Source organism: Semicossyphus pulcher, unplaced genomic scaffold, assembly GCF_022749685.1.
Source record: "Semicossyphus pulcher isolate SPU_LCO1_2020_fin unplaced genomic scaffold, fSemPul1.0.p SCAF_8, whole genome shotgun sequence".
NCBI lineage: Eukaryota > Metazoa > Chordata > Actinopteri > Labriformes > Labridae > Semicossyphus > Semicossyphus pulcher.
The window spans coordinates 15,794,499-15,858,048 of NW_027211759.1; the positions used below are offsets into that span (position 1 = coordinate 15,794,499).

Here is a 63,550-nt window from a genome sequence, read left to right on the forward strand (position 1 = left end):
GCAGCCTTGAGACCCTGTATTATATGTAAACATACACGTAAATAATCCTTGTAGATTTATTGTGGGGAAATTGTGCCCCAGAAAACTGACACTTAAAACTCGCACACACGCACATGCACACGCACACACACGGGGCCCCTCAGGACTACTGTAGTGATTTTTCAAGTCAAGTTGAGCCGACTCGTGTAGCTGCTACACAGCGCCTCCTGGGCCGTGCATGTGCTCACAGAGGAGGAGAGTCGCAGGGAGAGAGAGGTAGGAGCAGAGACGGGGAGCAGTCATTGTGCGTGAAGGACCGTGACAGTCCGGAGCGGCAGGAGTTAGAGGAGGAGGAGGAGAAGAAGACTGTGAGCAGACTCCTCTACCTGCAGCTGAAAGCCACAAACCCTCCACCACGGAAACATGCGATGTGACAGATATTTGCGCGCCCGTGCTTCACTTGTGCCTTTGCGAACACCTTCAGGGAGTTCACATGTTCACGCGCGTCGACGAGGAGGTCATGTTTAGGTACAGACGCCCGGCAGAGCTTCGCGGAGTTTGGATGTGTGTTTCCTAGCTTTGTCCGATGTAAGAAGAGACATTAAAGAGCGGGAGAAAACAGCGACAAAGGAGCGCCGCGACTGTAGTCTTCAGGGGAAAACGAAACACTGTACCAGCCAGTGTCTTCCTGCGGTCATCCCCCCCCCCCCCCCCCCTCCTCCTGAGTGTGTGTGAGTGTGTTTGTGTTTCTCGTAGTGTGAGTGTGGGTAAAGTAAACGGAAGATGCAGGTGAAGAAGCACCGGGACTCGGACCGGAGCTGCGGGGACATGCTGGAGGGAGACGGCCTCCGTAAAAACTCCTCGTGCTTCTCAAATATCAAGATATTCTTGATATCGGAATGCGCCCTCATGTTGGCACAGGGAACCGTCGGAGCATACCTGGTGAGTGCAACACAAGCCGAACTCATGCAGGACTCTCACACATTTTGCCTGCACTGAGACTGAGACCCTGCTGCTACTGTAGCTCAGACTTTAGACGCTTGTTATACAGTTGTGTGATTTGTTTATGGGCTTTTGTGCAGCTTTTGACTAAATGACACTAAACGCAATGACAGGACATAGAAACGTCTCTGCTGCACAGCCTGCAGAACGGATTTCATGATGCTCAAGTGTCCCAATGTTTATAGTAGAGTAGTGACAAAATATCCTGCAGTTGTTAATTTATCTGACTGTACAGTATCAGAAAGAGTCCATTATTAATCACCCATGCAGCAGTGACCTTTAAGCTCTGGTCAGCTTTAATAATAAAAGTCTGATTATGTTTAAGAGGGCAGTAATAAGTTGATTTTACCCAAAATGTCATTCAAGGTCAAACTCTCCCCAATCCAGTTTATTTCCTCAGAATTACTCACGCTTTCACTTTTACTATTACTCACATTGATAAGCAATCAGCTCAGTGTCTTAAAAAGAGCTGTGAGAGATAAGTCGTCTCTTCCTTTAAAAGCTCAAAATATCTTTGTATGCCGCCGATGCGATGAAAACATCAAAAAACAGAGACATCTATGATAGACTTTTTGGGACAAAGCTTCCTCAAAGTGTCCCAGAGGAGCTCCTCCGCCTCAGGCAGCCACTGTGAACATTTAGTTTTGACATTAGCTATGTTTATTCTCCAAGAATCACACAGCTCGCTCGCATATAATAGACTAAACCCCCTGAATGCCTTGGCCATATTAGGAGTGGAACATCTTATCTCCTCTCTTAGTGGACCTGCTGAGCATCAAACATCCCGCAGCTCAGAGTCAGTTAGGATGATGAGGCTGCTCTTCCTCTTTATTTCTGATAAAAACAGGCAGTTCTGCTTTTTTTTATGGTCAGCTTTGGACACCTGATCAAACAATAAACCTCAGGTGAGGCCGGGGATCATTTCCTTACACAAACACACAGAAGGCTTCCTGACCTGCTTCTGTTCGTCAGCACGGCACAGCTAATTTCCATGGGCAGCTCATTAGGTACCTGCTTCAGCGACAATCTGCTCCACCTACATGAGCCACTGCGATATCTCTGATTGGATGATGGGGCTTAAGAGCATTTGCTGGCAGTGAAGGGACAAAACTCACCTATCATCATGGCCCCCTCGCTTTGTGTGAGCCGCTTACAGCACAAGACACTTAGCGACATTGTCCTGATTTAGCAGGCTGACTGCAGGCGAGCAGACAGTCGACCTGCACAGGAACCACACAAGAACAGATTTCACTTTGATATTATTCTTAACAGTTTCTGTGGCTAAAGGAAAGAAAAAGTCACCATTGATTCTTTCCAGCAGTCGCTGACTTTGTCTTATTGACATTAGGCTTCCAAGTAATGATTATTGATTCATCTTAGCATTGTTTCTATTAACTTATTGATCATATACTCCATTAAAGTTCACTACTACATCCTAGATCCTAAAGCTACAACTTTAAACGTCTTTTTCGACTGACCAAAAGTTTAAAACCCAAAGTTAATGATTGTACACGGCAAAAAGAAGCAGCAAACCCTCCCAATTTTATAAGCTGCAACACTGTAATAACAGACACACAAGAGCTCAATTTAGGCCCCCATTTACAGCTAATACATTGAACCATTAAATTACACTTTCATATTATTATAAAGCCATAAGTAATCCTATTTAGAGCTGAATGTCTACTTGATGAGAGGAAGAAAATTAATCTACTTCAATAATCATTTGTCTCAGTTATTTTTCAAGCCAAACCACAAATGTTCGGTTACGATTAGCTCATTCCTTACTTATGTTACGTGACAAACGCAATGATGAAATATGCAATGCAACCGCGGGTTCCCTGACTTCCACTTTTCTGCAGCAACCTCCATCCGATTTTAATTGCAGGAGTTCTCGCTGTATTTTAAGCCCTGGGAGCATCTATTTGTGACTGCTGTGTTTGCAGCACCTGAGGGTCTGAGCTCTGTTAGTTCAGTAACGCCTCCCTGACAAGAATCAAATCTGACACTCCAGAGCTCGAGCTGCGAAGTGCAACTAACACCTGCACCTGAACTGAGCTCGTCTCAGCTGAGCAAACCTGTCAAACCGCACTCGCACGGAATCATCCCAAGTGTTTGAAGGAGATCAGAACATTTGTAAACATCAGTTTTAGTAGAACATGTATTTGTTCAGATATAACATATTTAGTCGTTTAACTTGATCGTTAAGTCAATATATGCTGAGGTATCAAAAGAGTCTGCTTTATTTTGGGGTATAAAGTCATCCAGGTAATTTATTATCAGTGTGTCAGCTTCGGGCGTTTTTCATTAAATAGCGTCCAGGTGTTTACAGTAGCAGAGTACCTGATGTCCTGTGCCTTTAAGAAAGAGGTAAAAGCTTAAAAATCCAAAGTTACAATTGTTTTTTTTTTGGTGTTAAGAATCAAGAAATATGCGGTTTACTCCAAATCCTCTGTTTTGTATATTTTCAGCGCACACATGCTGAAAATAAAAATGTTCAAAGCTCACTCATTTGCTCAAAATAAAACAATATAATACAGATAAAAAAGCTGAAAAGTGCGAACAGATGTAGCTTCTTTGAGACACCGTTAAACAACTCTGTAACAGAGCTTTTTCAGAGCAGTTAGATAACCTCTAGCTAACCTTCAGTCAGCCTTCAGCAGGTTACACCTCATAAAACCGAGATGATTCTTAGTAGTCGAGGCTTCAAGTACGAACAGCTGCTGCTTCACAAATAGCACCGTTTCAGCATTTTCACGTCAGAGAACCATAATGTGCTGAAGTGAACGTCAGCACTGAGCTGCTGATAACACAGACACTGTCAGTTCATCCTGATAGAAAGAAAGTTCCTCGTGCTCAGGCAACACTGGCTCTATGGTTCGGTTATGGGATGTCACACAACGTGACCGAGTTTGTTTTGTTGCCATGCAACAGATTAAACATTTCCACAGTTTACAAATGTGGCTGTGACCAGCATGAAGTGAACTCGATTTTTCCTGTATAATTTACTCTGGGTGTAATCCTCCTGGAGGGCTGCCTGTTTGTGGAAGAGAGCAAACATGTTGAACCTGGAGACGAGAGTTTAACTCCTGCAGAGCGAGCAGGAGCTGTCAGTCACTGTGTCGCTCCGGCCTCCTCTAACAGGACAGCATGTGATGGGATTGGATGAAGGCTTGGCTGCCTCTGCTACACTTTGTTGCAGCGTTGCTGCCTGTGTAGCGCTGAAGCTACAGTGTCAGCAGGTTGGCATTGTTTCTAAGAACCGGATGAGACAAAGTTGCAATCAGAGCCCGGCTGGTAGGAGCCAGCCGGGCGTCCAGTGTGTTCGCATCGAAAGAGCCAGCCAAGGGGCAGAGACGTCATGACTCATTCTGGAGTTTTCTATCCACTCAACTTTGGCAAAGCGCTCCGGCACAAGCCGCTCCCAACAATCATCTTCCCCACGCTTTGATGTGTAGTGAAGGAGGCGCTGCAGTTGTGTTCAGAGCAGCTGCAAGAAGGACCTGCTGTCACTTCTGCTTCTTAAAAGCCACAGAGGACAGATTCTGTCCGACTGTAATGACAGAGCAAACAGACTCGGACAATGTTTGTTCTACTGACAATGAGGTCCCCTCGCCTGTGTGCTTAAATCTAATCCCAGAGGGGGACAGAGTATACAGAACAGTGATAAACAGAACAGTAAAATCAAAGGGTGGGATCAGTTTGAAAATGTTTGGATCCCATTTTTAGAAACATAATGTCTCAATAAAAGGTGTCAATAAGGACTAAAATGTACATGGCCACTATTACGGTTTGATTTAGCGCCTTGCGTATTGTGATCGCTGCATACTTACGTGGCAGTTGAAGATACATGCTGGAAAAAAAGACCAACTCATCACAGATAACCACAGAAGGTAAATGCAACTGAAAGTGGCGGGATAAAACACCAGAGTACTACCAGATTAAAGGTAAAATGAAAGCTGGTTGCAAATAAACAAGAGAGTATTTTTAATCAGTTCCACATTTGCCCCTGAAGCCCTAAGCCTAACTCTTTCCTTGTTTAAACACATCCCGATCCAAACCCACTGTGTACATTAAACTGGAATAATTGTACATCTGATGGGAAATTTTTCCACAAGCTGATTCATGTTGTGATGAAGTCAGTCTCTTCCACACAGGGATGTTTGTGTTGGCAGGATCCTTTTTTAGAGCTCAATCAAAACTCCTGAACGGAGCCGGCTGGGAGATGGAAAAATTGTGATGCCCTTTCAAGGACTGTTTGGGACAGATCTGAAAATAGCTTCAGTAACTGTTTTAATGTGACACTGTGTTTCTCATGGCAAAGAGAGACTGTTCCCACAAATCACAAGCAAACACATCCTGGCTCTGCTTCGCAACAGATTCAATAGAAAGCATGGTTGAACGTGTTGAACTCACTCTCCTCTCTTAGATCATTTAACCTCTGATGGCTGACAGTGAAACAACAAACTAGACAACAATTAAACAATGTGTAGAAGTTACTGCCAGAGAAAGAACAGAAAGAAGCTTCAGCCATTTTCTACAAAAGCTATGGAAGTAAATGTAGCTGTGCCCGGCTAATCAGAAACAGAGGCCAGTTTCCAGGGAGGAGCCTGGTGTGGGACATCTGAACAGCTTGTTATTCAGGATATTCCACTGGAAGGGCACAGCAGCAACTGATTTCTCCAGGATAATGTCCAGTAATGGCCCCGTCTACACCTGCTATTAAAATGTGGTCTAGATACTTTGTTTGTATAACGACATCTGATCCAAGGGCTTTTATAAGCACACCTGGTATTATTAAAAGTTAGTTGTAATTAGATGGCTCATATTTTGCTTAGATCTTAACATGTAAATTAGTCAGGTGGAGCTTACCCAGTCAAATAAAACAATGTCATAGTGTTGGAAGTCTTGCTAGCTAATGCTACTGCTAGCTTGGGCTCGGTAAAATCCGTAATATAAGTTGCACCAGAATATAAAGACGCAGACTGTTTTTGGGGCTATGCCAGAGGGAATAAAGGTTTTCTATTAACACTATAACACTATTTCAATTTATTTTCATTTAAAACACATTCAAAACTCGCACAAATTACAGCCTACGATCTGTTTTCACCATGTCAAGTTTGCTGTCCTGCTAGCTACCGGTGCTGTAGCTAGCAAGCTGGCAGCCTACAGTAACGTTGATTGTTATGAGGGTGGCAGCTGCAATGGCGATCACGGCGGTGCATGTCCGTTTTCCTCGCTTAAAACAGCGAGGAAAACACAAAACAGCCCTGCGGCATATTGTAAAAGGGAGACGTTGTAGCGGCCTGGACCCGGCAACAGTTTAATGCGGAGGTGTGACGTCACCACTTAACAACCGACAACTTTAGCTAGATCTATTGTTCTCAAGTGGTGGGTCGGGACCCAAAAGTGGGTCGCAGAGCTGTTTTTAGTGGGTTGTGGAAGTGTGCTTGGAAAAAAAAAAGTTGTGTCAAAAAGTCTATGCTGCACTTTTATTTTGAAGGACATGGGTTTCCCGTGTGTGCAGTAGAGTGTAGTTCATTCACACTCCATGTATCCACTGATTGAGTAATCCCAGCTTCAGCTACATTTACATTCTTGAAATTTGATGAGCCCAGCACTAGTTGCATTTATGTTGCACTTTTTTAGTTTATTTCTGTGGAAAAAGGCTGCGAATTAAATGAATTGTAGAGGGAATATTATCCTCGCACTGCTACCTGCTGGTCAGGCAGTCGTCTCAGGTCCAAACTGCAACATTTTTTATTAAATAAATTTGAGTGGTTGAGAAATCTGGGTCGCGATTTGTGAGAAACACTGAGCTAGATTATAGCGCCATCGTCTGGGTAAAATACCGTAACACAATAACATACCTCTCTCTGCATTTTAGACTGGTATATAGAACACAGCCCAATTTTTAGATGGAAAAGAATTTATTAAAAGTGCGTCTTATACACCAAATTTTACGGTACTGATCAATAGTGAGTGTACTACATACAGTCGATGATAGTCAGCACGGCCCCTGTTAGGAGAACCCAGCCAAGTACCAACAAGGAAGCTAAGCTAAGCACCGCTGTAGATGGGGTCATGAGGAACATAAATAGCCACTTTAGAGAGCCTGTTTGAGTTTGCTTCCGAGCCCTTTACTTCGGGACTATGTTGTTATTTGTAAATAAATAAATAAAAGTAATAAATAAATAAGTACAACTATCCCTTTAACACCTGACTGTATCTGTAACGATGAGAATCAGGCATGTTAAGGTGTGAAGCAGCTGATCTGATAGCTTTTCAATCCCGATGTGCATTAATGTGTATTTATAAATCAAACAATGAATTTTCTCTCTTCGATGATTTTCCATTTCCACATCCTAGATTTTGTATTAGTGCTACATTTTCATTTGATTTTCTCTTTGTTTCAGGTGAGCGTGCTGACCACCCTGGAGCGGCGCTTCAACCTGCAGAGCGCTGACGTGGGAGTGATCGCCAGCAGCTTCGAGATCGGCAACCTGGCCCTGATCCTGTTCGTCAGCTACTTTGGGGCCAAAGCCCACCGGCCCCGTCTGATCGGCTGCGGGGGCATCGTGATGGCGCTCGGGGCTCTTCTCTCAGCTTTGCCTGAGTTTCTGACTCAACAGTACGAGATTCGGGAAACGTGGAGGACTGACGTGGGTCGGGATGTTTGCTCCAACGCCAGCAGCAGGGACACCCAGCTGGCTGAGGACGCTGTGTGCGCCAACAAGGCCAACACCAACATGATGTACCTGCTGCTCATCGGGGCCCAAGTGCTGCTGGGGATCGGAGCCACGCCTGTGCAGCCTCTGGGGGTGTCGTACATCGATGATCACGTGAAGAAGAAAGACTCTTCACTCTATATAGGTGAGCCAAAATAACTGTTAAAGAAATTTAAAAACAGATTGTGTCTAATCTGTTTGTAAAGCCCCCGCTTAGGAACAATTTGAGGGTCTTTAGCTGAATTAAATATCACTTTAAGATAAGCAGTGTTCACAGAAACAGATGATTATCAGCCTGGAAAATTAAAAATGTACTTCCTGCTGCGCATTAATTTCCCACGGCAGCTCAAACGGATACAGCAGAAAGTCAACCATGTTTGTTCATCACCATCAGGCTTGATGTTTAGATAGGTAGAGTCAACACAGCATGTGCGTGCGTGTGTGTGTGCTCTCCTGCTGCACACCATCTCTCTGTGTTCCCAGCACAGGCCTGTTCTCATGAGTGCCAGGTGAGCAGATCTTCAGCTTTTTAATCTCCATTACGGCGAACAGGCCAGCTACGGGTTAAATGTCTCTGCTTCGCTCAATCCTCTCTCAAAGGCGAGATGCTGCTGATGTGGCTCTTTGAGGTTTAAAGGTGCATTCAAAGTGCTTTCTGTGCAAACTTCTGAATACACAATGGCTGTTTAGGGATATGTATTTGCTGCGATATGTATATTTGGCTGTTTTGGTTTACAAAAGGTGGCTTTAATACGAGGCTCATTAAGCCAGGGAGGATTTTCACTTTGGATGGAGCTTTTTCTGAGAACCACCCAGCGATGTTACTGTGCGTAGTTCTCTTGCTGAGAGAAGATAAATAACACTCTCATGTCTGTGCAGGAAATCCGGTATGTAGCTAGGGCCAGCACTAGGTTAGCTTAGCTAAGTGCTAATACTGGAAAAAACCAGAAACAGTTAGCCAGCATCTAAAGCTGCTAAAACCAGCCAGCACCTCTTAAGCTCACTAATAAACACTTTTAATCTTGTGTGTTTAATCCGTGCAAAAACGTAAAACCAACAATTTTCCAGGAGTATTTATGGAAGGGAGCAGTCTTGATGTTAAGCTAGGCTAACGAGCTGCTAGCTCCCGCTACACATACAGTATTTACTAACAGCTACAGGACGGTTTCTGTCTTACTTTTGGTATTAAAAAAGTGATTGTGCAGTTTTCCCAACATGTCAAACTATTCCTTTAAAGTTGAATCAGTAGCGTTTATGTACGGTTAAACTTTTAGTGCTGATTTGTTGCTCATAGGAGCAGAGACGATACCTGCAAATCACAGCCTTAAACCCATGTAATAGTATGTTTCCCTGTTTTGACGTGGACCTGCCTGTTTGTTCTCCAAACTGCCACATCAGCCTTTGATGGAGTGGATGAGATGTGTCTGCGTGGTGCGTGCTGTTTGTTATCAGCGTGGAGCAGAGACAATGAGAGTGTGAATAGAGGATGAGTTCAGTGCGACACACACCCCTCTCTGATACATTCACACATCAGCCTGCTGTGTGGCTGTCTTTTGTCACTCAAATACAGATGTGAGCTGCCAACAAAGGCAGCAGTGTGCTCTGTAATCTCAGGCCCAAAGCTGATTTCCTTAATGGTCGTTTGTTTGTGTTTATTTGTCATGAGCATAAGTGTTTTTAACAGCACGCACCCCAAGCTTTGTTTGAAACAATGAAGGGCCACAAAAGACTTTGACATTTTGGCACGGATGTGGTTTGTTCGTTAGGCGTCAGCAGCAGTTAGTGGACTGTGAGTGATTGAAGTTTGGCAGGAGAAGGGGAGAGATTTGGTTCGGTCCACCTCAGATAAGCTGCCGAGGAGAGTTTGAGGAAAAACAAGCGGTGAGCAGCGAGGAACAATGTGGTATTGAGTCGCACTCAGCTGATCGTCCTAATCCGTCTGCTGCAGGCATGTCATGTGCCCCACAGCTGCATGAATGGACGAGATTGTCCGCAATGCTGTGAGATTTCCTTTCACATACTGATAATGTATTTTGATTATTCACCAGTTTACGTCAACAAGTTAACATTGTTGCAGCTGTGACGGAAAGTTTTGTTCCAGAGAACATATTGCCAAAGTGTTGTATGACAAGTATGTGCCTATTTCCTGCAGGTTTTGCACAAGGTCTGTGTGCTTGGCCTTCAGTTTTATGCATTCATTTAAGTCACTGTAGAGTTAACAATGAATAATTATCAATTTTAAGATGAGATAAATGTTGCTAAATTATGGGATTTTCAAAACACAAATCACTCATGTTACTTTGTTTCTGCACACTCTATTTGCAGAACATTACGTGATATTTAGTGAGTGATCTGAAGAAGTTGCGAGAAAGAAACTAGTGAGAAAAACACCTTCTGAATCTGAGACCAGAAACTTTAACCCCACATGTATCTCTGATTACAGCTCTGCTTTGCACAGCTATTGAACAAGTCAAGTAAATCTTCCTCTGCTCGTTTTCACGCTGCCAGATTACAAGTGTGTCTACGTGCTGTTTAGCATGTCGACTCTTTCACAGCTTAAAGAACTGGGACTTTGTCACCCACTCCATCAGAGAAAGGGTTTTCAATACACTATAATTCTTTAATATACTTCCATCATCTGATTTCATATACTTTTAAGTTCGGCGACACTCGACACCAACATTATTTCAAGCTGTTTTGTTTTTCCCCCACAACACAACAGTCGCCTGCTGTTGTTGTCGGTGCATATTTTCAGCCCGGTGATGTGTTATTGTTAAAATTAGAGCCTGGGCTAAATGGCCAGGTGAAAACTGTGAGCCTTTGATGGAGGAAAGTCCCGCCCCGTAAGAGTGCGGCGGTGCAGGGAGAGCAGAGCCGAGAGGCCTGGAGACGAGCCATAATTACAGAGTGAGGCAGGAATGCCAACCAGCCAGCCATGAGGTGGGTCTGAGTGGGCCGGGACGCACATGCATACCACACAGGCCTGTGAAAAACAACTCCTCCAGAGGCTCCGGCCGCCTGCTTTTACTGTGTATGCTACAGCAGACGCGGCTTACTGCTGTTTAAACAGCTGTAAAACACACTCAAGACTACGCACTGAGAGCTTTTTGTCTCTGTCTGGTGAAAGTATGTTCACTGTCCATGTGAAGAGTTTTAGGAGCTCACAGTTCTTCCTAAAAGGAAGGTCTTGAATGCCGTCAGCACCACGGACAAACTATAAAAGCAGAGTCATATACAAGCACATGTATCTTATTGGATCGCGTTGTTTTGCTTCTCAAGTCTAGACGTAGGCACTGGGCTCTGGCCAAAGGAAATAAATATGATTGGACAGATTGCGTCAACAGGATCTCTATTCCCACTGCTCTCTGACCTTTCACTATCCACGGCTAATTCTGGCTCTTCCCACAGGACCCCTGCCTGCATAAATATACTGTACAGGACACACACAGAAGGGTTTAGAGCTGCTGTCGCCGTCACACGGCACAAACTCCACTCCCGGTTTCAGAAGCTTTTAAACAGCTGGGATTTCTTCATTAAACTGTAATGTACAGTATGTGCTGCATGTGGCACTGTACATATGTGGGGGCAACTGAAAGCATGGCATTAATTAATTCATTAGAGCCTTTTTATGTGAAATCAAAAAGATTTGGACATGTGGACGCTGCGTGTTACATAATAAATATATAAATGAACGATCAGATTCTGAAGTGCTGACGGAGAAGATGTTTTTCCAAAGCAGAATCCTTCACCGCTAAAGGGACACAAGTTTTTTAACATCCAAGTTGAGAGTTTTTCTCTGCTAAAGCATTCATACTGTATCTGCCATGTAAGCTACATGCCCTGAGCCCACTACAGCCATGCTAGGAGCTCTGTGACTGTACATAGGCACAGGGGTAATTTAAGCTAAATGCCAACGTCAGCATGCTTACAGGAGCTAATGCAGGTGATGTTTACCATCCAAGCAACAGTTTTTAAATAGCAATTTGCTCCCCCTCATTTAGATTGCCGTTTGTTCTGTACAAAGTCGGAGAACCTCTTTGCATAAACCCAATAAAATAAGATAATGGTTAACTATTTGCATAAAGCAGTAACGTCAGAGTTCTGTCACTGATAGCCAAACAGCAGCCGCTTAAACAGCACAAACAGAGCCACAGACTTTGAACAGCCTACATATGTCTTTTATAGAAATGAAGATACGTCATGTGTTTGTGTGGCTTCCTGGAAGCGCTAACAAACACAAACATCCACCTGGAGTAAGTGTGTAGCTAACGTCAATGTTGCTAGCTTGTTAGCTAGTAAGCTGTGGCACAGTTAACAAATAAAAAACATGCCTGCTAATGTCCACAATGGTTTTTAGATGCTTATATTTATTTAACTTATTCTTGAGTACTTCTTCTACTACATTCGAAACCCATCGTTAGCTTGTAAACTACAGTTTGTTTACATTGTGTCTTCGTGCCCTGCTAGCTTAGCTGTCAATCGAATGTGTACACGAGCCTGCTCAGATGGTTTAATGCTAAAAGGAGCATTTATGAGACTCCCAAAGTAAAATTAACTAAAACACGATTGAAAAAATGATTTCTGACTGCAGAAAAAAGGATGGCTTGTGATTTTAGTTTGACTTCATAACTCATGCAGCACTGACAGTCTGCAGCAGTGCAAAAGTATGAAGGGCCTCTGAGCTTTAATGGCAAACACAAGCCTGTGCAACTGTACATGCTCCCTCCTCCTCCTCCTCCTCTCTCTCTCTCTCCCTCTCTTGCAGCCAAACTACCAAACTAGGAATGACAGTCTAGCTGTGGGGAAAACCAGAGGTCCCTTTTTTCCTGTTGAGGCCTGAGACAAGATAACTGCTTCTACTTGAAGAATTTGCCTCTCATATCTCTGGGTTTAGCTGCCAACCACTGGTTTGTATTTTAGTTTTCAGGCCTTAGCTCTGTCTTAGCTACAAATACTGGGAATTTCATCAAGCCTACATATTCCAACAATTATCCAATGATCCATTTGCTTATCGTGCTCATTTAGCTCTGCAGGCGTAAATTAGGTTTCAGGTTTGTTAGGTAAACCGATTGCAGTAGTCGCAGTGACAAAGGTCTCGGAGGGATCCTCGAGAGGCTTGTCAACATTCCTGCTAAAATGCTCTGACTCCAAACACTTGCTGCAGTAGGGCGTTTATATAAGCTACTTAAACTCAGCGCATGTTAATGTCATCTTGAAGGATTAGATTCTAAATGGGTTTTTCCGTCCCTGCCATAAGCTGCATGCTGGGTTTGCCTAGCAACACCAGTTTGTTTTATCTCGAGATGATAAACGGCGGTGCAGTAAACGTACACCAGCCAGCCGCTGCTCCTCTGCATCACTGTAATGAACTGTGTGACAGGAAGCTCAACAGTGCGCTGTGCTACCAGCCGAATAACCCCAAGATGTTCACTGCGCATGAAGCTGCCGGTCCGGGTCGAGCGGCCGCCCCTTGCTTGATTACCCCGGGCCAGTCCTGGAGGCGAGAGAGGGCAGCAAACATGAGATTATCTTCAGTCCAACTGGTCAACAGCAAGCTGCTGCTGTCTCGAAGCTAATCAGTCATTATCCCTGATACTCTGAGTAACATGTAACAGAAAGAACTGAGCTGGCATAATGCTGAGCAGGAGGAGACTGCACACTTCACGAAGCCTCGAGTTTGGGAGATGTAACGTGATTGATCGACTGCCAAAAGCTAAAGTTTCATTAGATTCTAGCATACGGAGAATATTCACACACTTCCAGTAGCTCTAGTGTGCACATGACAACAGCTGATGGCAGAGCTGTTTGGTTACTCGTGGTTGCGATGTAAATCAGACTGGGCGGGTTTGCAGAGCTATCTGATGGTGTTAAATGAACCTCAGATGGGTGTGGACTTGGCAGGAGGTTGTTTTTTTTTTACATTCTCAGATTTCTGTTGTGTGTCAGGCGGCGTAGTAGCCTCGTCATCTGGCTGCTCGTCTGCAGTGAATCACCTCCCCCAGTCAATCTGCTGTTTTTGTGGGATAGCATTGCACTGACACCGTGATTATGCCAGTGTGTACAGTTCTGTCTGGCTGGTCATGTCAGATGTAAACACCCAGAGGTTTAACTAAATCCTGCATTTGTCCTGTTTTTAGGAGCTTATACACAACATAGAGGGAAGCAGCCAAACATATGTGAGATGATCTCATCTATCCTTCAAATATAACATATTTTAAGGCCCAAAAACACCATTGTTATACTTTTTGTTCTTGCGGTTTATGGCCCTTTTACCTGGAGGTTTTGGTGCTAACTTAAGCGTAATCTAAGACCTAAATCAGGACTGGCCAAAAGCTGCAGACTGGTCCAAAATATTGTTGGGAAAACTGGCACTGAGAGTTTGTCCACAGGCCTCTCTGGCCGGTTGAACCTTCATCCCTCAGCTGGACCACGAGGGAACGGAGAAAGTGTGAGTTTAGAAGCCAGGAAATAGGTCAAACCTCTGCAGGACACAGATCAGTGCTGGAAAACAGACATGAGACCCTCCGGCCGTCTCACCAGGGCCTGCAGAGCCGTATGGTGAAGCTTCTTGTGATTGCCGTGAGCACTTTTTCTTTATTTTCTCTAACATCTGCAGCAGCCCGAGAGGTGCTCCATGTGGCATCCTGCTGCACTGTGGCCTAAACATGCTTGTTGCACCTTTCCCCCCCTCCATCATGAATCCCTACGGCCTCAGTAAACCTCTCCGCGCCACCACGCAGCCTCCTCTCGGCAATCTGGGTCAGGCTCTGTCACTGCTGATTAAAAAGGGGATTTTTTTGTCATCCACTATGGGAGGAGCGTGGGGATAAGAGGTGGGAGGAGACGGATCATAAACACAGCAGCATCACTGTTTGTTTGTTTTTTACTATTGGATTGAGATGCTCAGTCCTTCCTCTGCGGCTGTCACTCAGGAATGGAGACGCAGGCTGCTGGTCAGCTCCCGTCCTGGACTCACCACCGATGTTCTTCATTTTAAAATATGAGCAGTAAGTGTACGGAAAGTCCCGACCTTGGACAAGGTCTTGGCTCAGGAAATACAGATTCACGCTGCGCTCGTGGCTTTACCACAAATCCCAAGCCTCATTGATTGAGTGGTGTGTAAGTGGTTGCTCTCTGGGCTCCTAGGATTACTCAGAAGCATGTTCAGCACTTAATCCTCATATCACTGATGGCCGAGAGTGAGGGATAACGGTGCCTAATTAAATGGACTCTGATCAATAGGTGGGCAGTAATTATAATTAACCGTTTGATTCAGTCAACTTTTATTTGCTCAGTGCGCAAACGGAAGTGAGTATTTCTTTCTGACGTCACTCTGATTCAATACTGTGGTGCTTCCTTTGATAAAACATGAGGCCAAAGTTTTTCCTGACGCAAAGCAGCTTGATTTTATACTAAGTTAAAATTGTAAGAACTGTTACAGGGATGTATGATAGTATTTCAAAGCAAAATTGTGCTCGAAGTTGATGTCTTGGAAGCAGGAAAAATGCTACACAAACAAGGGCCAAATTGTGTTGGTTAGATGACTGGGTCAAAGCATCTCCAAAAGTGCAGCTCTCGTGGGGTGTTCCTGGTCTGCAGTGGTCAGTATCGACCAAAAGTGGTCTAAGGAAGGAAAACCAGTGAGGCTCATTGATGCGCGTTGGGAGCAAAGGCTGGCCCGTGTGGTCCGATCCAACAGAAGAGCTACTGAAGAAAGGTAGTGCTGGTTCTGACTGAAAGGTGTCACAACACACGGTGCGTCGCAGTTTGTTGTGTATGGTGCCCATGCTGACCACTGTCCCCCACCGAAAGCGCCTGCAACGGACACGTGAGCATCAGACCTGGACAACGGGCAATGGAAGAAGGTGGCCTGGTCTGATGAATCGCGTTGTCTTGATTCATGTGAAGGTTCTCGGTCATCCGGGTCATGGTCATTTGAAGCTAAATCCAAAAGGGCCACTGGACTTGGTCTAAGTTCTTGAAGACGTTTCACCTCTCATAACGTTCAGAACTGAAGAAGCCTCACGGATGAGAGGTGAAACGTCTTCAAGAACTTCAACCAAGTCCAGCTGCCCTTTTGGATTAAACTTCGAACACGTTTTCTTTTACATCATCATGCGGATGGCCGGGTGCGTGTGCGTCGCTGACCTGGGCACCTACATGGCACCAGGATGCACTATGGGAAGAAGGCGAGCCAGGGGAGGCAGTGTGATGCTGCTGGGAAACCTTGGGTCCTGCCATTCATGTTGATACTGTTGTTACTTTGACATACAACCTACCTAAACATTGTTGCAGACCAAGTACCCCCCTTCATGGAAATGCAATTCCTCATTTGCAATCCTCATCCCTGACATTAGAACGCACGTTCATTACATCATTTTGATCTGATATTTTAGGGATCACGCCGATTCTTATCATATTGTGATACGTATAAAAAACAAATATCCATCTATCTAATTTCTGTTTTCTCATCTTTCATGGCTCTTGACCTCTCAGTCAACTTTTTCTCCTCAAAACACTTCCCACATCTGGCCTCCCCATCGACCCTCCTCCTCCTCAGGATGCAGCACTAGTAGTGCTCGTCTATAATCGGTGGAAGACATGGTGTACAATCGTCCGTGTATCTCTGCGCCTGCTTCTCACACATTCCTGGACAAAGAAAGGGTTGAAACAGGCTTTTGGCATCTCCATCCTGATAATTAGGCCAAGCCACCTGCTGAAGAAGCTGGTACCAGCTGCTGTCAGAGGGTCCTGGACCTCTCTGCGCTTCTCGGCTTCAATAGAGCAGCTGTGGCTCTCCAGCAGAGAGACACACACACACGCTCTGGTCTCATGCCCTTTCTCCTCCGTGCCTTCATCCTACCACCCGACTGCCCAACAATGGAGGCCGTGGGTCGCTCCGTCTCAGCTTGAGGAAAACATCTGAAGCAGGATTACAAACAGATCTCTGTGGCAGGGCGGAAAGACAAGGCTTTGCTCTGTTACTGTTACTCCTACCCCCCGTCTATCTGTCTCTCCCTCCTCTGCTGACCCGGTGTTCAGAGCTGGCAGTCTGGCCCAGTCCTCTGTGTATCCAGCATCACATCAGTGCCCTGTTTGAAAGCACGCCCAGCCGTTTATGTAATCTTATGGCACAGAAATAACGTCATTATCACTGTAACAACAGAATAAGCTTGCATTATTGTAACATTTAAAAACACTAGCTCTGCAGAGAAAAGGCAGCACTGATTCACAAAATCACCGGTCATTATAGAGACGTGCCCGGTTTTCTGTCTGGTTACAACCGGTGAGGATCATTCCATTAATTAGGAGTGTGGATTTAACTTTGTATGACATGACAGGAAAACAAATGGACTTCAGTAAGAGCTCGCTAATACTGATGCCATTTAGGTTAATGAGGGCTTTTACTGCTTCCTGGAATAGTTGGAGTGTGATCACACAAGGTTAATTGGACTCAAAGATTAAGTGACTACACGTCAGGTTAAAGGAGCCTAATGCCATTGACCTACAAGGTGGAAGAAGAGCCTGAGGCAGGCAGAAGTAGACCTTTAGTACATGACTAGAGAAGCCACATTTACGTGACCAAAAAACATCAGGGAAAGCAACATTTTACATGCATGTACAGACATCTTTTATTATCACTTATACTGTTGATCTGTTTCCAAAGGCCCAAGATGACGTCCTCAAATGTCTTGTGTGCTCCACAACCAAAAGACATTAAGTTTAATGTAACAGAGGAGGAAATATTATTATAGAAGCTGAAATCACAAAGTTACTACTATGATATTTAAGGGTCAAATGTCTTCCTTCATTCATTTTTCAAGAATGCAACAACAACAAAAAAAGCATTCAGGCTCACTGCAAAGCCTAGTTTCTGGCAGAAGCTTTCAGCGTGTTCGTAATCAGCCAGTAAAAGATGTCGGGGTTGCAAACTGGAAACAAAATAGTTCCCTGGGCCTTCAAATCACTCCAGCTGGGAAAGAAACAAAGCTTAAAAACTGTTATGCACAAAGTTCCTCTTTTGGATTTTTAAGTTTTGGCAGACTGGTGCAATTTAATGAATTATTGTGCATAACAGAGCTGACAGGCAGGTACCGGATGCACCACAGGCAGGCAGACCAGTTACGTGCAGCTTGGCAGGCAGGTCAGAGTCTGAGTGACAAAACACTCCAAAGAGGAAAACACAAAAAAAAGACTGTATCAAAACACATCCCATCCAGGCTAAACCGGCACACATCAAAGGAACTTGTGCAGAATATAAGAAGGCTGATGAGGGATGTGGAGACATGCGGGTGGACAGGGTCAGGACGCGGACTCAGGTGTGTGGATGAGTAAAGGAGGGAACCTGTCAGGGCGTCTGATGAAGAGGTGGAAAGGAGCACAGAAGGGACAGAGAAAGTAGAAAGAGTGTTAGTAACTAAGCCTGTGGCAACCATACTTTAAGATTCAACAAGTTACAGTTAAAAACAATTCAAGCGTATTAGCTTCTTTTTGGTTCTTTTGGACGACAGTAGACTTGTTGAACTGTGTTTGTGTCTCATATCCACTTATTTGTGAGTTATTTTAGACCTAATTTAATAGATACATTTTTAAAAATCAGCCCATTTTTTAAATTTCCCTCCCGCCTGTTTGTTTGTTCTTCTCTGTTGCTAGTGTCAAGATCTGAATGTTACCCAAACACAGGATATGAACGCATACATACAGAGTTTACCAAAGTCTAATATGATGGCCTCACATCCTCTTATATAAAGTAAGATATTTTTTTTTAGATTGTAAAAGCATTTATTTCCATGCCCAGGCTTCACTTCTCCAGCTCGGCCGAGTATCTCTTTACATAAAACCTTTATTTTTTCCCCTCCATCTCGCTGCAGTGTGTTTTACTTAAGTGATTTTTTTTCTCTGTATTGTCATCCAAAGAGTCTTGGGATGTGGCAGCTCGGTCGTCCCAGCTCCTGAATTATGAAATAGGACAGAGATCTGTTGGGGGGAAAAGATCGTCATTCAGCATTTACTGTTTTTTTAACCTCAGTGTGTTTTAAATATAATGAACAAAGCAGTGCTGTGACTAATATTTGCATTATTGTCTATGAGGAATATATCTTCATTGGTCTTATTTTGCCCGACCAACAGTCTAAATGTAAAGATATTTCAACCATATAAAATTAAGAGAAGAAGCACATCATTATGTTTTAGAAGCTATCTTTTTTTAGATGACCAATTACCATTGTAATAATACTGATTTAAATTAATGCTAATAAATAAATATTTATATTTAATAAATGATTTCATAACATAGACAAATACTAGTTTCCCCTTTTGTATTTTAATGTACTACTAGAACTATTTGTACCTCATCTAATTGGATTTTATTTTAATAAGGAAGGTTCAGAAATTATACTTTATTTTTCAAAATACAACATTCACATGTTAATTAAAATAACATCTGTGTGTCAACTAAATATATATATATTTTTTATTATTTAAAAAATGTTCACTCATTTATTATTTATTTTATTTTTATTTAAATTATTACATTATTTTATTTCTTTAACTGCCTTAAATTTTACTTCAATTAGCTTTTACCAGGTAAAATTTATAGCCATTACTGGCCTTTTTGTATCTGACAGCAGAGAGAGAAAGAGCTGCTGGCGTCTGTATAAAACAATGGTGTATTTTCTCTTAGGTTACAGCTTATGATCTAGTAAAACAAACTCGGCTCAGTGAACGTCACCTGCTCGTCCAGCGACATTAAAATAATCCTGTTATCAGCAGTCTGGACTCACATCATCAGCCCTGTGTTCAAACAGACGGCTGCAGATGAGGCAGTGAGGCCTTCAGCGAGGCCGTGACCTCTCGGCAGCTCAGTTTGAGCCCGAGCTTGGCTTAACGCGACAGGGTGTCGAGGGGAAGGGAGCTGCTGAGAAGCCGGTGGGTCTGCAGGGCCGCAGGACCGGACGACGCTCGGCAGTAACCCGGCTGCTCATCCTCGGGGTCAGAATGCTAATAGTTTTAAACGTGCCTTTAAGCTGCACTTTTTATAAAGCGACCATATGGCATCAGTGAAACCGCTTCAACACTCGTCTGCTCCAGTGAAAGTAAGACGCTAACGAGGCGAGAGGACGCTGTTTTGATATCTTATCGCGGTCGGACGTGTGAGGAGGGCTGGTTTCAAATTTTAGATGTTTTGACGTAAGCGGAAGTCAAAGTAGGATGATCCTGATGTAATGGCATTTGAATCTGAGTTGAGAGCCGACTTTAAGCTTTGGCTTGTTATTCAGGTCATGGCTGTTTAGAGCCAACAGGGTTACTAAAGGGTACATCTGACCAACGAGCCATCTCACTGCTTTTCCCCCACTCATCCCCATTCAGAGCTGTGGCAATACGTTCATAATTAGTCGATCGAAAGTGATTGTCAGGGACTGTTATGATATTTGTTCATTTTTCAAGCCAAATCTTTTTCAGTTGTGCTGTGGAGTTGATGCTTTTGATACATTATATGATAGTAAACTTAATATTTTGGGGGTTTTGACTGGATTAAAGTAGTTTATTAAGCCAAAAATATCACTTTTAATGTGGGTGTATTTACATTTGAAATGAAGAATTATCCAAACGAACCTTTTGGATTATGTAAGAAAAATGCATTGGAAAGCTTTTTTTTGAAAGTTGACATTTTGGAGGTCTCAGAGGACGCAGCAAACATACTAATTTATCAAATTAAATGTGCGATGATACATAAAATTAGTTCTGCAGGATTCATAAGTTAATTTTTAATAACCCGAAGACTTCCTGCCGTCAGAGTGAATAATGTCCTCTCTGACAGGTGATGTTGACGCTGATACTAAAAGCCACTCAGGTGGGCTGAGACTTCACTTCCTGGGTGAAAGCTGCTGTCTGATGCTGTTAGTTCCTATTTATGGATCACTGAAGATCTGGCAGCCCTTAATATCATCTGTATTTCATCAACACAGACTTTATCTTAGAGGCGACTTCTGCCTGACTTTTACCTGTTTGCTATTTACCCTGTCTGCATGAGCACGGCTGAGTTGACATAACAGGTCCATAAAATGATGTCATGCTACAACCATGTCTTACTTTTGGGATTTTGGGTCACACTAAACAGATTCTAAAGTCAGTCTTAAGAGGATTTATCTCTTTAATTTGACTCATTTCCTGGCAGCAAGTTTGTTTTTGTTGTTGTTCACAGGTCCACATCTTGGGTGTCAACCAAATGTCAGGGAGTCAGTTGGTAAGAGTGTGCAGGATTACTGTGTTCGTATCATCAAAACACAGAGGAAGTGTTGCTTCAGCTCGATATTCTGAGAGAAATGTAAGATATGGATTTCGTCAGTTCCCCCCAGAGTGCCTGAAGACACACGACTTTGTGATAAAGATCAAACGCGACAGCAAAAAAAGTAGAGTAGTGAATATAAATGAAATAAAACTTGAGAAATTAAGGTCCTTAGTTTTTCAAGTTTCTGTTATTTTTGTCTGAAACATTTTATACGATAAACATGTGAATTGATATAAGAGATGACTGTGATCACAACTGATGACATCATGCAGGTTCAGTTTGTGTGAGTGTTTAGCAGACCCCTGCTGCGTTATTAGCAGATGGAGCAGATAGTAATTTGAGAGCTACATATTATGTAATGACATGCTTGGGTGCCTCTTACTTGTGAATGACGTTTGAACACCTCATAATGAGATGTCTTCTGAAGTGTTTGAGCTGAACTGCAGCAGGGTGTCAGTCATGAAATTGGACACATTCTGACGTGTTCCTCTCTAATCCTTCTGTAAAAAGTCCCTGTATAGTAATATAGAACGTATTGACCTGTAAAAACAAAACCGATACTAATTTTGGCTGTCATCTTTTCCAAAACCTAATCCAGGAGTTTTGTTGCCTTGACCTATAAACTAAACTAAACTGTAACCTTTTACACGTGTAACCAGGGGTTGGAAACATTGTGAAACTGACGCAGTTTGGTGAGCTGTGGGCACGAACATTTCTCTAGTAGGTTTCAGAAAAGATTGTGGTGTGGGTTAAAATACTGAGTCAACATTGACTTTAGGTTCCACACAGGGCTTTAACTGCAGTCTATTCAGTGAAAGCCCTGTGCTTAACCACTTCTCCCTAGATATACTTTAGTGTTTTTTATACTACCGTACACAATGCCATACAAAGCCTCACAAATCTAAGCTCATCGTATAGTACTTAGCATTAGCCACTAAACATTTTCCTCTGGTTTCTTGAATCAAGTGCTATGTGTACTGGGGAAATGTCCGTCAACAAACTGCCCTCAAAAGCAAGCTAATAAGTAACTACCAGCTAACATCACTAGCCAATAGAATGTTTTGCTAGCTAACATATTTCCACCACTGGCAGTATGTGGCCGAACATTCTTCCTCCTTTAGTCTCTCATTAGCAAGCAGTGAGGCAACAGGCTAGCTAACAATAACCAGCTAACAAGCATGGATGTATTACTAGAACTGAACTTCCTCCTTTAGGCCGATCATTAGCAAGCAGAAAAGCAACAGGCTAGCTAACAACATGCTAGCTAACAACAAGCCTGGATGTATTACAAGAACTGAACTTCCTCCTTTAGTCTCTCATTAGCAAGCAGCGAAGCAACAGGCTAGCTAACAATAACCAGCTAACAAGCATGGATGTATTACTAGAACTGAACTTCCTCCTTTAGACTGCCTCTCATTAGCAAGCAGCGAAGCAACAGGCTAGTTAACAACATGCTAGCTAACAACAAGCCTGGATGCATTACTAGAACTGAACTTCCTCCTTTAGGCCGATCATTAGCAAGCAGAAAAGCAACAGGCTAGCTAACAACATGCTAGCTAACAACAAGCCTGGATGTATTACAAGAACTGAACTTCCTCCTTTAGACTACCTCTCATTAGCAAGCAGCAAAGCAACAGGCTTGTTAACAACATGCTAGCTAACAATAACCAGCTAAGAAACATGGATGTATTACAAGAACTGAACTTCCTCCTTCAGACTACCTCCCATTACCAAACAAGCAGTGAAGCAACAGGCTAGCTAACGACATGCTAGCTCACATCAACCAGCAAACAAACATGGATGCTTTACCAGTTCATATCTTTGGTCATTAAATGTTCATTTATCTTACTTTTTCTATCCAAGTTTATAACAAGTTTATTACTAAATGGCTTTCAAACCACAGGTTAGAAACAGCAAACCAGAAAACATTGTAAAGTTAATGAGATTGTTGTTTATGAGCAGATGATGAGAGCTGAGAAAGTGTGTTTCCAGGAAGCAGACATAGGTGTATTGTGAGAGAGAAGGTGTTCCTCTGTTCTCTGGATCTTTGTGTCACTGTCAGCGTGAGTGATGCCACTTTACATCAGTGGACATGCAAAAAATGTCCTCTGCTCAATGGGACATCTGTGGCCTGTTAGAGTGTCTCTCCAGAGTCTCTTCAATCTTTAAAATGTCTTCTACACAGAGGATATGACCCTGAGATCTCTTTAAATCGTACAGTCATTCAAACTTTATAGGTCCCTTCTAATGTAAACTTGAAATCTTGTATCTCTCTCTCTTGTACTCTCCCTATGATGCGGAGAGCCGTGACTCTGGTTCTTGGATTTATCTATCAGTGATCATTTAGCTCACTCTCAGTTTCAGTCTGGCCCCTCGTGAAAGTGGCACAAGCTGTTGTTTGGCCTCCCACATCCCACTCTGCTCTTATTTAGCTCAAAGGATTACTGAACCAACTTGAGCAGGATTAAAGGAGAAGGAGAAGGAATTCCTTTTGTAAAGTGAGAGGAGGAAGTAAACTAAGGACGTCTGCAGGCGTAATACATCTGACATTTCGATTAGCATGAGCTGTTGAAGCTCACGCTGTGCTGGTTTATAATCTCAATCTCTTGGTTTAAATAGTCTAAAGTAACTAAACTTTGCAATTCTCGTTTTTTTTTATGCTTATTATCTTCATATCTGTGTCGAACAGCTTTGAATCTGCCTCTCTCTGGGTTTCAATAGACTCCACATTAATCTCAGGACTGATTTTATTCAGAGTCACAGTTATCATCACTTCTGTGATGGATAAATCTTTGCGCCTAACCAGTACAAAAGTCTATAAGATAAAGTTACTTGGAAACAGGCACATCCTTCTGTTGTAATTCTGTGAAGATAAATAGCATGACGTCCCGGAACTTACACCAAAACCACAAATGCCACGCGTGAAAAACTGACTCTGATCTAGTTTGCACGAGATAGGCCCTCAGTGGAAACCTCCCTCTTTGGAGGAACTGAGTGGGCATTTGTAAATTAAATATTTATTTTAAGTAAACTTTCTGAATGGAGTGCGTAGGATACGAGATGCATCTGTGGGTTAATTAATATCCGGAAAAGGGACAAGCATCATGGACAGCAGCTTTCCCTGTCTTTTCCTCTGGTCTCTAAACAAATTAGTGGGAGACAAAAACACTGGTGCCGAGCTTTGTAATTGAATTACATCTGACATGCTCCCCTGAGAGTATAATTCACAGGATACTAAAAGGCTCGAGCGATCTGCAACATGAACAAATTAGTTTGTTTTGTACTTATCTCCTAACAGGACTGCTGGAGGGGAAAAGGGATTTAGAGGCAGTTTTGGAGAAGTAGTGTATTACAAAGATTACCCACGGCTGTGGCCGTGTATTGTCCTTCATGGAGATTTAATGGGCTTTACTTTTCGGTTCTGTTTTTTTCTGTCTTCATCTTAATCCTGTCAGGACAAACAGGAAATATGGGCTTCTGAAGCTTCTACGGGTTGTTGTCTTTTAATTGTTGACCTGAGAGCAGGGTTCATTTTGAAATAACATAAAATGAGAATACAACAGCAGCACTAAGTTGGATGGGGAATGGAGATTTGTTAAAAAAGTTAATGTAAAAAGACAAAACCAGCTCCGAAATGTGATCATATTCACCTCCTCTGCTCTTTACTGTGAAGCTATACTTTGACATTTAGGAAATTAACCTAATTCTTCTTTTGTTCTTTCTTTACATCTGAATGTAAAGATCTATAGCCAAGAGCTGTTTGCGTTGCTTAGTGCAAAGTCTTAAAGCACCATATTGACTTCGAGCTGTAACGGCATTTCGAGAGTATCTAGCTTCCGTATCGTGACGTATTTCCGAGTGAAACAGGACGTGCAGGCGGGACATCTCATTAGAGGGATTTGATTTGATCGTTGAGAAAAGTGGGCGTAGACAGACGTTCTCCACAGCGCAGTAGCTAGCTAACTGACCGAGCTTTCTTGGTGCTCTGCAGCTAAATGTTGCAGATTGATTGGTTGAAATTGTTTGGTGCTAACTACCGTAAGCACGCGTGAAATTTAGTTCTACCTGAAGAAAAAATGATCGGATTTTGATATAAGAATACGAAGAAAAGGATTTTCTGTATTTTTTTTTTGGCCTATATTGTCAAATAGCACAATATTACCGGGGATGTGATCTAAAAGGATTAAAATGACATTTTTCATTTCACCTCGACTTTAATGCCAAGCTAAGCTAAATGACTAATGGTTGTATCATCATAACAAACAGACACATGAATGGTATCGATCTTCTCACCTAGCTAAAGGTACAGTAACGAAGCAACATCTAGCACTTATTTATCTTAGCTTAGCAAAAAATAGTGGAAATGGGGAAACAGCTAGCTCAGTAACATCAAAAAGAGAAAGTGTAAAGATGAAAGGTTTTTGTTTAGGGGCCACAGTGACTTCCTGGAGTCTCTGCTGATTGCCTAGCTAGCTGTTTCTCCTTGCTTCAAGTGTTTGCGCTAAGCTAAGCTAATCACCTGAGGGCTCTTCTGCCGTACTTGATGGAATTACAATTTATTTTCCAAAACTTTTCTGTTTTGGCTAATTTAATAAAGACTGAAAATCAAAGAAAGCTTTTAGTGCTTCTAATTTACCGTACAGATTTTGTGCCGCACTATTTCCTGACCGTCCATTTCCTGGACCAACAGCTGGTTGTCTGGCTAGCTGTATTTCCCTGCTTATAGTTTTTGCTCTAAGCTAATTACGTTAAGGCTTTAGCTCCATACATAAATTATCTTCTCACCTTAGTTTTCAGTTAGGTGGAGGTTAAAAAAACACTTTGGTTATGTTTTGACTACAAGTCCCAGTTTGTGTTGATGCTAGCTTAATCCCCTTGTGAGAGACTCAACTTGCTGCATGCTCTGCTCCTTTGCTGCTTTAACCTTTAGACAAAAAAGAAAAAAGTCCGATCTATTTTTTCTTTCATGTGAAGATTATCGTTGCTTGTTTCTTGTGCAGAAGCAGCAGATTGATAAGGAGCCACACTCCGTCGTAGATTATCAATCTTTGCCACATGCGAGACTCGCACTGTGGCACAACGTTATCATCAAGCAGACAGAGTTTCTTAAAGCAACGAGGTGCAGGCACGAACATTTATCCTCTCAGTGGTCGTGGACTCGTGGGCTTGCTGAGCTATCATCCCCTGGAAGGTGATTTCACTAACTGAATTTCCCCTTTTCGGCTTCCTGTGGTGAAAGCAATTGTGATGTTGTTGCTATGAGAAGACAACACTCAGTTTCTAAGGAAACACTCGAAACCGAGAGAGCACAGGCCTCATTTGCAACACCACAGGCAAAATTTTCACATAGCGACTGCAGCCCTCCTTCATGAAAGTGCTGTTAAACTGCAGTTTCATTGGTCTCCAGCCACAGCAGCTCTTCCTGTGTGTCTACACTGTATGTGTTTGTGGATATGAATCGCTCTGTCTGTATGTGTTAGAGCTGCTGTTTTAGCTGAGTTGTTTAAACTTTGATTTTAGATCTGGCACTCTTTAATCCAGATCGTCAGCAGAGGAAATAAGTCTTAGTCATACGAGTACAAAACCACAAGATCTAGCTGAAGGAAGAGGTAAAAAAAAAAAAGCTGTCACTCTCTGGCGCCTAGTAGATGCACAACTGTATGTGTTAATATCCATGCCGGTCAGACTGTCAACCGCAAGGATGTTTCAGTTAACAAATAAAGAAGTTACACACACACACAACATGAAATTCAACTTTCTCTTTCATTTCACTCCTTGTTTTGCCTAAATGAGTCCACATTGTGGCAGTGAGCCCGCCTAACGAATCTGTGAGCCATTTCCTTTATGTGAAGAATAAACTACGATGTGAATGAGGCAACAATCGTGTGAACGCGTTGACACCCTTCCGATGTGGGTGGTCAGGGCAGGAAGCAGACCGTGCATTCAGTCTAACAGAGACATATGAAGCTTAGTCACAGTTTCCATGCTCGTTCATTTTAAGTGGCTGCTCCTGGCATCCAAACAACGTCTCACTGCAGGCGCTGTGCTAATAGCAGCGATGTTCAGGGCAACCAGCAGCCAGTAAAGGGGATGTTTGTGATGCTGCAGGGCAACTACAGGAACTGGAATAGAAGAGATGATTTCATTTTAGTTTGATGGTAAAGTACCATCCCAGCATTAGTCAAACTTTATTGGAAGATCTGGTCCGTCTCTGTGCTAGATACAGTCCAACGCTCCATCCTGCAGTCTAATAATACCACACATCACAGGACACACAGCCAGGGAGAAATTTGTCTCCCAAATTGAGCTTTGAGTCTTCATTATCTGCTTGCAGTCTGAGTCACAGAGCCAGACTCTCGCCCCGCTGACAGCGCTCTAATGAGGATTTTGGACTACATTTATATCTCCAGCTGCTCGCTAGAGCGGTCTGAGACAAAACAACTGGTTCCTGTAGTCAGGTGTCTTCCTCACGGTGTGTTTGGATCTGTTTGTTCACTGCGTTAACCTGCCAGGAGGCTGAGCCATGTGATCATAATGAGCGCAGTCACACTGTGTGTGATGCCACCACTGCTGCACTTGCCTTGTAGTTTAAACTGGCTAATTTAATCTTTCATGACAGCCCAAAAGGTTTCCCTGTTTGCCGTCTTGTTTCAGAGTGGAAGGTTTGGAAAAGGCCACTTAAGAGTGAAGCTACAATAAAACAAAAATGGCTTCTAAATCGTCTTACTGCTCTGCATTCATAAAGACATGTCAATTTTAAAACTTTTTTTGTTCAGTCTGAATGAATTCACTGGCATTTTTGCATGCAGCAGTGGACTTGAGCTTTAATAAACACAAAAATATCTCAATTATCAACAATATATGTGCAAAAGTTGATGTGAAGTTATTGAATATTGTGCTTGGAGGCAAATCTATTGAAATGTGTCGGCCTGTAGAATTTGTTTGCATAAGATAGAAGGGATTCCTTATAAATCTTTTGTTCACCAGACGTGCTTTATGGCATTATCCAGAAGGCATTAACCGTATTACATAGACTATCTCAAGATGTTTCTCACTTAAGTGTAAAATTCATGGCTGTTACAACAAAACCTGCCTCTTGAAACATGTCTCTGATCGTGTCAGATGAATGACATTAGACCCAAACATTGAAGTTGATATTCGTCTCTGTGCAGGAATCCTCTTCTCCACGCTGGTGTTCGGCCCCGCCTGTGGCTTCATCCTCGGCTCCCTCTGCACTAAGTTCTATGTGGATGCCATCTTCCTCGACGCCAGTGAGTTTTCTCCCCTTGAACGTTATTTTTTCTGTGTGCGTGTGGTGTGCTGACGGTGCTGCTTCTCTCCACAGGTAAGCTGAACATCACTCCAGACGACCCGCGGTGGATCGGGGCCTGGTGGGCAGGCTTCCTCCTGTGTGGTGCCTTACTCTTCTGCTCCGCTATCGTGATGTTCGGCTTCCCTCAGTCGCTGCCGACCAAGGAGAGAGAGGAAGGGACAGAGAGCGAGCAGGCTATGCTTCCTCCGTCTCTGAATTCAGAGTATGAGACTCCAAAGTCCAGCAATGGGCTTGTGCGCAACCACGAGCCTGCCAACAGCCCCACCTGCTGTCAGCAACTCAGGGGTGAGTGTGCAAGAAACAGTGCTTTACTGTTGAGTTAAAATGCAAGGAAAATACACATTCTGTTAGTTTTAAAATGCATGACATATATGGGTCTTTTTATTTTCTATAACTTTATTTGTATTGTAGAACATTTTATCATTTTTTTTGTATATATTTATTTGCCAAACAAATATAATAAAAGACATAAAGACAGCAAGAGATGTCTGTGTGCTCATGCTCAAATATTAATGCTCATCCTTTCTTATTCCTTTATCAGTGATCCCCAAGGTGACCAAACACCTCCTGTCAAACCCGGTGTTCACCTGCATCATTTTGGCCGCCTGTATGGAGATCGCTGTCGTGGCCGGCTTTGCAGCCTTCCTGGGGAAATACCTCGAGCAGCAGTTCAACCTCACCACCACCTCAGCAAACCAGCTGCTAGGTCCGTCTGCACAGCACACCTGCACAAGCACACACACATACACAGCCTCATGCATTTGTTGAACAGGGTTATAAAGAGGCTTTGGCACAACTTTTATTTTGAAAGGTATGACAGCCATTCCATGCGCATGTCTGGGGATCTTCATGGGCGGTCTGCTGGTGAAGAAGCTGAACCTGTCGGCGCTCGGAGCCATCCGCATGGCCATGCTGGTCAATCTGATCTCCACTGCGTGCTACGTCTCCTTCCTGTTCCTGGGCTGTGACACTGGGCCTGTCGCCGGGGTGACGGTCCCATACGGCAACGGGTAAGAGAACGTCAAAAATAAGACTTTGGAAGATGACAAAAGATATGTTGTTTGTCCCAAATAAACCAGGGGAAAATCACTAGGGGATCAGTATTACTCTTTTATTTTGATAGATGAAGTAAATTTTAAAACGCCTTGGCCTGCTCCCTTTAAGTGCAACATAGTCAACCTGTTTTTAAGTTATCTGGTTTCAGAAAGTTGAACTTCCTGGATAACTGGTCTCATAACGGGCTCTGTTCACCCAAGATTTTTCAGGTTTAGCTAAGAGTCAAATTTCTGTTTTTTTTTAACAACTGAACAATCACATGAAATCTGCAGCAGATCAAGGACATGTGTGCATCTAAGTTCAGATGAAATTTGTGATCCTAAAGAAACAAAACCTCCAGACTTTATATTACAAACAATATACCACAGATCATGTGGAGTTAGATTAACAGTTTTAGCAACTTTTAATTCCCTGAATTTTAAAAGAGATGTACTGGGAAGATTTTGTCCTATATGGAAGCAGTTATTCCAATAAATAAACATGAGCAGTAACTCTGTTGCCAAGGTTACAGGACTTTATCGGAGGTGAGCAGCAGAGGGTCTAAATGTGAAAATAAAAATTCTTATCACCACCGCCGGTCATTGGGGCACAGAGCGCTTACTTTTTATTCAAACAACTTTGTGTCATCTAATCGAGTCTATAAAAAGATTTTCCATCCAGAAAGCGGCCTTGTGTCGCTCCGGGCGGCACGGACTGAATACAGAAACAAAAGACTCAGTCATCCGTCCCTTCAGAGAGTTTAAGGACAAAATTATAGTGAAACAGGATATTTAATTTACTTTTTTATCAATGAACTGACTTCATTTATTATTATTTATTCATTAAATTCTTCTATGATTAATCTTGAAGTACACTCCTGTATTAATCTATGTTGTTATTCAGCCTTTTTTTAATGCTGGGAACTATTTAACATTTTTCAATATTGATGGCCATACAACACTAAAGTTCTTTTACGTAACCTTTTTTTTAATTATTTGATGAATATACAAACAATTATTCTTATCCGAAAAATGCACAACTCATAATGTCAATAACTTTACCCCTTAAAAAGAAGAAGAAACCGTGATAAAAGTTAGTTAAATAAAATAACCTTAATGAAGGGGCAGTCATTGTTTCTTTACACAGTCACATCTTACAAAGAACACACACTGTATGGATGCACAATCAAATCTACTTGCTTTTTGTACAGCATGAAAGTGTAAGGGCGCCTCCTGTCGAGTGTTCCTCTTCTTCTTTTGGTTAAACCTCTTACTGTAGCTCACTGAGCCAGTGATTAATCAGCGGTTGGTAAAGATCCTTAAAGCTGATGTCATTTCCTTTTATTTTGGCGCCGAGCCTCTTCATTGGAATAGAGCCAAAAAGAAGTCTGTCACTGTGTTAGTAGGAGGTTTGCGTGGATACATTTCAACAGAATTCACTTTCTAAGGCTTTTTTTTTACTGGTTTTAAAAAGTAATAAGTTTGATATCCTGCCAATACCCAATGTTCTTGCTTTTTTAAACTTTTGTCTGAATGGTGCAGAAACACTTTATCCTTTACTACTTCTGGATTTTTTAACCTGAACCCAGTGCAGTGCAGTTTCCATGGAGATGTTAAAAGTGAACCATAGTATCGCTGATAAAGGGCAGAGAGCACTGCTTTGATTTTGTTTGTAGCTCTTACAGAGATGGGTGGTACTTCCAGCAGGAAAGGTCACTGAGGTTTCTGTCTGCGTCTCCTTTCAGGACTCTGCGTGTGGGTGAGAAACCAGAAGCTCAGTGCATCAGTCAATGCAACTGCTTCACCTCCTCCATCAGCCCCGTGTGCGGGTCCAACGAGGTCACCTACCTGTCCGCCTGCTTCGCCGGCTGCACCCGAACAGGAAGCTCTCAGACCACGTCGAACAAATCTCAGGTCTGTACCATAAGACCGTCTAACATTAGTGATCAGTAGGGGGCAGTCATTTATCTGATTGTACGGCAGATAATCAAAACTTTTCTTTGAACTTGTTCTTCATACTTTGAGTTTAAAGTTCAAAGTGTTTCGTGGTTCTTTCGTCAGCTATCACATCTTAGCAAATCAAGTTATAGGATGGTTGTTTCTAGATCAGATGCCGACTGCAGATTAGAGTCTTCTATATTCAAATCACATGCAGCATTTCTCTCCGCTCAGCAGCACAGAATATCTCTATAACTGCCGCCTCACTGCAGCAGCTTTAGCAGTCATTTTGTGCAGGTATAAAGTACACAACAAGGTTTTCCTTTAAATGTTAAGGTTTGCACCAGCTATCACATGTTTCCCCTGTAATTTCTTATTGTTCAAATCACTCTTGTATGAACCCTCTCATGTTCTCTCCCCCCCCCTCCCCACAGAACCTGACGGGATGTGCCTGTGTGTCCTCTGAGAGTGAAACCGCCACGGCAGTTCCAGGGAAATGTCCGACGCCAGGCTGCCAGGAGTCGTTCCTCATCTTCCTGTGTGTGATCTGCGCCTGCAGCCTGGTCGGAGCCATGGCCCAGACTCCCTCTGTTATCATCCTGATCAGGCATGTTGTGGACATAAATGAATAAGTGATGCAGCGGTTCTAAATGGAAAAACATGATTAGTGATTTGTCCTTTCTGCTTCTCTTGAAGGACTGTGAGCCCTGAACTCAAATCCTACGCACTTGGAGTGTTGTTTCTGTTGCTGCGACTCCTGGGTGAGGACTTTAAAGAACTTTTATCAGAGAGCACATTCATTTTAGAAACTATGTATCTGGGTTTATACTCAAAATAGCAGAATGGTGCAAGTTAAAAAAAAGACAAATGCGCATTCAGTTGTGGAACGAGGAACAGGTGTTCTGTGCCTTAAAGAGAGATAATGTCACATTATTTTTGGCTGACCGCCGGGGTGAGTGAGTGAGTGAGTGAGTGAGTGAGTGAGTCATGGTACTTTCCGAGCCACATAAAGTAAGAAGAAATAACAACAACAACGGCCCGGGAAGCACTTGCAAGCAGTGTTTACAAACGAGGGGAGTCAGAATTCCAGATCGGGCTTTTACTTTGAAAAAGCATGCTGGAAGTGTTGACCTACTTTACTCTCCATGCCTGTGACTTTTACTACAGGAAGAGATGTTAATATTGCTGTCAGAGATCCATAGGACACAATTCATTTCCACCCTGTATTTTGACCGAGAACCGCGCGTGTCACGCCAGCACCGTGAAGACTCTCATCTGTTTTCATACATTTCAAATGAAAATGAACACGTGTCCCGCAGCCGTCACGCACACGCCACTCTTCCAGTGTTGCCCACAAAAGCTCACATTGACCTCATGCGGTCAGCCACATGCTAGTTTTTGACCTAGTCTTGTTGAGTGTCAACGGAGGACATGGTTTTCAATTATATTTTATTCAGTATTCATGCTGACAATAACAGATATGGGACGTTATCAAGAAAAGTTTGTGTTATGTGTGGGCTCAAATTGTTACTGTATTCATGCTAAATCCAACATCTTCATGTTGGTGATGAGACAGACACATATGACTCTTATACTTTTTCTCCACTCTTCCACGCTATTTTGTTTTAGGGAAGGGACTTTTTTTAGATTTGGGGAAATGGCCTTATTCTCTGTCGTGAGTCTAATAAGAACATTTATCTCCAGACAGTCAGACGAGCTGTTTTCCCCTGTTCCCAGTCTTTATCCTATTCTAAGCTGACCGGTTGCTTACTGTAGCTGCATATTAACTGCACATACATAGGAGTAGTTACAGTCTTCTCCTCAGAAGTTATATGACCTAGATTTAATCAGGTTATTGAGATCAACTTTGTTGCAAGAGAGACCTGAGTATAGTAGAGGGACAGAAAATAACATGTACAAAGAAATAAGTTAAGCACATGTAGATACAAAGAATAAGCAGACATAACAAAAGCACCTTTGCTGCATTGTAAACCCTTGAGAGTTTGTCGTTCAATGTACATGATGCAAATTAAAAAGTCAACCAGTCACAGACCTAGCAAAAGGACTTAAAAAAAAAGAACACTTCATCTAACCATTAGGAACAACACGACCAGAAATAACATTGAAAACATAACTAGACGTAACAAAAGCACAAACAGCAAGTTTGAAGTTTAAAACCAGTCAGAGGGATGAGTACATTTAAAGGGGGGTATTATGCTAATTTCAAGCTTCATATTTCACTCTGTGATACCTGTGGAGTAGCTTAGCATAATTCACAGAAACTCAGCCCTCATACAGCCTCTGCATGAAACAACTCAGTCAGCTCTGTCCCTTTAAGAAACCCCTCCCCCTACAAGCCCACTTTCCTCTGATTGGCCAGCTCTCAGAGGCCTGCTGAGGTTGCGCTTTGTGACGTCGCAACTTCACCCACGTTTAGTATGGACGTCCAACATTGTAACATTATATATGTCTTAAAATGTGAAACAGCATAACACCCCCTCTTTAAGTTTTAAAATCCTCTGTTTTTTCCAATTATAAGGTGTAAAGTTGTGGATGGCATTTTTCCCAGAGTAGTAAACGGAGTAAAACAGGCCTGAGATGGGGTCTGCTAAGCAGAGGTTTAAATATGAGAAGAGAGGAGGATATGTATTAGTTTTTCAAGTTGATTTAATTTGGTGAAAACAAAGTTTTTGTCCTCATTCAGTGTTTCTGTCTCACAGGTTTCATCCCCCCTCCTCTGATCTTCGGTGCTGGGATCGACTCCACCTGCCTTTTCTGGAGTTCAGACTGCGGCGATAAGGGCGCCTGCCTGCTGTACGACAACGTAGCCTACAGGCATCTGTACGTGAGCCTCGCCATCATCCTCAAGAGCGTGGCTTTCCTCCTCTACGCCACCACATGGTATTGCTTACGCAGGAACTACAAGAAGTACATCAAGACTCACGAGGGTCACATGACGTCCACCGAGTTTTACCCGTCGCTCACAGACGGCCCCAAACTAGTGGACAGGACAAAATTTATTTATAACCTAGAGGACCACGAGTTTTGTGAGAATATGGAGTCAGTTTTATAGTTTGCTACACAACAAAAGGACAATGAGGACATTTATACTCTCTCAAATGAACATTTGATGCTTTTATTCTTCTTCTCTTGAAGAAATACATTTGTTTTTTGATAACGGCAATCTATTTAACAGCTCGTTCAGGTCACAGGAGAAGTTTCGTTTCCTCTTCTTCGGTAAGCTTTCAAAAGGGTCCATTTTTAGTCGTTTACGTACCAGCAAGGTGTTGTCCGGTGTCGCTGGTGAACTCCTGTGTTGACTTTGGTGGTAGACGACATCTGCAGTATTGTCTGGCTCAGTCCTAGTCGGTTATTAGCAAGTGGACATGATGTTACTGCAACTATAGCTGCCATATTGTTTTAGGTCTGTCATGATTCCAGTGTTGAGTGTGAAGATGACAGTTTCCTTTCAGTCAGTGCACTGTGTGTTCTGCCTGTCACACTCTCTCAATAATGAGATTTTTTTGATTAAAAAAAAAGTTTGGGTGATTTTTCTGTTACTCATATTTAAAAGTTGCCAACTAATACTGTAGTTTTACTTCGATGCAGGAAAACGAGAGCAGACTACCCGCACTGGGATGTTTTAGTGGCCTATTAGATGTCTAAATGTCCAAAAATTAAATCGAATACCTTTAAACGATAGTTTCCATGTTAGGATGCATCAGTTTGTCGTTCTCTTGCTGGATCACAGGCACCGTTTTTGATACTGTTTAGACTAGACTGTGAAGTCAGTTGGTGTCTGATACGTCCATGTTTATGACTAGTTTTGTGTCAGGCTGCAGGTTTGTCTCTCATCACAGCAGTTTGTTTGATTTCCATGTTTGTTCTACATCTGCAGAGTTTATTCAGCCTGATATGTCTTAATAAGGGATTATTAAAGAAGAATGTGCGAAGAAGAAAGATGTTTGGAATTTAAGTCAAAAAGATAAGGAGTAATATATTTGTTTTATTAGGCCCAGGATGTTTTATTAGATTGTATTTGAGAGGACGATATAAATTATATATAATCTAATATCTGAGATGTGTGTGTTTGATGTCACAGAAGATTTGGGACAAGTCATAGCGATGAAAGTAGTTTCTTGCAATAAAGACCAGTCTTCATACTAGGCCTGTAGTGTCTGGATACAAGTTACAGAAACGGTTCAGGAAGCTGTGCGTGCAAAGGCAAAGACGGTAAACATCACCAACCACACACTGGATTTATTCCTGGACTGCTTTTAAAGGAAATCTTGAATGCAGCGCGGCACATGCGACCTGTTACTCTCCTGATCTCTGCAGTTACAGTTTGGACATTGTCCCTTTTCTTACACTTTTTGTATGGCAACATATTGTTTATTTTACTCTGGAAATAAATTATTTTTCAGAAAACAAATTAAAATTTGAGTGTTTTTAAATTCCTTTTTGTAGAATTTGTCATTTTAGAGAGCTGCTTTGTTTCTTTTTCGCATAAAGGGTTTTATTTTCAAAACAAAACAATCACACAACAGACATATATTCACAAAACAACGTACAATGAAAAAGACAAATTATGACATCTATATGCAGAAGCAAAAAATATAACTTGAAAAAGGATGTTATGTATGAAATAGAAGTATGGCAAGATAAAAACATTAAAAAAATAGGATTGTTTCCGTAGTTGTCCTAGCCACAAAAATTCAGAGATTACGAGAATAAAATTGTAATTTTAAGAGATGTCATAATGATTAGCCAATATGTTATTTTGAAGAGCAGCCAGCCACCTGCACTAAAATGACTAAAATCACGAGTCATTTTCAGATGGTAAATGGACTTTACTTACATAGCGCTTTTCTAGTCTTGGCGACCACTCAAAGCTGCTTTTACACTACATGTCACCTTCACCCCTTCACACACTGATGGCAGTGGCTGCTACGTAAAGTGCCCAACTGTCAATCAGTTATCACATTCATACCCGTTGGCTATGCCACTGGTCTTGCCCAAGGAAACTTTGACATGTAGCCTGAGAGAGCTGGGGATCGAACCTCTGACCTTCCGATTGAAAGATGACCGACTCTACCACTGAGCCACAGCTGCCCCGAATTCAAATAAAATAACTTTTCAGAGTCCTGATACTTACGACAAAGTGGTGCTCATATGCCAAAAGATGAAGTATTCGTTATTGTGAAACCCAATCTAAAGTACTAAACTATATGCTTCCATGCCACCGGGTGTGTTCAATAGATAAAGCTCTGGCTAAAGCTGTATTAAGCCTCCTGTACAGTCATTTAGAATACGTTTATAAGATGCTTACTGCTCCTTCTCTTACAACCCTATTCTCGTAATTTCTTTTCTTTAATGTCATCCTAATACTCCATCGTAGGCCTACCCCAAATTATGATGTTAGCAAAGACTGCACCTCCTTTTATTAAATTGGAGATGTACAGGAAAGTTGACAAATATCATTCAATGTACAATTATTAGATTTTCACATGATTTAATTCCAAAAGAAGAAAAAGAAAGTGTAATACAAATCTACATTTTATGATGAACACCTGGCTTGATAAACTACATACTGTATAGAATCACATTATGCATTGTTATAACTATAAAAAAGGGAATTGCATGAAGTTCTCAGCTGTCAGCATCGCGCTCCATCACATTTGCTCGATGTTGCACTAAGTGCTCACTCAGTCCGATGTGAAGTATTGAGCTGAGAAATTTAATGGACCACACGAGCACAAAGAGTTCTCACGTCGTGATTCGCACAGCAGATTTAAAGCTTCCAGTTTAGATGTTTGCATTCAGTCACTGTACATATAGTAAATCAAGCAGCTACACATTTAAGTATATGGACAGTAAGAGAAGCCGAACAAAGACTCTTTTCATCCACTAAGCAGAATTTCCCACGTTTTATCGCCCATTCAAAAGCTGCAGAACTGTCAGCAGCTTCCAGTGTAGATGAACATGATCATTGGTACTGATATATATTGATATTTATTGATACATTTCAGATTGCAAACACAGCTGAGGGGAAGGGAAAAAGAATAAGGCCAAAACAAGTTTATTTGAACAGCCCCTCTCAACAACAAGGCAATGTGATGTACTTGGCCTATTAACAACACACACCATCATGATGGGATACATGTTAACCTAATCAACCAATACAGACATAACCAGGAAGTTTTTACTGTAACATTTTCACCAAACATTTTATATGAGCAACAAATAAGAGATAACATTTCTTTGTGGTACGACCACGATCCCAAAATTCCTCCAATTAGTGTCTGACCCGAGTCGGTCACAGCAGCGGAGACTCGGTGGAGTTCGGTTTAGTGCGTGCTGCCATGTTGCTTTCACACAGAGCACATTTTGTGTGCTGCGAGTTGGAAGAATGATCAGAGGAGCTTGTGCTTGAAATTTTTTTAATGAATCAAAATAAAAGCTGAAGCGGCTCCGCTCTGCCAAAGCTGCACTTTAATTTTTCAGTTCAAAACAAACCACAAAAGAAGCACAAAGATTTATCAAGGCGGCATGTCATCTTCAAACAGATACACGTGAACACGGGCTGCTGGACGCGAATGAATCCCACAGTTTCATTGAATCATCTCTGTGGGATTAAATGAATAATTGATACTGTGTAAACGATAAATTATAAATTACAACTTCATTTAAAACATTAGCTAATGTGCAGAAGAAGCAAAAGAAAGAGCATCTTATGAAGACATTGTGTCATGTTTAAGAGTGTGTCATGTGTTTCCTGTGTGTGTGGATCTCAGGTGGTTGTAACGTCTAATAATAGCACAATGTCACTCTTCAACAAGACAAGAAAAGGCGCTCTAGTGTGACAACAGCATCAGTATCAGCAGCATCTGCCTCAGAGAACAACAGTCTGTGATACACACCTCCCTCCTGATGCTCGTCACTTCAAAGAGACACAAAATGCTACTGTGAGACTCCGGGAAAAGTGTCCCCGCTGAAAGTCGAAACACAGAAGAAGGCAGCGAGCTCGAAATAGAAGCTGCTGCTGCTGCAGGCGAGAGTTTTCTCTTTCAATCAAGAGGCGTCAATTAGCCTAATGGGTGCTTCAGGAAGACGAACTGTTATACAACATCTCAAGCGGGAAAAATAAGGCGATAAATTCTCGGTGGAGAGCTTTGACTTATGTCTTATTGAATCGGTGAGAAGTCATCTAGTGGAGTGACCGAGTCCAGCCTGCTGACATTTCTATTTCAACGCTTAGACGCTTATTTCTTAATGAAAATATCCTCAAGAGATGGATACATTTTCACAAGAAATCAGTGTATTTACATGCAGAACACACACTTTTAATAATGAACCAGCATCAGACAGTTCTGGATATTATTACCAGGGTAAACATGATTATGAGACTTATCATTATGTGCCCTCTCGAGGCTCCAGCTGCACTTTTCACTTCATGTAAATCAGCCTTTTGTCCACGACTATGAAACATAATCGTGTAGGTAATATATGCATGAAAATTTTAAACAGGCGGGCCTAACACTTTACATTTGCTTTGACAAATTAATGCCTCATTTGCAATTAAAACCAGCCTCATGTTCACCATGTGCTCTGCTATGTTTAAAGCAAGGCTGGGCCTCTCTGTGGCACGTGATTTGTTGAGGATGAGCGGGACTAAAGGAACGTTAAACATGCATTAATTCTCTACTTTTAGTTATTTATGAAGTACTGACACAGCAGCAGCTATACTGTATTAATTACACTGATAGCTGCTAGTGCAGCTAATGTGGCTGTTGTAATTAAAACAGCCACTGTGCACAAACATTTGTAACTTATAGATAATTAAAATGTTAACACGTGTTTACTCAGCACTTTATCACGAGTTAATTAAGCAGAAGTTTGTGAAGTCGAAAGTAAATTGTTGCTCTAAGTGAAATTTGTCTTTCATGAAACCTGAACTTTAACGTCCATGTGCTGGAGGTGAAGCAAACTTTTGAGCAGGAAACTGCAAAGAAGGAGCAAACATGCCCAGCTAGCTGTTTTCAGGATAAACATGAGCTTTGAAAATATGTAATCAAAGGGAAGTCTAGACACAGCAGCCCAGCCTTTGGTAGGAACTGTAACACAAAGATTTATGGTCTGATGCATTTCTTTTACCACCATCAGCAGTCCTGCTGTCTCGTACAAGAAAATAACCAACATTTCCTGAGCTATGCAGAAAAAATCTGAGAAATGTAAGTCTTGAAAACATTTTTAAATCATAGCAGTGTCAAACATTTCCAACATTTGTGACTTAGTGGGAATATCTACAAAAAAATACTGTCATACTTTTACTTTCATCTCGGCCTTCTATGAAGGTTCACTTCTGAAAAACCTCCAGCGGCATAAGTTAAGTGGTTTGTAGCTGCTTATCATATCGTATGTGTTTAAATAAAAAGTGATGGCATTTTGACAACTGTAGCAACTGATTTAGGTTGAAAGTGTCACATCAAAAGTATCCATCATTGATCAACCCAACAGACTGTACTTCAATCAGTGATATTAAAGGCTGAAATGAGCCAGACACCTGGCAATTGAACAAAACCAACTGGTCTTCTCATCACTACGGCCGCTGTCTTCTCTGTGGGGAAAAGCCAACTCCAAAGCACAGGCTGCTACAAATATAGCACTGCATGAGTAACACTGAAGCTAACACGGCAGGTATGCTGAGCACAGACAGCGATACATGTTAATTGGTGCTAGCATAACATAATATCAGATTTTCAGTGGCCAAAAAAAGCTTGAGCAGAGACTTGTGGTCTGAATATTTGCATGAAAATATCTCCAAAACCCACCACAAACACAGCCAAGAGGTTAAATTCAGTGACTGAATTAGCTGAACTGAGACCAAGCAGACTGCTAGCAGCTCTGATCTGTCACTCAAAGTGGCTAGCTGCTAATTATGCCTAACTTTAAGCCTTAATACCATTCAAACTGGTGAGTTATAGGTATAGAGACCAAAACCGTTCTTTGTTCCAGGCTGTAAACATAATTAAATGTGCTGTAAAGTTGTGCACTTTAACATGGAACCAAATGGGATTGACTCGCTTTTGGAGCTAGCCTCAAGTGGCCACGCAAGGAACTGCAGTTTTTGGCGCAAGTGTGTTAAAATTGTTTGTGGTCATATGAGCTTCACTTGAGCCTCAACGTCTAATTTGAAATGTAGGCTGTTGAGACCACACATCGTCCTTAGTTAAATTACACTCTTTGCTTGTGGGTCTGGTTGGTGCAAATCTGCCTCGCACACCTCTTTGAGCTGTCTTCACACTGCAGAACAACACCTGGGAGAGTGTGATCCAGCCGGCTGGAGGTGGAGGTGGAGATCTGGCTCCTGTTCCTTTAAGACTGCATGTGGTCTACATCTTGGTGCTCCCATGGCAGGCTGTGTAGGTGCACGCTTTCAAAGTTTGACTGGGGAATAGAGGGACCAGCGGAGACGGCAGCAGCGTCGCCCCGTCGGGAAACACACACACATATACACGGCTATCAGCGTTTGAGGAGGAGGGGGATTCAAGAAGCGCAGCTCGGACTCCTGCGATAGGAACAATAGCAGAGATGAGTGAGCCGATAGCCGATTTCTAAATGGAAAACAGAAGCAGGTTAATGTAGCTCAGTGTTGGCTGAAAGCAGGGACTCCCCCGGCTGCTTTCTGCCCCTCAGCCATGCCGCTCGTGTTCCGCACGCTGCTGTTCGCCTTTGTATCGCTGCTGGTGGTGCTTCTGATCATAGATGATATCGCAGAAGTGGAGGAAGAAACTGCGTAAGTAGCCCACCGTGTTTTCTCCACGCACCGTGTGTATAAGTGTGCTCCATTGTTTTCATGTCCAGCAGGTTTATTTCAGCCCGGGATCTGGTAAGTGTTGAAAACTAAAACAAACGAGTGCTGAAAAACGAGTTTATTTGGACTAAATAGAAGTTTGGTGTTAAACGTGGAGTATGCACGCTTCGTTTGCACATTTGTAACACTTGGGTGCAGCAGCGGTAGCAGCTGTTCAGACAGCAGCCTGCCAGGGTCTCCAAGGATTAGGCTATTTGTCTTGCAGCAGCCTGCATGCGGGATAGGATACGTTTACACTATGGGAGAGTAGAGTGTGTAGCCTGTGTGTGTGTGTGTGTTTGTGAGAGAGAGAAAGAGAGGGAGACGGATAGATATGGACGAGAAAGAGGAGGGGCAACAGATTGGAAACAAAAGAGGTCTTCCTCTTTTTTTTCTTTCCCATTCTCAGACTTTGAAATGTTGAGCAGTGCAGCAGAAATCTTCCAACTCAAACACACACACACACTCACACTCACACACATATGCCCCACTTGCATTTGACCTGCAAGAGAATACAATCTTAATTTAGCATCAAAATCTAGACCTTAACAGTGCAACATCCTCCTCCAGCTCTCATCATTGTCATCACAACTATACAGATAATGCGCTACCTTGAAAACCTCTTAAAAAAGACTTTTTCTCTCACTGCGTGAAGCTTTTTGAATTCCACATTTCCCTTTCAGCAGGAACATTTTGTTTTGAATTCAATTACCCGGCTGTGGCTCACATCGTAATGAGGTCATATTGGTTTGTGATCCGCAGAGGGAGAAGAACCAATTCCCCTTCTGCGTAAATGTTGCTTAATACTATTATTTCTTAACATTTAAGGGCAGCAGGGTTGTAAAATGAGTGAGAATAGCCCGCCTGGCCTCTCTGTCAGAGCTACATCTTCTCATCCTCGTCCTCGCTTATTTCACTTAGGCATATTCTTGTCACGAATTTATCAGATGAGATCAAGGTCATGATTGCCAAAAAGACTGATGCTGAAAAATCCAAATGCACATTCAGTGATTTTTGTTTTTTACTGTAAATGCACACTGGCTGGCGCACTCAACACCCCTGTGAAAAGAATACCTCCTTTCAGCGTAATGGGAGTCCATTAAGGCCACATTTCTCCTCATTACATCAGCAAATGGGCCCTCAGTGGATTGCTCTAAAAATACCTTTATGCTTGCTTTTCACCTTCGTTCTGTCTTAAAAGAATGATGTACTGTACACGCCTGATATCCAACACTGCAGGTGCATTACTGTTACATGATATGATTACAGGAAGTAACTGAAGCATCCGTCCATTATCGACAGAGAATTCAGCCTTCAGTTTGTGATTCATAATTCAATCTTAATCCTCTTTTCTCTTCAGAAACACTGGACGCCCGAAGAAGAGCAACTTACACCTTCTCGTCCCTAAACCGCACAGGTCTGAAATCCAATTATCTCCAAACACACACACACACACACACACACATATAGATATACTGTGCATGTAGCTGCAGACCACTTGCTGGGAGCTCACTGGCGTTTCTGTACACTTTGTAGTTAGCTTTGGTCATTTGATTCCTCTACAGCCTTTATAACGCAGTGAGTCATTCGCAGTGAGTGTCTCATTACTTTTTACAGAAACAGTCCACCTGTTATGAATACATTCCCATCAATGTGCTGGTTTCCATGAGACTATGAAAACATCTGCCAGAAGAAGTAAAGCTTATTAGCTTTTACTTTAAAAAATGATGTGTTTCGTAACATCACTTTACTGCATTTAAATTATTATAAGCTTCTGTCAAGTAATATCTCTGAACGTGCAGCTTTACAAGTAAATGTCCTGTATGATAACTTAATAAGGTTTTGTCACTAAATTGTATCGCAAGAATCAAATGTACAGAGATAAGCCTCCATGAGTTTTACCTTCTATTATTAAAACACTATTACTAATGCAGCCATGTATCAGGGCTACATTACTGCTGTAGCTGGTGGACATGGAACCAATTTTACTACTCAAAGCTTATTGATTATTTGATTGATATTTTGTGTTTTAGTTGATTTTCAGTTTCTTTGTACATAAACTGTTAGAATACAATGTATGGAGTACTTGCAGTGCAGTAAAAAGTGAAATAACTTCCCAGAAATAAAGTGGAGTTTGAGTTTAGAGTAGCATACATTAGTAAAGCTTGTACTGAGTAAATTTACTTACATGTCAACAGTGTTTCTATAACCACAATCACTAAGTAGTCTCTGATGGCTTTATGAGCTGTACTACGGATAAGCTGTACTACGGATAACACCGACTGATATAAGCTGTACTACGGATAACACCGACTGAATTTCCCAGAGGGAGTCATCCCAAAGGGATCAATAAAGTTGAGTCTAAGTCTAAGTCTAAGTCTAAGTCTATTCCTAACTAGGCCTGCAGGATATTGAAAAAAAAGTGACATTGCGATAACTTTTTGTTCTGCGATATTTATTGCAATTATATGCAATTTTACAAAATACAGGAAATTACACCAGATAACGATGGTTCAGAGACACCTTGGTTCAGAGACTCTGACACCTGCGTGAAAATGTAGAGAGAGTTCAGGTGGAGTGACACGTTTCCTTATAAAATAAATACAGACAGACGTGTGGGCTGCAGTTGTGTGTTTTTATACAGTATGTCATCTTTAATTTCTAACTGTCTTCAGATGTACAATCACATGATCAGCTTGGCGACCGTAACTTTTGTAAATGGAAGTTCACCGTATCCTACCTTCTGTCGGCACACACAACCTCACACCGTGTATGCGCAGCAGGTGTAACACTCCGTGGCGCGCCCTTTCCATCACTAGCCCGTATTTGTAGCCGCAGCATTAACGAACACCGGAACGAGGTGCTGCTGTTCATGGAAATACATATACTGTAAAGCCACCATGCATCATCCCGTCGCCATGATCTGTGGCTGCAGCAGCGTCACATGTTCGTTTACAGTTTACAGGCAGGTGACACTCTGTGCTCTCATAAAGAGCGGCACTAATGTGATATCAGACGGACTTTTGTTGTAGATTAGTGATGGAAATGGCTGCTACTTTATTTTGCACCAAGCAACAATAAAGTAGCAGCTTGACTTATTGCAGTTAATTTGCCTCAAAACTGCAGGTCCTGCGATGACTGTTGCACATGCGCACATCACAACTGCGATGGTGAAACGATTAATCGTGCAGCCCGAACACCCTCTATTCTTAACCCCCTCAATCCAGACAGGAAAACACTCCACCAAAAAACTTTAACCGATAAAAAGGGGAGAGGTTCCAACAATTTGTCAACATAATGAGAATGCTTTTGTTTGTTATTGATCAGAGCTCTAACACGACTTTCCATTCCCATTCAGGGACGCTGCTGCACACGTGGATCCGACTGCTTTATCGAGGCTGAGTAAAGACAGAAACCAACTCAGTCCGAGCTGCAACAACACTGCCAGGCTCTCATCAAACAGCTGGACCTTCAACAAGACCCTCTCCAACCGCATCAGGCACTCTCATCACTCTGAACAATGACCTCAGCATATTTTTACACTCCACTGTGCAAAATATTTCATAACTTGTTTTTATATTTTCTCTTTTCACAGGAAGAATATTCTGAGATTTCTTGATCCGGAGAGAGACATCTCTATCCTGAAGGGCACGCTGAAACCCGGAGATATCATCCACTATGTATTCGATCGCCACAGCACCACAAACATCTCGGAGAATCTCTACCGTCTTCTGCCAACTGTGTCCCCAATGAAGAACCAACATCACAGGCGCTGTGCTATTGTGGGAAACTCCGGGATCCTGCTGAACAGCAGCTGTGGGCCCGAGATTGACTCTCACGACTTTGTTATCAGGTATTTCTTCAGTGATTTCAAAGTCCTCCACTTGTTATCAAACACGCGAGTTAGAGTGGACTGTATTTAAAATAGATTAGCACATTGGTTTCAGTTCATCTCTGGGAGCATAATTCACACTGGAGTAATTATCTCTTTTTGCAGCTCTACATTTAAATCAAGTTTGGTGCTCACACAGCGGGAAATGTATTAATTTGACTTTTTAAAAAGCTGTCACAGCTTTTCAGTGATTTAAAGTCGGAAACGAACAGCCAGACTGAGAGCAATTAAATGCACCATTATACATTAAAATTGACATTTTGGAAAGCTTTTACATTCAGCGGAAGCACATTGTGCCTGTGAGAGAAACACTCTCAGAGGTCCTGCTCTCATTTACAGGAGCTTTCTGTTTGTGGGGCCGTCAGTCGGCTCTGGATGTAAGCAAAGGAGTCGCTCTGAGGGTTATTTATCACTATTCATACTTGTCAATGCAGGAAAATAAATCTGTGTCGGATTATTCTCTAATAATGGAAGATGCAGAATAGAAAGTAATCTGGCTGGGATTCTGTGTAGAGATGGGACACTCCAACAAAACATGCAGTAAACACAGTGGTACTTACTGTGAGGAACATCCTCTCAGGACTCAATGACTTTAATGTTGTTGTGTAAATGAAGCAGGAAGTAGCTGTCTGCACCTCATCGAGCCGATTGATCCATCCTCGCATGTCCCTTTTCTTCCCCTGAAATCAATTCTGTTTTCTGCGTGTTTTTTCTGCCTGCCGCTGAGATGAAATGCTGATGAGGAGAGGTCATGATTTGTAGACTCCTGCAGCATGATAATGGTGTCGGGGGCAGAGCGGTAATTGTTGGCTGATGGCAGACAACAGGGAATGTGGCATTTTGAGAAGCGGAGGAATTTGCTCCGGCATTCGGGTAGCAGATAGGGAGATAATGCGTCGGCTAAATATAGTTCTCTGTACTATGCGTGGTTTTGACACAGTGTTTGACAGGATTTTGAGTAATAGTTGTAGATAATTTCAGCTCAGTAATGGAATAAATGGGAGACATTTATTGGAATTTTCAGAAGTCGGCTGAAGGTGCAGATTTGTCTTTTTTTTTTTGTTAACTTTAAACCACCTGTTTTCTGCAGTCGGCAGCTGTAACAGCATATTAACAACAGCCAGTAAGATTTAAAAGAACATAAAGTACATGTCCAGTGAAAACGATGCATCCACTAATTTGATATATTGTAGAAATATGTATTTGTACTTCTTATTGTGTGTTCAGACCAAATGCAAAAGGAATTTTACCGCTGTGTTACACGAATAATACAGCGAAGACAGCTAGTTTCTTTTAGTACTGGGAGGCGGTTTGTAGGAAAGTACGGCCAAAGTTGGAATCAAGTAACAGATGCATATGAATTTTCAGAGCTTACCATGTCGTCCATGGTTCTGTTAATTTTCTCCAGACATTTGTCCTTCAGTCAGAAACGCACAAACAGTCCTTCAGTCAGGCACAATTTTTACTCAAGTTGAAATTTAATCTCGCACAGACGAGCATTCCTGTCTATTTGTGCAGCTGGGTGCAAATTCCATCTATTTCCATCTTTACTTTGTATGTAGTCGCCTCGCGCTCTTTGGACTGAAGATACCTTAACACTAAACAAGCTGTTCCTTAAAGCTCCTGTGAGGAGTTTTTCACTGGTTATGAAACCGACTGAAATTAATTCTGTTTACTCTATATGACCTACAAAAGCAAACCAGACCATCAGCGACAAGATTGATTATTTCTATATAGTTATTTTTAATGCCTGAAACCGCTGGCGGGGGGGGTAGGTGTCAGGTGAAGCGATTAACTGCACGCTGCCTTCGTTTACATTCTCTGGGGCAAAAATTTAGCGATCCATATGACTTAATGAAAGTAGGATGATTGTTAAAAAACACCACTTAAGCATGTACAGGACAAAATCAGCAAAGAGATAAGAGGTACGGCTTTGTCCACAGGGGGCGCCAAAATCAACACAAACTGAAAGTTCTTCACAGCAGCTTTACAAACATTGCCTTGTCTGAAAATGAGTTGTCACAAAGCTGAGATGTTGATTTTTGGACATGTGTGGTTTTCACTGAACAGCAATGAGGCTAAAATGTGTAAAAAAACCACAACTGAAAAGTGATTAAAAGCAAGCGCTCCTAATGTGTTTACCTGCCACGCTTTAGAGAATAGAGATGCTTCACTAAGAAGATAATTACCTGCTCTGTGTTTTCTGGCATTTACTTAGGAGCCAAGGTTAACATCAGTAAACAACATTCTACTTTTCTGCTTTTGTATGTCTGCTCTCTTCACTCCTTACACAAGCTTCTGCAGGGCGAATGGTTTGACTAGCTTGAGGACAGAGACAGATGGGTGACAAATTGAAGGAAATAACAAAATAAAAAGTGTCTGGAAAAGATGTCTGGCCACCATGAGCGACCAAAACAGCTTTAATGCTTCTAAACAAACAGCTCCCAGAAATTCACGCATGGATACCATTCAAGGTATCAAGAGATGTTAGAAAAGCTTTGTCTTTGTCATCGCAGAGTGGCAGCTGTAGTAAGTGAGATTAACACATAGAGCACTGATCTGTAAGCGCAGTCTGTTACATGCATATCCACCTCTGCCTTCTGAGCGTATGTGTGTGTCAAAAATGTGAATGTTAGGAAAATGAAAAATGAGAAAAATGAATCTAAAATTAAAAGATAAAGGAAATAAATTCACATTTTAAACTGAGCGACCTGTGCCTGTTTGTCCTCAGGTGTAATCTGGCACCAGTGGAAGAATACTATCAGGACGTGGGCAGGCGCACTAACTTGGTGACCATGAACCCGTCGGTGGTGCAGCGCGCCTTCCAAGACCTGGTCAGTGATGAGTGGAGGGATCGCTTCCTGCAGCGGCTTCAGAGCCTGAGTGGCAGCGTGCTATGGATCCCGGCCTTCATGGCTAAAGGGGGAGAGGAGCGTGTGGAGTGGGCTCTCCGTCTCATCCTGCTGCACACTGTGGACGTACGCACCGCCTTCCCCTCACTGCGCCTTCTTCACGCCGTCAGAGGGTAAGATGCTGCTAAGCTCACAGCCGCTGCACCTGGTGTGTTGCATCTCATAAGCACACCTGTCGGCAACGTAATCAAGGGGTTGGCAAACTCTAATCTGCAGCACAGGCGGCTATTTTTAACCAGAGCTTTAAAGATGTTCACAAGGGGAAGCCAGCGTGAGAATCTCTCTTCACTGAGGGTACACCTCAAGTCTTTGCTATGGTGGCCAACATGAGCAAACGTGCTGCAAGGGCCCAACAGATTACAATTAGGAAAAAACAGGCTGCAAATTCAGAGACGATGCAAGTTAAAAACCAAAGATTGGAAACGTGCTGCAAATGCAGAAAAATATACTGTAGGAAGCCCAAACAAATGCATTCACTGCAAACATGCTGCAAACACACTTTTTTTTGGTATTTGCAGCATTTTTCCATTGTTGTTGTTTCCAAATTATTAGCCTGTTTCACATGATGGATTTTTTTTTAATTCGGCTGTTTTAATTTGTTTTACCTTTTTGGCCACCGTACAGTCCACCAATCTGTCTTAAGCTTAACATTTGTGTGCATATTATTGAGATAATTGAGTTATTTGAGATCGTAGTAGACGTATCAATCTATTTTTCTATTTAGGTGTTGGGATTAAGTGTTGATGTCTCTGACCCTCCTAAACAAATAGCTACACATTTTGGGTAATGCACCTATTTGCTTTGTTTGCAGAGAGTTAGATGTGAAGATCAATACTACTTTACAGTTTCTGTGTGAAGTCCAGGAGCCAAGACGTGATTAGCTTAGAGACTGAAAACAGAGGGGGAAAGCTAGCTTAGCTCTTGTTAAAAGTTTACAAAATATGTCTGTAAACAAGTCAGAAGCTCATTAATCATCACATATTATCTTTGTGTAATCCAGGTACTAACTAACTAAAGAATCTACAACCATGCTAGCAGCTTTGTGTAGCTGTACAATGCACATTTGTGCTTTGAGCTAAATGCTAATGTAAGTATGCTAACTTGCTCAAAAACACTATGCTGACTATGTTTAACAGGTACATTTACCACAATTGTTTCACCATTTCTGTTAAGTGTGTTGTCATGCAAACATATGCTAATTAGCACTAAACACAAAGTACAACTAGAGTGAGCAACCGACACATTGACTGGCATTTCATTACCTACAGCCAGGAAGCTAGCATGTGCTTTTTATGGGTAGTTACGTGCCTTGAATACTTCTCTGTGATCTACGGCCGGTCGCTGTGAATTTCGGGAGTCTTGTTGTAACTGTGAGTTTGCCGGGCAACCAGCAGAAACGAGGTGCTGAGTGGAGGTGTTAACTGTTGTTCAAGGTATCACTCCAAATGTTTTGTATTACTTGCAAGCTCCAAGTTGTGTTATTAAGATGATGATGCAGTTAGTAGGCTGATGTAGAGGCCCAGGAATAGCACAGAGTATTACCAATGGTGTTAAGTTGTGGTAACTTAATCCTTATTGTTAGTGTTGATTTATTTTAGAGCTGGTCAAGGACCTTTTTTGGGAAATGCATTTTGCAAATGTGTCAAAAAAAAAGCCTCCTCTGCCTTCAGGCTTTCATAAAATCCCTCTGTGCAGATTTTTTCTGCTGCCTTTGCGTCTCTTTCATCACAATAAGGCTCTGCTCCGGATCTTTCCTGCATTGTTAAAAGCTACTGCTCTTCAGTGGCCAAATTATGCAATTTTCTCTGCCCCAACTGGCACTCTGTATTTTAAAGGGGTAGAACTGGGCCATGCTTTTTGTTGTTAACAGTCTGTTAAATCAGCCAAATGCCACATCAGAGCATTTCACTGATAATTAAACCACCTCCTCTGCTTATTAACATGCTTATCACCTGCTGGAGTGTGCGGTTGAACTGGAAAACCTGCCTGCCGTTTGTCCTTCATGGCACATGAGCAGCTTTAAATAGTACGACCTCTGCGTCTCAACTTGACCTTGAGCACTAACCACAGAGAGTCACAGCGAGAGCCCGGAGGCTGGAGAAACCAGCTGGTGACTGGAGAGGGAAATGATATTGGGGGAGTGGACGTCTGACCTTGTGGGAAACGTGATATTGGACGATAAAGAGCTCCAGTGGGTCATCTAAAGTAGAAGAATACAGTTATACTATTGTGATTTAATTATTTCTTGCACACACACTCTAACATTAAGCCCCCAAGTGTTCTTTCTTTGGAAACATACAATAAAAGCTCTGCCAGTGCAGATGGCTGCAACGACAAGATTTAAAAGCCACTTTTTGAAGGCAAATGTGTGAGGAAAAGGACTGCTAATAAAAGTAAACTGTTCTTATTATTTCTATTATCAAGCAGTCAAAAAAAGGCTCATAAAATACAAACACTTCCTAGAGCCTGAACTGGCATCTTCAGATTGCGTATGAACGTCTAGTTAATTTTGCAATTTCCAAAGACTGTTAAACAAGAATATCCAACAGAAAACTAGCCTTCAATCTCGGAACCCATCGGCTATCATCTGACGACAATATGTCCTCAGTGACGGTGAATTTTACAGGCATTCCAGTTTAGCCAGCGGTTAGCGATGAACGACTTCCAGCCAAGACTTTCCGTGCGCTGCGTTGTTTACAGTCCGGTTAGCAACTTGAGAAGCGACCGTGTGTTCAGATCAAAAGTAAAGCGAATGTCGCCCCTTCAGGTACGTCAGGAGCGGAGAAGAAAACAACTTTTAAAATGCTTGTATGTTGATCAGAGGTCGAATCGATCATTTCTGGTGCATTCAAGGAAGTTGGGAAATCGAAACTCTACACGGCTTTCGTGACACCGCATCAAGGGAATTTGTCTCAAGTTGAATTTTGTAGAAAGGATTGTTAGCAAACTTGCTGCAGATGTCTGTTTTATAGAGATTAATAAGAAGCTAAATTGTTGTCAGATGATGCTGATGGGGGCCCAGGATGTGCCACACAGACTGTTTTTCCTGCATGTTCACGCAGCCTGCTGATCGGGATTGGTCATTACAACGTACTCCAAACAGAAAACAGAACATTTCCTGTACTACAAACCAACGCCCCTGTCTACAGATTTCTATGTACAATCTGTCAATAGAGATTAGAGAAGGGATTTTCAACCTCCATCCCATCATGCTATTATGGGGAGCTAATGCCATTATGATAGGAAAAAATGCCATTTCACTCTGTGCTTTTGGAGGACGCTATCCGCTTCTCCAATGGGCCCTGGAAAACTTCCGCCAGACTACGTAAAACGTGTCATCTGGCGGAGGCCAGGGAGCTCGCTAAACTACACTTCCTCAATCTGGGACGCCCGCCTCTGATGTCATGTCTCGTTCAAAATCGTTTGAAATGTAGACTGCAGACCCAAAGATTTTTTAGACGATCCACCGGTATATTCTCATCATATTTCGGATCCTGTGCCGCTCTGAGCCGTTGCCTGCAGGGAAAACTGCAGTATTTCACTCCAGCGTCTCTCGCTTGGCCGTTCCTTTCAGAGGGATGGGTGCAATGCATGCTGGGTGTTGTAGGAATGTAGAATGGGCGAAACCACGAGCTGTTTGTACAACTTTCTCCACAGCTATGGTGCCAATTTCAAATATTATAGCTTCTATTGATGACAGAGAACACCAGCTTTGACTGACAGTGGCTCCTTTAAAATCATTTTTTTCCTGCTACGTGACTTAGTAGTAGTAGTAGAAGTTTTTCTGTCAAAAATGACCTCAATTAATCGCCCAGCTGCTTTAGCCTGAGCTAAAAATCAAGATTACTAGAGGTTCAAGGTAATTAGACAAAATTACTTGTGAAGATATTTTTTGCAGCTCAAGAAGGAGCAGGGTATTGGTCTACAACGGAGAAACATCACGCAAGCTTGTGTGACTTTGTAGGATTCAGCTCCAGTCTGTGTGCTTCCTCAAACTGTACATCTGACTTAATATCAAAACCTAGAAGGAGGAAGGTCTTACTGAAGGAGACTGTATGTCTTTGTTCACAGGTATTGGCTAACCAACAACGTGCACATCAAGCGTCCGACCACCGGGCTCCTCATGTACACCATGGCCACTCGCTTCTGTGAGGAGATCCACCTTTACGGCTTCTGGCCCTTCCCGCTCGACCCGCAGGGCAGACCGGTGAAATACCACTACTACGACACTCTAAAGTACGAGTACACGTCCAGCTCCAGCCCTCACACCATGCCGCTGGAGTTCAGGACCCTGAGCATGTTGCACAGACAGGGGGCGCTGCGGCTCCACACTGGGACCTGTGATGTGGAGAGGAGAGCGCAGAAGGAGCTGCAGAGGAAGTAACCGTGAGGAAGATCTCCATGAAGACACTTTGTTACTCGACTTTTATGAAACTTGAATTAACTTATTTTCAGTAATTGGGATAGACTTTTTTCTATTTCCAGCTCTTTTGGTGACTTTGGTGTTTTAATGAGATTTATATGCCAACCTTTAAAATAGTGAACCCTTTTTGTCTACACTGTTCATGGAGATCCTGTCAGGCCCATTATTTCCCCTCCACAAAGACTTCCATAAGTTCTTAATTAAGGAGTTAGATCACATATTTGTGTTGCCATATTGGTCATGGGACGCCATAGATTAATATTCCCAGTTTATGATTTGATAGGTCTCCATTAAGAGTGTGCTTTAATTTACCAAGCAAGTCAGCCGCATGAAGAGATGTTGAATTAATCTTGTGAGTCACTCGTTGGGCCACAAGATGGAAGCACTTAATTATCAGGGAGGCTGCTGATAGAAGAAACATTTCCTACATTTCTTCAAATAAGTTAAACCGGTTTGATAGGGATCTTTTCAAAGAGTCGTGTGATGCTCAACTTGTGATAGAGAACATTTTGTATCCTCATTTCAAGCAAAAAGTCCTCTCAACCAGAACTGCCATGTGAAACAGTCAGGTAACCTGGAGTGATAAATGAAAGCATGTCCAGCTTCTGTGAGCAGAGAGGAGGAGTGTACCGGCTGTTCACATACGAATGTTTACACAGACTTTGTTATCTTTCCTCTAAGAACACCAGCCCTGTTTCTGCACTGGAGAAGGTAGTGGTGAGGTCAGACTGTAGCTGTGTAGTGGTTTTATTAATGAATGTATTGGTGGTATTCTTACAGATGTAATGTAAGAATGAAGCCCGTTATGTGCTTTAAATTCAATGTGATTAGCAGTTTAGGACAGTTTCAGTGCAGTAACACTGAAGCTGGAGACTTGTATGCCTTTATTTGAAATTAGGTATGACTTATACCTGTATGTATCGTGTGTTTAGAACCAATATATGTTGATGCAGATATTAGTAGATTTGGCTGAAGCTGCCAGTAATCTTGTGCCTATAATAAGTGAATTCGTACTCTAAAACTAGACCGTTCCCTTGCCCAGAAATAAAACTGTTCTAGGTACGGGTGGGCGGTATACCGGTTTAAATACCGTCACCGGTGTCGAGTTCTGCCACGACATGGATTTTGCAATGCCATCTTCACATTCGTGCAGCTCTTCAACAGAGCACACAGCAACCTTACGCTGTGCACAAAGAGTCACTTGGCCGTGGACATGCACACGACGCTGCAGCCGTCATACATAATGTTGGCAGGATGATCGAGGCAAACACGCAGTTACACGAGGCAGCTTTTCAGTGAATGTTTTCCCCGTTATTAGCGCAACCTCATCAAGGTGGTCGTTAACGCTGTGGCCACGTAAACAGACCGTTCACAGAGCAGAGGTACCGCGGAGTGTTTACTTTTAGCGGCTACACCTGCAGCACCCACAGCGTGAGGTTGTGTGTGACAACAGGAAAGAGGATGCGTGAGCTTTCGTTTCCAAAAGTTACCATCACGCAGATTAAAAGAGCTGTTTTATGCTAATTTCAAGCTTCATATTTCACTCTGTGATACCTGTGATGTAGCTTAGCATTATTCACAGTTAAAAGAACTCTGGTGCTCTGTGCAGGCCCTCATACAGCCTCTGCTTGAAACGACTCAGTCAGCTCTGTCCCCTTAAGAAACCCCGCCCCTACAAGCCCACTTTCTTCTGATTGGCCAGCTCTCCGAAGCCTGCTGAGGACGCACTTTGTGACGTCACAAACTGCAGGGTGTAGAAAAAAACAGTGTGAAACCTGACGTTCACAGCAGCCTGCAGACTGAGCTGACAAACCTGGGGATAACTCCAACATACTTTTACCTACAGATTTGAAACTTCACCCACGTTTAGTTTGGACATCCAACATTTTAACATTATGTGTTAAAATGTGAAACAGCATAATACCCCCTCTTTAAACATACATTTGAACTCCATTAGAAACTGTAGATGACAAACTGTATAAGTAACCCAACTGCAAGAAAGAAAGTCTTACATCACATCCCTAAATATTATTTATTGCTCAGAGCCAACTCGAAACAGGTCAGGCCACTTCTCCCAAAACCCATGAAGGCAGGCCTTTACCCTATTTTGCCCCAATGAACACATTTGTTTCTTTAAAACTAACGATATGTTCCCTTACATTGACAATAGAGCAAAAGAGCTAGAATCATGTTTTGAGTGGAGCAACCCTTTTCATTTTGTAATACCACGATATAATACCGTTACCGCAAAAAGCTAAAGAAATACCGATATAAATTTCAAGTCATATCGCCCACCCCTAGTTCGAGGTAAATCTTTTGGATGGAAAATAGTTACATGATCGTCTTAATTGTGTCAGGGAAGAAACTCAATTATATGTTTATTTTCGGGCCAGTAACTGATTTGTGCCATCGTTCAAAAGCTTAATGCCAGGCTGCACTATATTTTGTTCTTCAGAGCTCTGAGGCAGTAAAATTCCTAAAAGTAAAGTTGGGATTTTGGTTTTCCTCTTAATATTCGAAGGCTGCGAGAATTTTTCTGCATCAAAAAGTATTTGAAACATTCGCAGAGCTCTGCGACTGAACAAGTAGCCTCTCATGCGCTCCCAGCCATGTGATTTGTTCACAAAAGTGTTGTTTTGACAGGATGCGCTTGTTGACTCGCATGTTGGCCGACTACGCTGCCAGTTCAGTTAAGAATAAACATGAAAGTAGTAGCAGAGACGTCAGCAGTCTGGAGCAATGAAAGGGTTTATTTGTGCGAGCTCGTCTGCGCTCGGCAAAAAATAGAAACATTCTGTGACCAACACAAGTAAGTTAATTAATCCAGAATCTGGAGAAAACTTTCCACTGACATGTCGTTTGTGTTCTGCTGTGAAACTGAGGAGACGATGCTGTAAAGATTTAGTCATGTATACCCTCTGTTGACTTTGTTCTTTTTAATGTCCATTTTCCTGCAAACTAATGTAAGCTTTGCATGTTTGACCTGTCTTGATACATACAGCTTCAGTATATTTCAATTGTTTTGTATTTAAAATGTTCAGTATGACTCATGGACACTTCAGTTGTGCAGTTCTGACAAAGTGAATGTACTTTTTCTAAGGCAGAAATTACAAAAAAACGAAACAGAATGGAAAAATATCACTTCAAGCCTCTCCTTTAAAACGATTTAACGCCTCAAAGGGAGTCGTTTTATTTCAGTAGTGTTTTCAAAGAAGTGGAAACTGAGGAAACAGCGGTGGGTACACAAAACATGTCTGTGTCAGAAACCAGGCAGGGACTTGTTTTCAATAAACTTCCAAATGTTTTTTGTCTTTAAATGTGGGACGAAGGAAATAAGCTTCACTGTTGGAGAAGGTACCACAACGACTTTGATTCATTTAACAAGAGGAACATGTCTGAAGCAGATGATTCAGTCCTAATAAAAGTCCAGAATTAGCACTTTTACATGAGCAGGGTTTTTGCACTTTTTTACAAAGATAATAAAGATTTAATCAAATAAAACCAGAATAGAAGAAGGGCACTGCACACGGGTGACAAGACAAACAGCACACAGGCGTGAACATGGATCTGCAGTATCTGCACACACAGTGAACGACTTAAATTAAACATGACACAATACTGAAATGAACAGTGGTCATAAAGTGTGATGGAAAAAAAACAGCATTCTGCTAAAATACATACATACATACATACTATTAAAAAATATGTTTGATTCACAGGATTTAAAACATCACACATCATCCCTGCATACTGCTTATATATCTAACAATGACAACACATGAATCCAGTCTTCTGAGTAAAGAAAAAGAAGAATACACAATGTTTTCTCTGCTGGAAAGAAAAGGTTGAATATGTTTGCAGCATTGCACATTGTGTTTTTGTTAAATAGGGATGGAGGTTATTTGGAAACAGCTGCTCCTGTAGGCCACAGTGCACTATCAAATAACAGATTAACACAGAAGGTCACCAACACTCACATTCACTGCAGAAGACGCACTCTGCACAGTCGTCATTTATACTTTTGATTGATTATTGTGTATTTTTATTTGGATTAAAGATACTAGAGCAGGTTTTCATAAGGTGAGTTCTCAACTTGAAACTCAAATGTTCAAATATTCCCATCAGCAGTTGTGCTGACATAAAGCAGCCTACTGCAACTCCTGGATTGAACTGGTTTGTCTCTTACCAAACTACAGCTGCAAAATAGTACGTTTATTACATTAGCAGCCCGGCACACAAAGCATTGATAAAGGGTTCACATGATGTAAATGATTTATGTACCAAACAGATACCAAAACATGAGATCAAATTGCCGAATACAGAATCTGAAGCGCACAGAAAAAAAAAACTCCTGAGAAAACAAACAGCCCCTTTCCAGTTAGACATTAAGAGAATCAGTGAGCCATTAATGGAGACTTTACATGTTACTGGATTTCCTTTGGGATCATTTAAAATTGTGTAACTATACATGATAAGTTAAAGTATAGTTTTGAGTCTGAAAATAAGACACAGGGAGCATGTCAGACATGTTAAATACTGTAACATCACTGCAGTCTTTAAACCTGTTGTTGACAATGTTCAGTGGTTGGTAAATTGGCGATTACAGCTCTTACATTCATAGCAAATGGATCACAAATACATCCTGACAATATGTCCTTTAATAAAATTTGTTTTTTGTTTTTTTTACTTTTGCTCATAAAGCAACAAAATAGGAATGTCTATCAACACTCAGTAAAAAAATATACGCTTACTCCATATACAAGGACAGAAATAATTCAGTATATACACACAACAAAGTGAGTAATAGATAGAAATATATTTGGTATGAAAGTTTAGTTAAAAATATCAATTATAGTATATTCTTCATTGTGTGCATACTGTATACATTTGATTAAAATCTCTCTATTGTTAACATTTGACCATTTCCCTGATAGTCTTCAGTGGCCGCTTAATATTAACACAAAGATTAAATACAAAGTGTGAATAATCCTGCATCATTATATGGGTAAAACATAGATTCAAACCAGAAATTGCCCCCTACTATGAATTCCTCAGCCAGACATAGGCCGACTAGTTAAATGTGAATGAGTTGATATGAAGATGACTGACCTCCCAGTCACTACCAGCCTGATTATGATTGAATGACTCGTTGCAGCATGAAGCTTCCTGGTCTTTAATCTCCGACGGAAGTCTTCAGGTATTTGGGCCACATGATATAAACGTCAGTAAAGCAGCAGACAGTGATCTCTCTGCGGCTCCAGTCCTTTAAACACAGAAGCCATGCACAAGCAGCACAGAAGTTGCTGATTCAGTAAGACTTTACGACACACACAAAAAAAAAAAGGAATTCACTTCCTGGGAAATTGACGAGGTGGATGTCGGTGCAAAGGTTCACCTGCAAAAAAAGAAAAAGACATATTTAACAGAATCTTATCTGGTGTTTAAGTCGACAAATATTTTGAGTCCGGTCTGACTTGGAAATCAAGAATGTCAGGTAAACAGGAGATCAGATCTTCCTTTGAGGAAGTGGTAGTGTGTTGAAGAACAATAGAAAAGGACGGAAGGGTGAAACCCTAAGTCAACATGGCAAGAACTAAAACAGTGTTTCTTCAGAGGGAGCAGTTCAAAACCATTTTAAATACATTCTTTTTAATACTAGTCTGCTCTGTGAGGTTTTACTTCATCTTACTACTTCAAACCTTTGTGTGCTTAGAATTAAGAGAAGTAAATGCAGAGCGAGAGACTCCAACAGGTACTTGGGCAGCTTACTAACTCAAAATTGTATAGTCAAATTATCAGAAGGTGCTTTACATAGGCAAATAAAGGTTTAACACTTTATGACTACAACGGTAACAAGTTATATAGAGGCATTGAGAAAGAATGTAAGTAAAGCAAAACCAGGCAGTTTAAGCCACAGTTAAGTGGTTTAATGTTTATAAATCTACATGGTCTGCTTGAGTCAAAGCCTTAGAATTCTTAACTTTTAAGTTATATAGTACAGATACATTGATGTAAAAATAAAGGACTATTTAACGTATAACAACCTGGTTTACACTGTCATTAGCATACTTATATGATCTACACTTTTACATTATCCCCAGGGTTTCTATACAAGGAAGCAAAAACCTGAAGGTTTTTTTTTGCAGGAAGCAGAAACAATTAAACTCTTTTTTTTTCTTAGGACAACATGAACATCTGCTGGATTACCTTTTTAATGCCTAGTTAATAAAAAACAACAAACCTGTATTTGACATCAAAGAGGGTTGAGTCATCGTCTTCGTCATTCTCCTCATTCAGAGGGGCCATCTCCACGCGCTCTGCAGGTGTCGTTATGATGTCATATTTGCGTGTTTTTCTGATTCTTCTCCCAGATCTGTGGGAGAGAGAAACGATGCCAAATGTGAGACAAGCACAAGAAATAAAATCGCACATGTTAGGATGGCTGACTAATCCACAATATTAGCCGTAGTTTCTCCAGATGGAGAGGATTACACAAGTGACTTCTTACAACCATAATAATGCTCAAACTGGCTGTTAGTGTAGTCATAAGAGGCTAATGGTTTCCTGAAATTAACTCATGCTGGAACCATTATTCTAGTATTAGGACTGATTAGTCATTGATCAAATAACCAGGTTTTTTTTCTGTTTAGGGGTGCAACTAACTTGTGTTTTCATTGATTTATCATCACTTATTTTCAAATTTTAACGAGTTGACTGGTGCATAAAATGTGACAAACCTTTGAAAAATGTCCTTAAGTTTTTCTAAAACCTCAAGATGTCCTCAAATGTCTTTTTTTCCCTACCACAACCCAAAGATGTGGAGTGAACTTTTAGTGAGGGGTCAAAGTGTAGTACTATTTTCATATTTAAGAATCGGAAGATTTGGACTTTTTGACGACTAATCGATTAACAGCTCTTATTGACAAAAACAATCGGTTCACTATTTTCTGCTAGTTCACGGACAAAATGATCAATCAAATAGGCTAACTAAAACATATCAAAATGCCAAAATATCTGTATGAATGATCACCCCCTCTATGAATTAGGGAAACAGTTAACCTAAAATAAAGTCTAAATGCAAAAAAATGACTGTTTACATATTTTATCAATAATATCCTCTTACAAAACAGGTTAAGTGCCTGCACGCTAAAATCCCTGTGAACATGATTAAATAGGCCCCGACTTCCCTCTTGGCGTCCACTGTCATAACCACATGCTCCTAATCGATTAATTTAACAGCTACATCTCTGAGAGTCGTGATCATACAGGGACTATTGTAGGCTTGTTATTATAATAGGCCGTATAGCTCATATGAACCTGCTTACCTGATCACTTTGATGACCAGGCACGTGATGAGAGCAGCTGTTAGCACGCAGATGAAAATAACAATGTTTTTCAGAGTTGGCAGATGCGTCATGATGGATGAAATCCGGGATCCCACGGCATCATCTGTGACATTATTCGTCAGCTCGTCCTCGCTGATGATGGATGATGTTGAATTTAACTGCGTCGCGGGTGAAGAAGGAGTTTGTGGTTTGCCGCTGACCCGCCAAAGAGACGCAATGATGAAAGTTAAAATCAGATTATATCTTAACATGGTGATAAAATAAGAAAATACACGCAGGATCTTATTTTTTCCAAATTAGATGAAATGCGACAGCAGCTGTCACATTATAGAGGATCGGCTTTTCACAGTCAGATTTGGCTCTTAACACAATAAAGAAAATGTGAGGTGCAAATATCCATGTCTCGATTGGTCCGTGCTTCTTCTAAAGGTGGACTTCTCTGTCGTAACTTGAATTTTCTCCCAAAACGTGTTTCTTTCCTTGAGGTGAGTTGTACCTTCCTTATAGCATTAGGATTCCGTGTAGAGATGGGGATTATCCGCCTCCGGAAGAGCTCTGCAGGCTGGCCCGCTGCTCCTACCGCTCAAGAGGAGCGTAATGTGGGCTCGTGCTGCATTCAGGTTTCCCTCGTACATCCTAAAATCAAGCAAAAGATGTTAGCAGCGTCAGTTTAAAAAAAGGTCCAGTTAAGGTTTTTGTGGCCTATGTTTGACGACTCTTATACAAAATACATTCCTACAAATGATAATAATAATAACTATTCAATTACTTATATAATTAGTTTATACTCAGGACCATAGCAAAGATTTTACAAGTACTGAGCTTATACGTCCTTCATCCCCCTTGCTGTTCATCTTCTCATGCCCTAATAGGATTTAAAATTATACACACATATTTATTTGTTAATGCATTATTAACAAGGTCTTTTCCTTCTCCTATCTATCAAGATGAAAGCAAACATTCCAATTTATACAACAGTTAGTTCCAACCAAGTAATCTGATTGGATGAGAGGCATTACATGAGCACTGATATAGAGTTCGCCACAGGGTATTTTTTCTTTTTGTATCACTTAACTATAGGTGTTCTGGATACTGTGTCATAATGTTACTTATTAAATAACATTATATCGTTGTTTATATATATCAAGCTGTTATCTCAGAATCAAACATGCACAAAAGCAACTAAAAAATGTTGTTGCTTGGCAACAGTCCAGTTCGAGTCAACTAGTTGGAACTAGTTGTTCTGAAGGAGCCACATGAATGATTAAACAAAGAAAATAAAATAATCTGACAAAGCTTAATACTGTTCACTACAATATGCCGCTTACAGAACAGTTGTATAAAAGCAATATCACACTCAAGGTTGTGCTGTTGTACTGAATATCAGCACGCTTCTGTTATTTTTCGGCACTCAGTCTGCGGCCTTGTGCCTCTAAGCCAATCACAGCCGTGCTGATATTCAGTACAACAGCACGACCTTGAATGTAATATTGTTTATTAAAGACTTGTAATTCATCCACTTATTTGTCAGTATGTGTATTTCTTATTTGTAAATGTTATTGCCAACTTGCTGCTAGGAATACACTTAAGGTGAATTACATTTCTTTGCTTTCTTTTAATGCTGTTTTATTGATTTACTCTATTTTTGTCTGATATTAATCACATTTAAAGATAGTGGCCCTAAAGTTATCGCAGTCAACTTTGAAAACATGTCACGCCCAACGACCGAGTAACTGCAGAAAGTAAACTCATAATAAGGTAATTAAAGCCTCACATTACAACAACACAGAAGAAATTACTTTTTGCTTACAAGTCAGTGTAAGTATATTTATATATCATGCTTGTCACTTCATTCTTATTTGTCGAGCCAATTCTTCCGTAACCGTAACCCTAACCCTAACCCTTAAATCAATCTACCCTATTTCATAATGTGCAGCAAAAGCTAGAGGTGACAACGTGTTGCAGGCGTGTTTATATTCAACATTAAAACAAACATGTCCAATTTCAAAATGTGAATAAGTAAAAATAGTCAAATGCAAAATAGTAAAGAAAGGCAATCTCACATCACATAGCATTTTGACATAGTTAATCCCTGAAGTTCCATCTTACAGACTTGGGTGACACTGATCCTTTCTATGTCTCTTACCATTTTGGCATTTGACCTGCAGCGACAAATTTCTGACAGCATCTGAAGGCAACATTTCCCTGTTTACCCATGGGCTGTAGCTAACAAAATTTTCGAGGGCAGCAGACTCCTGGGTCACGACCGCAGATTCCAGAGAAATCTTGAGCAGACAGGACAGTGATAAGCAGTCAGTCGATTGATCAGTGACGGTGTTAATCACTCAGGAAATCGGCCTGTAGGCATAATGAGAGCACAAAATCAATCTCAGTCTATATCTTCTTCCCACAGACACACAGACTGACACAATTCATGACTTAGCTCTATTTATATTTCCACAAGCGTTTTGGTTTGTAATCTGCTCAGTCATATTAAAAACTAGACATCCACTTTGGTTTATCACCGCATATAATCTCACCATTGGCTAAATGGTCTAAGAGAACTTCCACTTATAACTACTCTAGGCCTATGCTGTATTTCTTACAGTGTGCACACCTGTAGCTTCCCTTATCTGAAATCAAACCAAGACAGCCTGTCTAGTTTTGTCTAGTTTGATGTCTGTTCTTATTTCTCTGCACCTACTACTGGGAGTAATGGCCCTCTGCTGTGCTCCTCTATGTGAGAGCTATTTGGTTTGATCAAAGCCCACCAGATGGCAGCACAAAATAACAACAGAACCCTGCAGAGTTTCTTCCATGCAGAGGTCAAAAATTCAGACATGACTGGTTTGAGTAGGCCCTTAGGATCTGCTACATTCTTCAGTTCATAAAACTATAGTAGTGGCATTTGTGTCAATTAAAGTAGGTTGGTTATTATTAGATTTAAGATAAGTTGTACACCATTATGCACACAAAACCATATTGTACCCTATAGAGTGCAGGTGCATTAGCTATATCTTGATTTAACATGGATATTTATTGTTCATTGAGAAGACTGATTGCTAGAAGAGAAGCTATGAATGTTTGCTGATCGGGGTTTACACTCTAAGAGGAGTGGGCTGAACTTTGCACAGACAGCAAGAACAAGTGTGACAGGGTTACATTGTTTAAACTTACAGCACAGTTTGGTTTGGAACTTAAGCTTCAGTTAAGCTAATATTAAACATACATGTTTTAATAACTGAGTTGGATGACAGTAGAGTCGGTTTAATGGTCATGATTTTAAAACTTGCAACTCCTGTCCCTTCAAACAGGACATTGCTATAGTAAACGCAAACATTTATGTTGCTGGTCTGAAAGCAAACACAAGGACATTGCTTACCTTTTCTCACTTCAACTGTCAAAAGCTTATTTGCAATGTGTTTGGTGACATGATGTGTGGTTTAGGCCTGTGCTTCACACTGAGACACCACACCCATGAATGCTGTTTCTGCTATGTGTTGACACACACCCTTCTGCAACACTATTGTGTACTTTTCCCCTAATTAAACTTGATGTACTTCTGCCTTCCCATTTTGAAAAAGAAATGCTTCCTGTTAAATTTTGAGATCAAGTGCTGTGCATATGTATTCACTCCCCATTAACTTTTCTACATTTTACCTCGCATCAACCTGAAAGTCAGTTTGGCTTTTTACTGTTTGATTAACAAACAGGAACAGCTGAAAAAACAGACTTCTGATGGATGCACAAGTTTACCTGAGGGCAATTGGTTGCACCTGATCTTAGTAAGGGGTTTCTCAGCAAAGCACCCTCGGCCTTGTG

The 63,550-nt window shown here is 41.7% G+C and overlaps 3 protein-coding genes across 6 annotated transcripts; 2 read left to right on the forward strand and 1 right to left on the reverse strand.

Annotated features, from left to right (window-relative positions):
• Nucleotides 1–262: 262 nt before the first annotated feature.
• Nucleotides 263–35,728, forward strand: slco3a1a (solute carrier organic anion transporter family member 3A1a). Its single transcript, XM_069687080.1, has 10 exons — nucleotides 263–921; nucleotides 7,395–7,851; nucleotides 28,170–28,268; nucleotides 28,343–28,615; nucleotides 28,872–29,036; nucleotides 29,142–29,340; nucleotides 31,110–31,278; nucleotides 31,737–31,909; nucleotides 31,999–32,063; nucleotides 34,023–35,728. The coding sequence occupies exons 1-10, from the start codon at nucleotides 763–765 to the stop codon at nucleotides 34,373–34,375; spliced, it is 2,112 nt and encodes a 703-aa protein (XP_069543181.1). The 5' UTR covers nucleotides 263–762; the 3' UTR covers nucleotides 34,376–35,728.
• A 5,272-nt stretch (nucleotides 35,729–41,000) lies between these two features.
• On the forward strand, nucleotides 41,001–52,375 carry st8sia2 (ST8 alpha-N-acetyl-neuraminide alpha-2,8-sialyltransferase 2). Of its 4 annotated transcripts, none has more exons than XM_069686870.1 (6): nucleotides 41,001–41,098; nucleotides 42,516–42,579; nucleotides 44,518–44,654; nucleotides 44,751–45,008; nucleotides 47,779–48,072; nucleotides 52,031–52,375. In XM_069686870.1, exons 1-6 carry the CDS (start codon nucleotides 41,001–41,003, stop codon nucleotides 52,341–52,343), a joined length of 1,164 nt encoding a protein of 387 aa, XP_069542971.1. In that variant the 3' UTR covers nucleotides 52,344–52,375. The 4 variants fall into 4 exon arrangements, with proteins under 4 accessions (XP_069542971.1, XP_069542970.1, XP_069542972.1 ...); XM_069686869.1 differs by having other exon boundaries at nucleotides 42,516–42,572; nucleotides 44,514–44,654; XM_069686871.1 differs by lacking the exon at nucleotides 42,516–42,579 and having other exon boundaries at nucleotides 44,514–44,654.
• A 2,743-nt stretch (nucleotides 52,376–55,118) lies between these two features.
• Nucleotides 55,119–60,332, reverse strand: fam174b (family with sequence similarity 174 member B). Its single transcript, XM_069687013.1, has 3 exons — nucleotides 59,708–60,332; nucleotides 58,624–58,755; nucleotides 55,119–57,777 (listed from the first exon to the last, which is right to left on the reverse strand). The coding sequence occupies exons 1-3, from the start codon at nucleotides 59,977–59,979 to the stop codon at nucleotides 57,774–57,776; spliced, it is 408 nt and encodes a 135-aa protein (XP_069543114.1). The 5' UTR covers nucleotides 59,980–60,332; the 3' UTR covers nucleotides 55,119–57,773.
• Nucleotides 60,333–63,550: the final 3,218 nt, after the last annotated feature.

What these genes read in the sequence shown, in the direction of transcription:
- slco3a1a (XM_069687080.1), top strand. Translation starts at nt 763, where the DNA reads ATGCAGGTGAAGAAGCACCGGGACTCGGACCGGAGCTGCGGGGACATG. An exon ending in ACGGTCCCATACGGCAACGG is followed by an intron (nt 29,341 to 31,109) that starts GTAAGAGAACGT and finishes GTCTCCTTTCAG; the next exon opens with GACTCTGCGTGTGGGTGAGA. An exon ending in CCACGTCGAACAAATCTCAG is followed by an intron (nt 31,279 to 31,736) that starts GTCTGTACCATA and finishes CCCTCCCCACAG; the next exon opens with AACCTGACGGGATGTGCCTG.
- st8sia2 (XM_069686870.1), top strand. Translation starts at nt 41,001, where the DNA reads ATGCCGCTCGTGTTCCGCACGCTGCTGTTCGCCTTTGTATCGCTGCTG. An exon ending in ACCCTCTCCAACCGCATCAG is followed by an intron (nt 44,655 to 44,750) that starts GCACTCTCATCA and finishes CTCTTTTCACAG; the next exon opens with GAAGAATATTCTGAGATTTC. An exon ending in CTTCTTCACGCCGTCAGAGG is followed by an intron (nt 48,073 to 52,030) that starts GTAAGATGCTGC and finishes CTTTGTTCACAG; the next exon opens with GTATTGGCTAACCAACAACG.
- fam174b (XM_069687013.1), bottom strand. Translation starts at nt 59,979, where the DNA reads ATGTTAAGATATAATCTGATTTTAACTTTCATCATTGCGTCTCTTTGG. An exon ending in CTGGTCATCAAAGTGATCAG is followed by an intron (nt 58,756 to 59,707) that starts GTAAGCAGGTTC and finishes TCTCTCCCACAG; the next exon opens with ATCTGGGAGAAGAATCAGAA.